Source organism: Thunnus thynnus, chromosome 20 (assembly GCF_963924715.1).
Source record: "Thunnus thynnus chromosome 20, fThuThy2.1, whole genome shotgun sequence".
NCBI lineage: Eukaryota > Metazoa > Chordata > Actinopteri > Scombriformes > Scombridae > Thunnus > Thunnus thynnus.
In genome coordinates, this window is record NC_089536.1 from 1765385 (window position 1) to 1827884 (window position 62500).

At 38.8% G+C, this 62500-nt stretch overlaps 3 protein-coding genes and 1 pseudogene across 8 annotated transcripts in view; 1 reads left to right on the top strand and 3 right to left on the bottom strand.

The window, feature by feature from the left end:
- LOC137171612 (cGMP-dependent protein kinase 1-like) overlaps positions 1-18593 on the bottom strand; it is a 61947-nt gene extending 43354 nt beyond the window's left edge. For 2 of the 4 annotated variants that reach the window (XR_010924796.1, XR_010924795.1), the window contains exons 1-2: positions 14459-16579; positions 3615-3781 (exon numbers count right to left, since the gene is read on the bottom strand). Coding sequence is in view for 2 of the 4 variants with exons in the window: in XM_067575634.1 (XP_067431735.1) it covers positions 3615-3781; positions 14459-14778 (487 nt within the window). In the remaining 2 variants the exon portion in view is untranslated. Of the gene's footprint in view, positions 1-3614; positions 3782-14458; positions 16580-18327 lie in introns of those variants that run through there. The other 2 variants (XM_067575635.1, XM_067575634.1) reach the window with 2 other exon arrangements.
- A 6239-nt stretch (positions 18594-24832) lies between these two features.
- a1cf (apobec1 complementation factor) lies at positions 24833-49982 on the top strand. 3 transcript variants are annotated; one of them, XM_067576280.1, is made up of 13 exons: positions 24833-24983; positions 32755-32905; positions 35330-35464; positions 36217-36347; positions 36972-37210; positions 38593-38757; positions 39038-39135; positions 41033-41170; positions 42296-42440; positions 43746-43990; positions 46158-46294; positions 46634-46788; positions 47707-49982. In XM_067576280.1, exons 2-13 carry the CDS (start codon positions 32804-32806, stop codon positions 47859-47861), a joined length of 1845 nt encoding a protein of 614 aa, XP_067432381.1. In that variant the 5' UTR covers positions 24833-24983; positions 32755-32803; the 3' UTR covers positions 47862-49982. The 3 variants fall into 3 exon arrangements, with proteins under 3 accessions (XP_067432381.1, XP_067432382.1, XP_067432383.1); XM_067576281.1 differs by having other exon boundaries at positions 43770-43990; XM_067576282.1 differs by having other exon boundaries at positions 46634-46798; positions 47707-47845.
- A 1563-nt stretch (positions 49983-51545) lies between these two features.
- LOC137172310 (microfibril-associated glycoprotein 4-like) lies at positions 51546-54282 on the bottom strand. Its single transcript, XM_067576679.1, has 6 exons — positions 54202-54282; positions 53767-53922; positions 52801-52839; positions 52571-52667; positions 52302-52469; positions 51546-51908 (listed from the first exon to the last, which is right to left on the bottom strand). The coding sequence occupies exons 1-6, from the start codon at positions 54208-54210 to the stop codon at positions 51655-51657; spliced, it is 723 nt and encodes a 240-aa protein (XP_067432780.1). The 5' UTR covers positions 54211-54282; the 3' UTR covers positions 51546-51654.
- Positions 54283-59730: 5448 nt separating this feature from the next.
- LOC137172593 (uncharacterized) lies at positions 59731-60933 on the bottom strand (annotated as a pseudogene).
- Positions 60934-62500: the final 1567 nt, after the last annotated feature.

Below are 62500 nucleotides of genomic sequence, written 5' to 3' on the forward strand. Positions count from 1 at the left end.
TTTATTTCCAAATTTAACACTTTTTAATTGTTTTTATATGTCTTCATACTTGTGTTGCTTTTATATTCTGTTTTAATGCCTTTAATGCTCCATGTAAAGCACTTTGATTTGCCTTGTTGTTGAAATGTGCTACACAAATAAACCTGCCTTGACTTTGTACTGAAATTCTTTGAGAAATTTACAACGTCTGGGTCAAAGTCTGATCAATATGACGAGTGTGAAAAATTGTAAAGTTGATTGTTTGCTGTAAAGAGAACCACGTCACAGAACTACTCTCCAGAGAGTCACAATCTTATCGCTGTTATTAGTCTTTGGAGCCGTTTCTAAACAAACTAACGAGACCAAAACTCTTCATGATGAAGGAACATGTGACCCAGTGCAGCGGTGAGACTCACTGATGTGTTTTTAATAGTTTCTGGACAACAACGGAGGAATCAGATATATCAATAACAATACTTGTTAGTAGATCAGTTCATTGTTGGTTTGGATCCAAACATGAGATTTGTTGACAGGAATCAACTAATTTTTACTCTGAAACTTCAATCACATCTATCTATCATTGTCTCATCTATCTGGCGCTTCAACTAACTGATCATTTCAACGCTTTCATCTTTTCCTCTTCAACGTCTTTCAGTCTCTTCACGTCGACCCTTCAACTATTTACACTGCACACACTTAACACTGTCTGGTGTTTCTACTCACAGTTCAACTATTTTCAGTGTTTCCTCACAAACCGCCTGCAGGTTTTAAACTTAAAAGCTAAAATTTAACACTTCAAACCCTTTCAGAGCTTCAACTGTTTTAAATTCAACAACAGACTCACAAAAGTTCACTTTGTTTTTCTTCTTATTCTTCTTTTATTTGTTTATATTTTATGTTTCTGAAGCCTAAAAATAAACGTTTTAAGTTGTGGGGACCTGGTTTTTGTCCTCAGATATGAGGTGAGTCCTCACAATATGATCAATACAACACACACACACACAGCTTATTATCAGTTGTACAAACACACAGTGAGCAACATAAATCTGTGCCTGGCCGCCCACACCAGACTCCATTTAAAAAAGAGAGATTTTTAAAACTGCTTTTGTTAATTAGCTTACATCCCTTTTAATAAAATCCTGGCAAAAAGATATTTTTGCGATTGTGAGGACGCGTTCTTAAATTCAGCAGGGGTGTTATCCGCCCGGCAGCTTTTCCGTAGATATAAATGTCATCAGTTTGTTCACACCGCTCGCTGCCACCCACCGGCACAGAGGACTGGCCATCTGGAGGATTGTTGTCGAGCCGCTGTGAGTCCAAAAGCACCGAGACAAAAAGATTAAAAACGTCCTGAGTGGCTACATCTGACAAATACAACTTGACTGTCAGAGTGTTTGAAGGTTTCTAAAAGGCCATGTGACCCCTACTGAGATGTAAAGTTTAATTTGAATGATGCTTTACTGAAACATTTAATCCGTAAAGCTGTAATTCAATCCACAGTTTGAACAAAACTGCATTAATTAAATATAAGCTGATTTCACAGCTCAAATATGAGATAATAAATGATAAACTGTGACTGCCCGAATGCACATCAACCTGTGTTTTAAGTGGGAGGATCATGTCACTAAACAGGCCTCTTATATAACACACTAACCTCAAACACAGCTATAAATATAACAAAAGAGCTCTGTGTAAATACAGTACAGCCAGAAGAGCACAAAGCTGATTATAGAACAAACTGCATATAAACTGTAGATAAAGAAATCACACTGAGAGCATTTTCTGCCTTTTCCTCGTTTCTCATTGTAAAAATGCCAATTTATATTCTTTGATATGAATAAAAATGACAAATCGATGCTGCTTTCAGTTACATGTTTGTTCTTCTTCTGGTTGGTTTCCTGGTTGAAGCTGCTGATTAATGTCACCTTCAGTCATCAGCTTGATTCAGATTATTTTATTTTATCATAAAAGTAACCAACAGTTTTCATCATGTTTGTGTCTTCAGGTGTTAAAATGATCTGATAACAGTAGAGACGGTCGTTATAGTGATGAGTTATGTTGCTTTGTTGATGGCATTCATGGAATGAATTTAACTCCAGAAGAAAGAAATAAGAGTATTTATTAATACTGGTGGTTTAACCTGAGTCAAGCTTTCTAACCAAGTAGGGTCCATTTGATAGATTTGGTATTTTATTCCATATCAGCAAAACGTTTTAGTGAATGAATAGAAAATAAAACGGTACTTGAGCTGAAAGTGAGTTAAGTTTTCTAATAGTTATGAATGTTTATTGTCATTCAGATTTTTGTGGACGCTTAATGAGACACTCAACTTTGATATCATATATGCATTTTTATGATTTCAAGCCACGTTTCCAGAGGCTTTAATCAGCTCTCACAGATTTGAGTGATAAACCACAGAGACAGAAGAGAGAATGACGGCAGCGGAAACTTAAAGTGAAGAGCTGAGCCCGGATGTGGAGGTGAGCGTTCAGCAGCCTTCAGGCGTTCTGACATGTTACACAACACACGTTACGCCACTTTGATGCTTTTCTGGAAGACGACCAGCAGCTGAGAAAACTCGAGCCGAAAGGTCGAACAGAGCTCCGGGAAACTTCTGCAGCAACTTCACAGACTTTTCTCTGTTTGAGCTGGAAATGTCAAGATGCTCAGAGCCTCTAAAGAAGCAGCATCACACTCATTAAACAAAGAAACTTCACTTTCCAGGTCGCTTAGCTTCCTAATTTAATCTTTAATACACAAACATGGTTATAAAAGAAGCTGTATAATGAAAAGCTGCAGAAATCAAAGAGTAACTAAAGAAATTAGTTTTTTCTGTGTTGAGCAGTTTGATGTTTGAGCCTCCGACACCTTTTTAAAAATTTAAGTCGCAAAACCAAACTGATCAGTTTAGTTTGGAGAAATAAAACACGACTGCAGCTCTTCACTGGACCCTCACGAACAAAACAAGTCAACAAGTTAACAAAGAAAATTCAAGGTTATGACAAGTTTCATCTTAACACCCTAAACAAACATCCAAGTCTAAAAACCTTTAAGGCTGAAACAAGTTAAAATAAAAATAAAAAACTGTCAAGAACCTCTCACAACTAGTCAGAGTAAAACAACAGTTCACGTTAAAAATGCCTCACAACAGCAAGTCAAAGTAAAAAAAACCTCCTGAATGTCGAGTCAAGTCAGAGTCAGAAAACCCCTCATGATCTGCGAGTCGTAAAAAATGACTCACAAGTCTGAATAAAAAAACTCTCACAACCGAGAGACGTACGAGTCAACAAACCCTCAAGACCAGAACAAACAAGTTCACGTCAAAAAGTTCCTGAAAGTCGAGACAAGTCCTAGACTTAAAACCCTGGAGACAGAGACGAGCCTCCTGGCCAGGTCAACATCCGTTACTATGGAGACAAAATATGTCAACACTTTGACTGGTCTGAAACCAGTCAATAACCCTGAAGGTGGAGACAAGAAGGACTCAGAGAACTCCTCATGATCGAGACAACTGCAAGTCAAAAACACTTCAAGGACACATCGAGTCAGTCGTAAAACCCTCGAGACCTGGACAATAAAACCGAGACAAGTCAGAAACCTCTCGTGACCACAGTCACAAGCTTGTGTCTCCTCACCTTCCATCACGTAGACCAGAGAGCCCACGTCGCCCTCTTTGATGATGCAGGCGTCCTTCCCATAATCCACCGGGTACATGCAGTCCACGATCTCCTGAATCTGAGACAACTCCAGGTTCCTCATGAAGTCGTTGTCCAAGATGGCCTCCTTTATCAAGTCCTTCGACCTGCAGCAGCGGAGAGGAGAGGAGGTTAGTATATTCAGGATCGATGCGGCTCTGCCTGTGAGGCTAAATTCAGGGAACAAAAGTAAAAACCACAGATTAAATGATCTTTTTTATAAGTCCTGAAGAAATAAAATTATTGAATAATTCACAAGACAAAAGCTGATTTTGTGGAGCTGAAATGAGAAAATTCAATAGTATTACTCACCAATATGCATAATTTTTTATTTTTTTTAATGCACTTGACACTTGCTGCATTGTGTAGTTTAGATGGTATAAATATTTCTGTCAGCTTAAAGTTTTTCTACACTTATCAACAATTTTGCCTTAAAATATATTTTTTAACAGGACACATATCTACAGAGAGTCTTGAAATTAATGTTTTTTTTGTTTGCTTTGTGTAGAAATGATGAAATAATAATCCAGAAATACAACTAAGAAGTTGATGAGTCCAGCTGAGACAACTGTGGTGGTTAAACTATACAATATATATCTTATAAGTATGAATAATACACATATAATATAACTATACATACACATACATTAAATATTATGTATAATATGTGTGCAGTACATATAAAATAGACACACTGTACAATAATGACACAATAATATGACATATAATTGTAAAAGATGAAAAAGAATAATGTGATATAGTGTTTAATGCAAAATAAAAATTAATATTAAAGTATTATTATTATGTAGTAATATGAAGCAACATCATCTGATTCATGATGGAAAGTAGTTTTAAAAAAAAAAAAAAAGATTTCGTCTTTTTTTATTCCACACATTCTTCTTCCTTGTCAAAACCTGCCGCCTACATTACCCACAATGCACCAGGAGGTTGGGGTGTGTTATGCTAGTAGCGGCTAATGTAGCTTGGAGCTGCTAACCTCACTTCTTTCTAACTCCACACACCCAGATCTTTTTTATTTTTTTATTTTTCAGATTTATAGTCTTCAGCCCCAACTGACGCTGACTCAAGTGACATCATCAGTGACATCATCAGTGACATCATCAGTGACATCATCAGCTGCCTCTAGAGCCACAAAAAGGCTTTAAACTTTCACACAGAAACACATGGAAACATGCTGAGGTGCACTGGTGGAAAACGACTAAATCTTCTCTCTAAAAGTGATTTTCTATATTTTTCTTCATGTTTGGATCCAAACCAACAATGAACTGATCTACTACCAAGTATTGTGTGTGTATCAAAGCTGATATATCTGATTCCAGTTGTCCAGAAACTATTAAAAACACGTCAGTGAGTCACACGGCTGCACTGGGTCACATGTTCCTTCATCAGGAAGAGTTTTGGTCTCGTTAGTTTGTTTAGAAACGGCTCCAAAGACTAATAACAGCGATAAGATTGTGACTCTCTGGAGAGTAGTTCTGTGTACAGCAGACACTACTGAGCATGTGCGGGAAAGTGGTTCAGTTTACAGCTTCACTAGCTTGTTGTGCTTTGTACAAAACTTCTTTGAGAAATTTATAATGTAGTACAAAGTCAAGACTTTGTGATATATAATAATCTTATTGCTGTTTTTACTCTTTGGAGACATTTCTAAACAAACTAAAGATGAGATTTGCTGACGAGCAGAAAAATATGGAAAATCAGCAGAATGAACTTTAAGTTTACACTTCCTCCTCACACCTGACTGTCTGAAATAAAGTGCACACACAAAGTCAACAGTGACTTATAAAACAGACTGTTTCTCTGTGTGTGTGTTCAGGATGTCTAATAATGATTGTATCTGCACTGAAACACACTCACTGTTCATGTTGTGATGCAATCTGACTTCATATCTGCTTCACACACACACACACACACACACACACACACACACACACACACACACACACACACACACAGTGAGACAGTTGTGTTCATTGTTTCAGCCCTCAGGTCGTATAGTTTATGAACTCCCGACTGAACACTTAAACTGCAGCATCTGCAGCCGTCTGCTGCTAACTCACGCTGATTACTGCAGGATGGTGTTCCCTCAGTGTTTCCTGCACTAAAACATTTTATTCTATTAGGTCTGAAATTGAATTTGATCATCGTCTTTTCCAAAGTAAATTGCGAATTAGTGTGTTATAATTATATATTTTCTCAGCAGCTGGTGCCACACATTAACAGTCCTGCCATCAGATATCTGCAATATGGTTTTTATTTTCTTTTTTTCAGAGCTGAGGAGCAACTCCTTCCTCCTTCAAAACATGGACAAATGAAAAGCAGCCGAACATGGAGATGTATGAGTCTCTCTGTCTGCAGAGCCCCCCAGAGTCTCTGCAGAGAGAGAGAGAGAGAGACGAGGATATCACAGCTCAGCCAAAGGTTTCCTTCCTGTCAAGTCAATAAAGCACATTTTAATTGAAACGGACTGAAAGAGACAAACAGATGGAAGAAAAGATGAAGGGAGAAAATCACACGCAAACCCAAAAATCAACACTTCCAGCTGTCGACTGGATCAGAGTTTTGGTTTTGTTTCAAAAAACGGATCTGAAAACAGTTTCAAACAGTTCATGTAACAGCGTCCAAATCCTCCAGAGCATGTTCACAACTGATGATTAGAGATTTAATCAGGCTCCAAAATCCAGAGATCCATCCTCCATCTGGAGCCTGCAGCCAATCTTCATATATTGATCCTAATAATTACAGCTGCAATGAGCGATTGTCATTTAAAGCCCGTCCAGAGTGACGTCCTTGCATTTTAAAGAGTTTTTTCCTTCTACCACAAACATGCTTTTGCTAATCTGACAGATGGAAACATGCTAACAGCAACATATAGGCCTGTTTGGGAACCAATATAATGAGAAAAAAAATAAAAGCATCAGGAGAGCGAGACACTGTTAAAGCTTATCAGATGAGCTGCTGTTCTCTTTCAGACTTGTTTTTACACCGGATTTGTTTACATTTTGTTATATAGTCTCCATTGAATACATGTTGAATCAGCTGTTAGCAGCTCCTGTTTGCAGTGTAGCCATGGATATACAGACAACTATCACTGGATTTATTTGATATCGCGGAAAACTTGTGATGATTCTGTTCTGGTTCACTCTCAGCGCTCTCATAGCGTCGATTTCACAGAAAAAGCTGTAAAAAGCTGCTGTACACTACCTGCTCAGCACCAAACGGCAAACAGACACAGTTAGCTGCAGACTAGCTGGTGAACATAGTGGAGCATTTAACAGATAAAGAGCCTGATGTTTCCCTCAGGAGTTGGTACAGAGTGAAAACAGCTAAAAGAGAGTGAATATTGGACTCACATTCAGCAGGTGGACAGAAACACGACTCTGTTTGCTTCAACATATCAACTTAAAAGCTGATGATATGTCAGTGATGTGTTCACTACTTGTTTCTGATGGAAACTAGTGGACAAAACATGAAACTATGACTCCGAGAAGGATGAGTTTTGACTCTTCTTCACCTCACACAGTATATTTCCCTGAGTTTAGATGTCCAGAACCAGGAGTTCAATCACTGAGAAGCACAGAGAATATTTAATTTGCCTGTCATCATGTGACTGAAGTCCTCAGGTGACAACAACTGAACCACCTCCACAGAGAGCATGACATGTGGCTGAAAGCCTCAGAAACATCAAGTACATGTCTATCTTTTTACAAGCTTTTTGTTTTGAGAAGTTTGGGGGTTTTCTCATTCACTTCAACACAGTCTAGAGTTTTCTTTAGCAGCATTTAGTGGACATTAGAGGAACCGCTGCTGACTACTGATTGGCAGAAACATCCTCACTGCAGCTTGACCTCGTCTGACTCTTTCCTGTCTGAAACTTTGAAACTGAGACGACAGTTTGGCCCAAATTAAATTCACAGAAGAAATATTAGTTTTGTGAGAAATTTCTTGGGCGAGGCGGCCGACGGTCCTTTCTGAGGCTATAAAGTGCTCTGGGATAAGAGATAACTCTGTTGTAAGGAGGAAAAAAAGACACCTAAAGGTCTTCCTACGAATAGATTGAGGCTTTTATTGCATCCAGTGGATGAGATGAGCGCCGAGAGGATCTGTTAGAGCTGGATTTTATTTTGGTTTATCTGCAGAGGAAGAAATATTTCAGCCCAGGTTCAACATCTGCATGTAAATTGGACTCAGGAGGAAACCAGCTTCAATGAAGACACATTGTGGCCAGACTGAGGGGGATGATAGAGTAGATCCTCATATTATTACTGCAAGAGTCACAGAAGAAGGAGGGAGAGGGTAGAAGAGAGGTAAAATGCAGGAGAGAGTGAAGAAAAACAAAAGTCAACAGAAAGACAGAGGCTGGGTTTAGATTTTGGAGAGAAAGAAAAAGATGAAAAAGACAAATGACAGAGATAAAATAGAAGGAAAACAGGATGAGAGGAACAGAAGAGCAGTGAGATACATGAGAGAAGGCAAAAATAACTAAAGAGAAAAGAGTAAAATGAATGGAAAAAGGTAAAAAGAAAGAAAAAATGAATTGCAACAGTCAAAGTGGAGAGAAAAACAACGCGACAGAGCTGAAAAAACAAAACACAATAAATAAAGACACATGTACAGACGAGAGATGAACAGAAATTTGAAGAGGTCAAGTCAGGAAGGAGAGAAGTAAAGAAGGAAAACTAGGAAAATGAGAAAGAGACAAAGTGACAGAAAGAATAGAATAGATTTAGATTTTTTTTAAGATCTGAAAGGAGGATACGGGATCATATCCTGCACTCAGATCAGTTTCCATCCAACTGTGAGCAGAAGTTTGAGCAGAAGAAAACCTGAATGAACTCGGTAGAAAGTCAGGAACATCATCAAAACAAATGGAATAGTCATCATCGCACAGAAAACTGTGAGTGAGTACAACAGCATGAAAGCCAGGACAAACCTCTTAACAACTAAAAATATCATCACTGCCAGTAGAAATGTCATCTCTACAAGTAGAAACCTTGGTACAGGTAAAAACATCATCGCTACATGTAAATACATTAAAACCACAAGTAAACCTGACATCTCTACAAGTAGAAACATCATTGCTACAAGTATAAATGTCATCACTACAACTAAAAATGTCATCACTACAGGTACAAACATTGCTACAAGTGGAAACATTGCTACAAGTAAAAATGTCATTTCAAGTATAATGACATTATAAACGTCATTGCTACAAGAAGAAACATGCTACAAGTATAAATGTCATTTCTACAAGTTGAAACGTCATCACTACAGGTAGAAACATGATACAAGTAAAAACGTCATCACTACAAGTAGGAACATGCTACAAGTAAATGTCATTGTAAGTATAATGACATTATAAATGTCATTGCTACAAGATCATCATCAACACTACAAGTAGAAACATCATGGCTACAAGTAGAAACATCATGTCTACAAGTAGAAACATCATCGCTACAAGTAGAAACATCATCGCTACAAGTAGAAACATCATGTCTACAAGTAGAAACATCATCACTACAAGTAGACACATTATGTCTACAAGTAGAAACATCATCGCTACAAGTAGAAACATTATGTCTACAAGTAGAAACATCATCACTACAAGTAGACACATTATGTCTACAAGTAGAAACATCATGTCTACAAGTAGAAACATCATCACTACAAGTAGAAACATCATCACTACAAGTAGACACATCATGTCTACAAGTAGAAACATCATGTCTACAAGTAGAAACATCATCACTACAAGTAGAAACATCAACACTACAAGTAGAAACATCATGGCTACAAGTAGAAACATCATGGCTACAAGTAGAAACATCGTCACTACAAGTAGAAACATCATCACTACAAGTAGAAACATCAACACTACAAGTAGAAACATCATGGCTACAAGTAGAAACATCAACACTACAAGTAGAAACATCATGGCTACAAGTAGAAACATCGTCACTACAAGTAGAAACATCATCACTACAAGTAGAAACATGTCTACAAGTAGACACGTCATGGCTACAAGTAGAAACATCATGTCTACAAGTAGAAACATCATGGCTACAAGTAGAAACATCATGGCTACAAGTAGAAACTTCCTAGAGGAAGAATTTTTCCTGCACACCTGAACTGTGGTTCATGATGTGGATGATTTTGGTCTTGTGGATGGAACCACATCAGTTTCTGCATTAAGCCTTCAGTCAGCAGCAGATATGTGACTCCTGTGTCATCAGCTGATCATTAACTTGTGACGAGCTGAAAACGCTTATGAAGCGTTACTGCAGACAGCAGGAGAGCTGGTGGGTGTTCACAGCCCACACACACTCGACTGTAATACTTTTATTAATGTTTGAAAATCTCACACACACACACACACACACACACACAGACACACACACACACACACACACACACAGGCTGCAGGACGCTGACAGAGAGAAGTGGTGGGATGGTAAATGAAACCCTGTCAAAGCTCTGAGGTCTGTGTGTGTCTGTGTGTGTGTGTGTGTGTGTGTGTGTGTGTGTGTGTATGTGTGTGTGTGTGTGTGTGTGTGGGCGGACCACATGGATTAAGAACCAACACAGTGGCTGTTATTGCTGCTGTGGACAGACAGAACAATACATTATCATATACTGATCTCTGGAAAATGGATGCTAGCAAGGGGAGCGTACACATAAAGCAGCATTTAAAAAGAGGATAAAGTGATTTAATATTTCTTTTCCACTGACTTGGAGGCAAAATGATGATGTGAGTGATGATTCACTACAATTACAGACGAAATGCAACTGCTACAAGTAGAAACATCATGGCTACAAGTACAGTACCAGTCAAAAGTTTAGACGCACCTTCTCATTCAAGGGTTTTTCTTTATTTTCACTATTTCCTACATTGTAGAACAGAACTGAAGACATCAAAACTATAAAATAACACATGGAATCATTCCTCAGAGTCACCACTGTTTGTCTTGATGACAGCTTTGTAAAATCTGAACCAGCTTCATGAAGTCGTCACCTGGATGGTTTTCAGTTAACAGGTGAGCCTTGTCAAAAGTTAACTGGTGGAATTTCTTATATTATGGCAACAACCGCTCAGCTAATTAAAGAGACACGACGTCCATCATTACTTTAAGACATCAGTCAATCTGGAAAACAACTCTGAAAGTTTCAAGTGCCGTCGCAAAAACCATCAAACACTGTGATGTGAAACTTGCTCTCATGAAGACCAAACCAGTAAAAAGGAAAAACCGAGAGTTACTCTGCTGCTGAGGAGAAGTTCATTCGTGTAACCAGCCTCAGAAATCACCAATTAACACCTCAGATTAGAGCCCACATCAATGCTTCCCAGAGTTCAAACAGCAGACGCATCTCAACATCAACTGTTCGGAGGAGACTGTGTGAATCAGGTCGTTATGGTGGAGAAACCACGACTGAAGGAGACCAATAAGAAGAAGAGAAATGAAACACAAGGAACGGACATTAGACCAGTGGAAATCTCTATTTTGGTCTGATGAGTCCAAATTTGAGATTTCGGTGGACTGTTGGTTGAATAAAATGAGCAATCTGAATATTTCATCTTTGACGGTCACCAACACTGATTACAAAAAAAAAAAAGCAATACACTAAAACATTTTAGGAATCTAAATTGTCTAATATTTCACGTTATTCTGCAAAAATAAAATGTGCAAAACATCTGTATTTGAAGCTATTAAGAGACTTTGGACAAAAACACAGTTTTAACCAAATGGAAATTTTAACAAATTTTCCTGAAAATGATCAGTATAAATTGTAGTGAATGTTTGTTTCCATCCACTGCTGCTGTGTGAATATCAGCAGATAAACAGCAGGTGGCGCTAATCCTCCAGTCGGTGCCATTAAACCATTGCAGAAGAAGAAGACACGACGAGACGACGTCATTAAAAGAGCTCAAACGATGGAAAACATGATGGAAATATGACGTTTCTGTTAGTTTCATGTATTGATGTGAGGAAGGTTATAGTCTCCTCATCATCGCTCCACACAGATCTGATGTTTTCAGCTCTTCAGTGACGTTTAGGTCACATGATTCATGTACGTCATCATTTATTCACTCAGTCTGTTTACATTTACTTTATATTCACACAGATACTGTTACACCTCAGACAACAGGAAACTCAGATTTTGCCCTTTTTTTTTTGGAATTTCTGGTGTGCCCACTCAGATTTTATGAAGCACAAACTGAAGACGTTCATTAGAACAGGTGCATGGAGACACACTTAATGCTGTGAGCAGTAAAAACTCCTTTCACCTTCATCTTTTGAGGGTGGAAGCAGAAATCTCAGATATCTCCAAACCTGAACATATAAAACCAAAATTATCAGACTGATGAGACACTAGAGAGAAGAGAGGAAACTCCATATTCAGCATGTAAATATTCCCTCTTAGAGCAATTAAATGGTTTCCTTCTCCTCCACCTGCACAGTGAGGACTGAGGGGAGCATTTTGTTCAACAGGGGAAAAAAATGATGTTTGAAAGTTTTAATCTGTCTGGAATCCTGCTGCCTCCACCCATCTGCCTGCTTTTAATCAGCCTTTCACTACAGCAGACTGCCGATCTCCATGAGAACAGACTGACTTCCTGAGCATCCACAACCAGCTCAAACAGTTACACCAGCAACCAGAGGTATTCAGATCCTTTACTGCAGTAAAAGTACCAATACAGCAATGTAAAAATACTCCTTTACAAGTAAAAATCCTGCATGAAAAATCCTCCTACAGTAAAAGTACATAAGTATTATGAGCTTGATGTAGTTAAAGTATTGCAGTAAAAGTACATAAGTATTATGAGCTTGATGTAGTTAAAGTATTGCAGTAAAAGTACATAAGTATTATGAGCTTGATGTAGTTAAAGTATTGCAGTAAAAGTACATAAGTATTATGAGCTTGATGTAGATAAAGTATTGCAGTAAAAGTAGTGGTTTGGTCCCTCTGACTGATATATTATTATATATGACATCATTAGATTATTAATAGTGAAGCATCAGTGTTAGAGCAGCATGTTACTGTTGTAGCTGCTGGAGGTGGAGCTAGTTTACACTACTTTATATACAGTTAGCTAGTTTAGTCCAGTGGTTCCCAACCTAGGGGTCGGGCCCCTCCAAAGGGTCAGCAGATAAATCTGAGGGGTCGTGAGATGATTAATGGGAGAGGAAAGAAGAAAAAACAAAGTTCTGATACACAAATCTGTTTTCATAGACATGTGAAATGTCACCCCGACTACACACTGCTTTTTGTAAGACGTCAAAAGCCAAAAAGGTTGGAAACCACTGGTTTCATCTTTAACAATGTGTTGTATTTTAAAAGCTTGTTATATTATCCATTGTGTCAAATCTTCATCTGAAAAGTAATGTGGTATAACTGTGACACATGTAGAGAATGTCAGCACTGACTCAGTTATGTCAGTTACAGAGCAACTAACATGAGCTAACATTAGCCACCAAAAGCACATCTACATACTCCCACTGATTATGGAAAACAACAAAATCTGTAACCATAATTATACAGATGACACACAAATTTACATAACCGTATCACCAGGGGACTGTGGTCCAATACAAGAACTTAGTAAGTGCATTGAACAAATCAACGATTGGATGTGCCAGAATTTTCTTCAACTAAACAAAGATAAAACTGAAGTAATTGTTTTTGGAGCCAAGGAAGAACGTTTAAAAGTCAGCACTCAGCTTCAATCGATAATGTTAAAAACTACAAAGCCAGAAATCTTGGTGTAGTCATGGACTCAGACCTGAATTTCAGACAATTTAAGACAATTACAAAGTAATTCATATCACTCCAGTTCTCAGATCTTTACACTGGCTTCCTGTCTGTCAAATAATTGATTTTAAAATACTGCTGTTGGTTTATAAAGCACTGAATGGTTTAGAGCCAAAATACATCTCTGATCTGCTGCTACATTATGAAGCATCCTGACCTCTCAGGTGGTCTGGATCAGGTCTGGATCAGGTCTGCTTTCTGTCCCTAGAGTCAAAACTAAACCTGGAGAAGCAGCGTTCAGTTTTTATGCTCCACATATCTGAACAAACTCCCAGAAAACTGAAGGTCTGCTGCAATTCTCAGTTCTTTAAATCACAGCTGAAGACTCTTCTGTTTGCATTTTGTTAAATCAAATAATTATTAATTTCTTACGCTGCACTGTAACTTTTATTCTTGTATTTTATATTTCTTATTTTATTTGAGCTTGTTTTTATTTTCTATTCTCCTGGCTCTTTAATGACTTTTAATTGTATTTAAATGTACTTTCATGGTGTCATTTAAATACAATACAATTTGCACTTTATCTCAATGCTTTTAATGTAAAGCACCTTGAATTGGCTTGTTGCTGAAATGTGCTGTATAAATAAAATTGCCTTAATTCCAGCGTCTTCACTGTGAATATTTTCTCTTTAGTCCTCTTTGACAGTAAACTGAATATCTTTGGGTTGTGGACAAAACAAGACTTTTGAGGATGCCAGTTTGGGCTTCGGGTAACAGTGATCTACATTTTTCACCATTTTCTGACATTTTTTAGCCCGAAAGACTAATCGATTCATCGAGAAAATAACTGACAGCATTGAGAGCAGGTTGAAGCTCTGACTTTTGACCTTCCTCAAGTTTTAGAACTTTGACCATGTTTAACATCTGACAGCAGAACAAGACATAAATAACTTAAAACCACTAAAAGCAGAATATGTGCCCTTCAACCACACACAGACATGAAGTGGACCTACTGAGGACTCTTGGGGTAGAAGGGCAGGGTGACGTGGCTGAGGTCGCTGATGTCGCAGGCGGTGGGCTCGGCGGAGATGGCCTGCCGCTTGCTGCGGTGCTGGTCCGGCTGGAGGACGAGACTCTGCTGCTGGGCCTGGACCTGCTGGGCGGTGGCGGGCCGGATCACGGACCGGTACTTGTCCAGCTCGTTCTGCAGCCGCTGGATCAGCTCATCCTTCTGATCCAGCTCCAGCTCCAGCTCATCAATCAGGGCGTCGCGCTGCCGCAGCTCCTCGATCTTCTCCTGCAGGGCATACTGCAGGTCCCGCAGGGTCCCCATGGGTTCTCTGGGGGGTCCCTGAGGTATTACCAGAGTTCCTAAGCCTTTTGAGGTTCTTCTGCAGGCCCCAGATTTCCTTTGGGTCTTGAGGTTCCCTATAGGGTTCCTCAACGCGCTTAGCGATTTCTTCTTGGGATCCTCAAGGTCCTTAGCTGTCCCCAGATTTCCTTTGGTTCTTAAGGGTTCCCAGGGTTCATATGAGGTTCCCAGGGCACTTATGAGTTTCGTGTCAGGTTCTTCAAGGTCTATTTACATCCTCCAACTTGCTCTGAGTCTCGTTCTAGGATTCCTAAGGGTTCATTGACTTCCTCAGAGTCTTTGTGATTTCTAGAGTTCACAATGGTTCTCCTGAGGGCTTCAAAACCTAAACCACCCCTTCCTGTGGGGTTCTCAGTGTTCCTTTGAGATCTATTGCAATCCTCAGAACTTCACAGGAGTCTTGAAGCAACACCAGTTCTTCCGAAAGTTCCTCAGGAGATTCCCAGCAGTCCCTGGATTTCCTGGGGTTTCTCAAAGGTCCCTCTAGGGTTTCTAAGAAGGTTTTTTTTAAAGGTTCCTCCAGCGTTGTTTGTATTATTAAGTTATATACAGGGTTGCTTTTAGGATCTAAAGGTTCCTCTGTAATCCAAGAAGTGTTCCTTGTTTTTTTTGAGGCACTTCAAGGTTCCCCAGGGTGCCTCATACTGTCGGATTTCTCCAAGAACTCAGGGTTCCTTAGAGTCCAAGGTTCTGCTCCTTCTTCCAGAAAAAAATGATTTTAGAAGATTAAGAAAATAACTTTAGTTGGAAAACAGGATGAGATAACTGAAAATAACACCTGTGTCTTTCTTCAGGTTCTCAAAATTAAACTCTGATGTCGAACAGATCGAGAGCTGTGAACCTCCACCGGGGTTTCCTCTCCTCTGGGAAATATAACTTCAGAAGATATATCAGGTGGAAAAAAACAGAACAAATTACCAGCAGGCTTACCTCCAGGTTCGAGGTAAATTGTTTTCATACAAAAAGCAGTTTGGAAGAAAAGTTGAAAATGAGTCCTCAGAGATCAAATATACATCCACAGGTTCCAGGATTTTCACTTCAAATCAATAAAACAAGACTGTGTGGAAATTATGAGACAACCAGGACTGTTGGGTGTCTCCAGGATCCGTGCAGCATTTATTAATTTATTCCTCGGAGTTTTAAAGTAGCAGGAACCTCCTGCAGCATCCAGATGTGAGATAATCAGAAGCGCAAAACAGGAGCTGTGAGACATAAATCAGAAAACATCCTCTGGCTTTAAATCATGAAAGCTCAGTCAGGTGATGGAGTAAAAGTAGAAAACGTGTCGTGAGGAAGGGAAGGATGATTGATTGTAATATCAGAATAATAAATAAGAAAAAACACAAAGCGATAAAAACGATCCAATAGGAGCGAATCAGAGCCGCAGGAATCCAGAATAAATGTGTCACATCAGGAAGGAAGAAAGCGTCTGTAAACGGGGAATATTCCGGTTTGAAATGAATGAAAAATCATGAGTTGTTGAGTTTCAGGCTGGAGGACTCGGAGGAGAACAGCAGTGACTCGCGGGGGATGAGCACCTGCAGATCTGCTCCAGTTTAATCGCCTTCATTAGTTCAATTAGTTTAATGCGGAGCAGCAGGAGGTTTGACGGAGGAGTGAAGCCGAGACTGAAACGCGACTCTGCAGGAGCTCGAAAAGTTGGTTTTCGTCTCAACTGCTCCTCCTCCTGATCTCTCTATCAGTGTCTCCTGGTCTTCATCGTCATTATAACTGCTGTTGGTTTATAATGACTGAACCCGAAATCTTCCTCATTTTTATGTCAATGTAGTGACAGCAGTGAATGAAAAAATACTATAATTACTAGTTATTTGGCTTTTAGATGTGTGCACGTGTGTGTGTGTGTGTATTTCAGTAAAAGTATCAATACAGCAATGTAAAAATACTCCATCACAAGTTATCTGCTTTTTGTAAGACGTCAAAAGACAAAAAGGTTGGAAACCACTGGTTTCATCTTTAACAATGTGTTGTATTTTAAAAGCTTGTTATATTATCCATTGTGTCAAATCTTCATCTGAAAAGTAACTAAAGCTGTCAAATAAATGTAGTGGAGTAGAAAGTACAATATTTCCCTCTGAAATCACATGGAAATACTCAATTTAAGTACAAGTACCTCAAAACTGTACTTGAGGACAGTACTTGGTTACTTTCCTCCACCATTAACCCTCCGTTCCTCCCACTTTTTGTGCTTTATAACTTGTTGCCTATAAGAGCTCATTAGCAATGTCAGTCAAGGTATTTCAAAAATATATAATCACTTACACATTACATACAGTATTACTTAATTAAAAAGCAATTACATCTCCTTTGGTACTCATGTACAGTGTGTTTTTAGAGTTTTTTCTCTGAAAACAGCTGCCTGCTGCAGCCAGAACGAGGCTATGAGAGCGCTGAGAGCTAAACAACGAGCTGAAACTCACTATTACGCCATTTTCTATGTTATCATGGTGGAAATATTGATGATACCTGCTTTAAAATGCAACACAAACAAAAAACACATAAATTATTTTGAATTGAATTGAATGTTGTGACCCATCAGACATACAGTAGCCTACTGTGCAAAAGTTTGAGGCACTTTAGATGTTTAGATTCTTCTCCATAATGAAACAGCATCAGGGAGGCGTCTGATCATCTGCAGCAGGACGACGAGCCCAAACATCCAGCCAGAGTCATAAAGAACTATCTTCATCAACAAGAAGAACAAGGAGTCCTGCATCAGATGGTCTCCGATCTCAACATCATGGAGTCAGTCTGGGATTAACATGAAGAGACAGAAGAAGAACTGTGGCAACTTCTCCAAGATGCAAGAACAACTGCCTAAAACTTTTGCACAGTTCATATTGGGCCCCTGTGTCTTAGATCAACCACCAAACACACAGTGTGAGCCTGTGATTAAGCGTCAATGTTCACTTTAATGAATTCATCTTTTAGACTGAACAATGTTGATCATCAGAACATCTTAAAGAACTGAACTGAGGATTAGAATAAGACAAAGCTAGAGGACGCTGCTGTCTGCTGTCCTGTAGTTCCCCCTGCTGGCTGATCATTGTCATTACAACTCACTGCAGCTTTTCAGGAGACAAACTGCGGATTTAAATAAGAATTCCCTAAATTCGTATTTTATGACAAACAGACGGCTCCAAGAACATCTTTAAACCTGTTTTCTGACTGTTTATTCAACAAATCACTCTTGTCCTTCTATAAATATTGAGCTCCTCCATCTTGGTTTTTAGATTCCCAAACTGCATGTTCTTTGATGTTTAATAAAACATGTTATACAGATCACCTCATTAAACTGTGTATTTACAACTTTGTCACATATAAAAAAGAAACAAATTTATAACAGAGTGAATTAAAAAAAACTTCCAAAAAGTGTTGAAACTTGTGAACACATTAGTTTGGATAAATATCATTTCGTTTACATATCTGTAAATTATAATCTGTATGATATATAATGGAGTCGGTCAGCAGGTCTCAGGTGTGTTAACTCACCTGTGTGTTTTGGAGAACCTCCGCAGCTCCGTCTCCTCCACCGGCTCCGCGGACACCCCCGCTGCCCGCCGGGTGCGCCGGCCGTCCGGCCAGCAGAGCCCGCGGCCCCGCAGCACCGACTGACACTTGTGTAGCTTCCTCCGCAGCTCCGCCGCCTCTTCCTCCTTCTCCCGCAGCCTCCGCTCCATCTGCCCGATCCGCTCATCCTTCAGCCGGAGCAGCCGGGCAAAGTCCGCCTCCAGCCCGCTCATCCTCCGGTCCTCCGGTCCTCCGGGGCTCCGCTGAGTTTCCTCTAGAGAGAAACAGAGTCCCAAAGTATCTCCAGAAATGTGGAAAAATCCTGAAAGAAGTCTGGAATTCAGGTTCAAGGTGAGCTGGGTCCGAGAGAGAAAAACTGACACTTGTTTCAGATCGATTGATCAGTTTTCAGTTCGGTCTGATCAGTGATTCAGAGGCAGCAGGTGAGACTGAGAGAGAGAGGACGTCCAATCAGAGTGCTTCCTCTGAACAGTCCGAAATATAAAACCCTGCCAGAGAAATATGATTAATATGAAAGAAGAGGCAACACTTCACTTCAAGTCCCTTCTAGCATTTATAATCAGTCTGTAATCAGCTAATAAATGTTTTATAAAACACTATAATGTAGTTAGAAGCAGATATAAGTGTTTATGTGAAGCAGAAACACATTCATGTACAGTATTTATATTCTGGAGAAAAATAAAAATCAAATTAGAGTTAATCTGGTGTGATGCCTTCAGATTAACAAACTACAACAGACTGACTGAACAGTACAAACCTCCAACCAACCTGCGTCACACCTGACAGCATGAACCGGTTAAGCAGCTGTCCGCTGGGTCGTCCGGTCTCCAGGAGCGTAAATGCAAACTTGACAAAACTGACCTAAGCACTGAAAATTCAACTTTGTGAAAGAATATGGCGACAGTAGCCTGTAGAGGACACTTTTACTCTACTCAACATCCACTAGAAATCAGTTTTAATGAACAAACGTGGATCATTACAGGTGGTGTCAAACATGTGGAGGTTTTGGGAACTGTTAGTCTGAAACTGTCAAAGATGTCGACTCAACAAGATTTTTTTCCTTGCAGTGAAGGAAAAACATTTCATGTGTGTGTGGTCACCCCTCCCCCTTTGATCGAATCAAGGACCTCACTGTTCACCTGCCAACACACACACACACACACACACACACACACACACACACACACACACACACACACACACACACTCACTCACTCACACACACACACACACACACACATGCTCAGGACTGTAATGTAAAACATGCAGCAGGAAATTTCCAGTAAGGAGGATTTAATATTGACTGAACTAAACGGAGAATAAATCCGTCTCTGTGTGTTTCCTCTCAGCTGCTGGATGATTGACAGCTGGAGTTACAAATCTGCAGCAAAATTACAATTTCTGACTAAAAATAAAACTTTACAGGAAACAACGATATTCTGTTTAAACTGTGAAATACTGGATGTGTTCAGAAAACTGGACTCCAAGATGAGATTGTTTTGTTTTTCTTTCATTAAAGGCGTCATGTCGTGATCATAAAGATATATTTTAACAAACAAGGTGACCAAAACTGCTGTTTTTAGGAATATTGCAAAGGTACGTCTGCTTTTAACTTTACAAGATGCAGGAAAACTAATTCATGCTTTTATATCTAGATGACTTGACTATTACTATGAGTAATGATCTTTTTACAGGTCTACCTAAAAATAGGATCAAGACGCTGCAGCTGCCAGACTGCTGAGAGTGTTTTTCTGCAGGCTGAGTCTCTCTGCTCTGCTCCCACGATGTCTTACAGTTGATTTTAAAATGCTTTTACTTGTTTTTAAAGCTCTGGTAACACTTCACTTGACAGGTACCTTAATTTTATATTAATTTCCTGAACATTTTCAGAGTAATTTGCAGGTATTTAACGGTTAATTTTTCAGACATTTTACTAAAATGGTGCAATTTGGTACAAATTATAAGGAACCACAGAAAAAAGTGTTAAAGCTATAATATGTAATTATTCCACATTAAAATGTCTAAAAACAACTAGACCTATGTTATATATGTTGTTGAGTTGTGTATTTACATTATCCCAAATGTTTCCAACAGTTTTCAAACTCAGAGAAATCTGTAATTTAATCAAAGTAACGGACCGTTTCATTTGGTCGCCTGTCGATGGCGTCATACCTCCTCTACCAAAGAGTAAACACACACCAGATGCATACGGCGGCGCTGTGTTTGTCCGCTACAATGGCGTCTACCAAAGAGTAACTTACACACATACAGGATAATACATCGGCGTTGTGGTTGTTCCACACAAACTGTTATAAATGGACTTTTATTCAGTTTTAAGCCACATTTTCATGATAAATTTAGGTGGTTTTTAACTATATCTTTTAGCCAGAAGAAGGATTTTAGTCGTTGGACGTCTGGATCTTAAGTTATCAGAGAAATAAACTGGGCAAACGTTAGCAGCAGCTCGGCTAACAGCCCCTCCAGGAAGTCCGGTGGTCACCAAACATCGTTGGAGAAACACTGATTTTTTAGGTGAAACAGTTTTATTCAGTGTTTTTACCTGTAATCTCCGGGTCTGTTTGTTCTGGAGAGGAGGAGACCTCTGCAGGTAAAAACATCCTGAGTGATGAACACTGGAGTAATCCTATCCCGGTGAAGCTGGTTATTTAACAACAAAGACCACAACTCCCATGATCCCTTGCTACTTCACACCGTCATCACACTCCGTCTTTTGTTATTGTTTTGATTGAGACGCCTAGCGGCTGAAATTACATATTGTGCGTTTAAGTTGGTTTATTTCACAGGTACCCACACATTATATTTGGGCTCATGTGAAGTTGTTACTTTGCAAAGATTATAAATAAATTAGACTCTTAACGATTCTGTCCAGTTTTCAGTGTGTAGTTTAGTGGGTCAAACTATATTTTAGCATATTAGGTTTTTTCAATAATGTCCTAAAAGTAGCTGTTGTATAACTGTTAATAGGATTATGTCATTCGGTAGCATTCAGGAAATAAGCTCATTATAGAGTTTTTAAGAAACAACCTGATATGCTAATATGTAGTTTGACACACAAAACTACACATTGAAAACTCAGTATTTCCTGTCAGTTAAAAGAATTGTTAAGAGTCTAATTTACTAAGAATTTTTGCAAATTTACAACTATGTATGAATCCAAATATAAAGAGTTGGCACCTACCAACTAAACCAAATTAACACTTTTGTCTGTTTTTTCTTATAATTTGTACCAAACTATATCATCTCTGTAAAATGTCATGAAAATTACCTGTTAAATACCTGCAAATTACTCCGAACATTTCCAGCCGACATCGTTAGAGTCCCCACCAGCCCTGAAACCATCTGCTGCTGCTCTTTTACAAGTTGGAAATCAGGCCGATAATAAAATTAAAGATGCTGCTTTTTTAAAACTATAACCACAAAACTATGTAATTTTCTATCAGGACACGTCAGAGAGGTCGACTCAGTAGCTTGATTATACAACCTGATATTTTATTAGCTCCCTTCCTCACTGAAACCCAACCTCTTATTTTAATGACCTTTTGTTTTATCCACATATTCTACTTTTATCTGCCTTTTTTCTTAAACGTATTTCATTTGTTTGTTTTTTGTTTCTTTCTTCTTCCTACCTGTTTTTATTGATCTTTTATTTGACTTTGTGCTGCAAGATGTTCTCACTTTGTCGTTTGCATGTAAAGCAAATTTTGAGCTGCAATCTTTGTATGAAATGTGCCATAATAAAGTTATTATTATTATTATCAGTAGTAGTAGTAGTAGTAGTAGTAGTAGTATTATCATAAGTAATGTTTGTTATGTGAAATGTCATATTCACATCTAAAGATCAAAGAGCAGCAGCAGAACTTGTGTGGTTGAAATAAAGTGGATGTGTTGATTTTAATGAAGCAATAATGAAGGCTGATAAAGCTCTTAACTGGTGAAAATGTTGAAATACTCTGCAGCCGTTATCATACTGGAGGCTATTTGGCCCCGAGTGTCGCCTTACTCCTTACACACACAGTGTCGGGCAGTAAGGCATTACTTTGGAACAGTAATGTGATTACTTTTTTCAGTAACAGTAGTGTAAAGGATTAAAATGTGAAATTCAGTCATCACATTACAGGTAAAACCACAGTAACAGTTTGGAGGCGGACTTGTCTGCTGTCTTCTCTGTAGTTTGATATCAGTTTGGTGTCTGTGTGTTCAGTGGACAGTCTGGTCCGCTACGTAGCTCCAAACTGGTCTTATTTACATGTTGAGTCTGTCGGTTTTTCAACAAGTCATTATGGCCTCGATCTCTAAATTCAGGCCCTCCATCCATCCATCCATCCATCCATCCATCCATCTATCCATCCATCCATCCCTCCAGAGTGTTCTGGGTCTCCTACTAGATGGAGGAACATCTCCAGAGGGTTAGGGTTTAAACTATGACAGTAGATTATAACCAGCTTTAGTTTGGGTAAATAACCCAACAGTACAATGAAGATAACAGTAAAACTGGATCAAAACAACCTCTAGTCTTGAGTGGCTTTCTGGGTAACTTTAACTCAGTCTTGTGTCGGAGGAGGCGAGTTGGTGGATAAATAGATGGCAAAAAGTGAACTCAGCTGCAGGAGGCCGCTATTCACTTCCTGTTTCCAACCGTGAGTCAGGACAGTTTTTAAAAAAAAAACGTAACTACGATTGACATTGTGTTTACTGTCGCCATGATTACGAAGCTTGTCTAACTTTAAGGAAGTAGTAACTTTAAACCACAATACCTTTCAAGTGACGATTTTAACCCAAACCATGATCTTTCCCTAAACCCAACCAGACCTGAACCACAAAACGGTTTTGGAAAGCAGCATATTAGAAGTCACTCCAACGGGTCGTTCTGGAGTGCAGGTACAATCGACCGATGTGGTCATTTAATTATGAGGACATGTTGGTTGGTGCTATATTGACCCAAACTTGGTGAAATTTTTAAGATAAATTAGCTAACGTTGACAGGCAACACTCTGCACTCCTTATTTGAAAGATCCAGCCTCCAAATGGAAAAGATGGCGGCTTCAAAACCAGCTTTAATGAAACTAACCTGTGATGTCACACCTCGCTACGTCCATCTTTATATACAATCTGTGGTTGATGGTCAGTAAATACCTCCAAACTGTTGACTGGCTCCCTGTTAAAACCACAACGTCTCCTTTTCTTCTTCTACACGTGTTAAACACACAAGACGAAACATGTGACTGTGGAGGCTTTAAGCCATTTAAAGGAAATGTTGACTGAAAGTAAAGTAAGTAAAGTAACTGATTACTGTTAGTAATGTGTATAATGTGAGTACTTGCCTGCACATAGATATTATCTAAACAACATAATGTTTTAATCTGTTTCTAAATTAATCAAACACTAAAACATCTGTGTTAAAGGGAAAAAATCAATAGTAAAACTGGAAAAAGCAATTTCTGAAAAAAAAAACAGGAAGAAAGCTGGAAACTGGAAATGCTGGCTGCTGAAAAGCTGAAAAAGTACAATAAATGAAGGAAACTAAGAAAGAAAGAAAGAGATTAAAAGAAGACGAGAAGATGAAGAGGAAAAGGAGAAGATGAAGAGTAAAAGAAGATGAGAAGAAGATGAAGAGGAGAAATGATGTTCGTTAAAGGAAGCCGCTAAAAAACGTAAATATTAAATAAATGACCATATTAGATTATTTTTCAGAAAACTCCCGTCCTTATGAAGTGAGACACACGACACACAAGCGTGGATAACGTGAACATCACATGGAAACACCTTAGCAACACCTTAGCAACACCTTAGCAACACCTTGGCAACAAAGGCCACAAAACAAGCCGACGTCAGCTCGTCAGCGAGGTAGAAAAATAACGTTACATATGAAGGACCAGCGCAGGTTTAAGCCCTGAGTTTTGACTTGCAGGCAGCATTTCTACGTACGTTCACCTCAAGTTTCTGGACTTTGACCACGTTTAACATCCGACATCAGAACAATCAGAAGAAGCATAAATTCAGAGCTGATTTAATGGTATTTGTTTAATTTCAATAGTTTTTTTTTAGTTTTTAGTGCTTAGAAACCTGAAAAAGATCCTTTATTTAGGTAAAATGAACACCAGTAAGGTTTATGACCTTAATTTTTGTGTGTGTGTGTGTGTGTGTGTGTGTGTGTGTGTGTGTGTGTGTGTTAGTAGGTGAAGAGACCTTTGCGGAGCGCTCTGATCCAGATAGTGACTGTCGGTCAAAGGCCTTCTGCAACACACACACACACACACACACCTGGTTCAGTGTGTGTTACGTCTCTGTTGACTCCTGTGTATTTGCATGTGTGTATGTGTGTGTGTGTGTGTGTGTGTGTGTGTGTGTGTGTGTGTGTGTGTGTGTCCACAGATAGCAGCAGGTTAAACATTAACGTCGGCCGGCTCGTAAAGCTAACACCAAGACAGTGAACCTTTGGAGTTTGATATGATGTGATCACACGCACACACACACACACACACACACACACACACACACACTGAGCGAGGCCCCCGATGACACGTGAACACACACACACTCACTCCTCAGAATGACACAGCTCTGATCGGAGGGAGGTGATCTCTGAAATTGCTCAGGTGAGTTTTTCTATTTTTCATTAAAAGAAAGTTTTTGAGGTTTGAATTTTATTTTCTTAAAGCCACAAACAGAGAGAGAGAGAGAGAGAGAGAGCAGAGCATGTAATGTAAGTGTCGTTCTACCACTCTTCTTCTTCTTCGCTGGTATCTGATGAACAGTAGTAACCTGAAAGGCTAAAATGGCTAACTGAGCAAACAGGCTGAGCAGGTTTACTGTGTGTTATAACAGAGAGAAGATGATGAGTCGCCTTAAAACAGACAAAAAGACTTCAAACTCATAAAAATGTCTTAAATTTATAAATATTTAAAATATATTAAGAAAAGCGGTACTATAGTAGTGCTACAATATAGAAATACTCATTACAAGTAAAAGTCCTGCAGTCATAATGTTGAAAATCTACTTTATAAAGACACACTTTTGTATTTTAAAGGGTTTTTAAGGGTTAAAATAAAATGACCCAAAATCATGACAAAAATGTTCATTCATTTATGAACTTAAAATCGTTTTTTTTTTACAGTTTTAAAACCCCTTAATCCACACTGAAAACCCTGTAAAATATGATCATCCTTTCATTATTTATTAATTAATCCTAAATTGGAGTTCAAGCTAGCGGGCCGTTCCTCAGTTTGTGTCTTAATTGAAAAATATTCAGAGGTTCTTTAATGTAAATTGGTCATTTTAAAGGTTTTTACTGCTTAGAAACCCTGTTAGAAGTTGTACTTAGACCTTTTATTTCAGTATTTATGACCTGCAATTTTCCATTAAGGGGGGTCAGAGATGGCTTCCTCCTTAAAAACCTGTTGATCCACTCTGAAACCCAATTAAAACTCCTTATTATACAGGAATCATTTACTTGTTGATTAATTAACCCCAAATAGTGTAACAAAGCAACCGTTGAATTTGCAGCTTAACTGAAACATTAATGTGAAAATTCAGAGGTGCTTTTAATGGTAATTTGTCAGTTTTTACCACTTAAAAACCGTTAAGAGCAATAAATAAAACTCACAGAAGTACTTAGATGCTTTATTAAAGCAGTTAATAAAAGTAGAAAAGTATAATCAGCAAAATGTACTTAAAGTATCAAATATAAACTAATGTCTTTTAAATATATTTATTTTTAAATGGGTTTTCTGCAGGTTTAAGACTTTTTAAGGGTTAAAATAAAACTACCAAGAAGAATGAAAGCTGTTCATTTTTTTAATTAAGGTGAAAATTAAGAGATGCTTTAATGCTATTTTAAGGTGGAATCTAATCTTAAGGTGGAAATAATTCAAACTCCGTGTCTGTATGGAGCTGCTTTGTATCATGTTGAAGCAGAAAAGAGACAAAAAAACAAAGATGGAAGAACATTATTGTCTAAAGTAAGAGGCCCAAAGCAAGTAAAACAAACCAAAAGTACACTTCAGTGTGTGGACATGGTGTCCACATAACAGTGAAAAAATAATAATTTAAAACATACTAAGCAGGATTTTAGGGCATAAATCAACAGTTACTTTTGGATTTTTGGATCAATTCAGGAAAACTGCAAACACATAACACGTCAGGTGGATTTTCTCAAGATTGCTCTAAAAATGTTGGACTTTTCCTTTAAATTCTAGTTTTAACGACGCTTCATGTGTAAAAAACAAAACTAAATCCTGAAATTATCTAAATGTGTCGACTGTTGGCTGAAAGCCAGTTGTAATAAATGACCAACTGAACAGCTGAGATTAATGTCATTAACAGTCTGATAGGGCAGATTTGTTGAAAGGCATGCTGGGAATCGTAGGACATTACTGAAACCGACTTGTCAATCATGTCTGCAGGGGGGCGGGGCTAAAGCCTGATTGGATGAAAGGAGAGCACAGAGACGTGATGACATTCAGATACTTGTTATCAGTGTTGAAGTGATCAGTTAAAGATCAATCTACCAATCAGATAAAGGATTAATCATTAAAGTCATTTTGCAAATTAACTGCTTTGTATGGAAGCTCATTAACGTCAGCAAAAAGAAAAAAAAATCATAATAAAAGTTAGGAATGATGAAAATAAACATATTCAAGTTCACATGAAAAGCAACCGTCTGTGTCAGTTATCAGATATTAAAGTTTACAAAATTCAGATTTGAACTGTTTCATAATAAAGAAAGTAGATTATTATCTTTACATACTATCATAACACTGACAAACATTAAATGTTTGAATCAGGAAGTCAGATTTAAATCATTATTTCAACTTCGTCATAAAGTTGACTCAAAACTAACAAAATTTAGATTTGCTTACTTTCTAAAATTTTGAATATTTCATAATTATAACTTAATATCTCATAATTCAGACTTAATATCTCATAATTCAGACTTAATATCTCACAGTTTAGACTTAATATTTCATAATTATGAATTAAATTCCCACAATGCTGACTTCATATGTAATTTGATTATTATTATTTCATCATAATTTTTTAAAATCATGACTTAATAGATCATAATTTATATGTAATATTTAATAATTTAGTCTTAATATCTCACAGTTTAGACTTAACATTTGATAATTCAAGCGTAATATCTCATAATTATAACTTAGATTCCCACAATGCTGACTTCATATGTAATTTGGATTTATCTCATCATAATCCTTTAAAATTATGACATAATAGATCATAATTTACATGTAATATTTCATAATTTAGACTTAAGATCTCATAATTGTGACTGAATATTTCAATTATACCTTAATGTCTTGACTTAATATTTCATAATTGTGTCTTAAAGTCACACGGTGTTGACTCAATATGGAATTATTTTTGACTTACTATCTCATAATTCTGAGTAAATCTCATATTTTTTGACGTAATAAGGTTCAATTTTATGTTAAAAGTCCAAATTTGGACTTATTGATGAGTTTTATTAGTTATGACTCATGACATCTCATGTCTGTTTGTTCTTTTCTTGTCGTGGCATCACTGAACCTCCGTAGTTTTCTCCTTTATTTCCTGTTTCATGTTTCATGTCTCTATAAACTAAATCAGTTTGAAAATCTGGGAACTAAAAATGGAGGATTTTTCTGTTTTGTGGGGGATGTGTTAACCGTGTGTGTGTGTGTGAGTGTGTGTGTATGTGTGTGTGTGTGTGTGTGTGTGTGTGTGTGTGTGTGTGAGTGTGTGTGTGTGTATGTGTGTGTGTGTGTGTGTGTGTGTGTGTGTGTGTGTGTGTGTGTGTGTATGTGTGTGTGTGTGTGTGTGTGTGTGAGTGTGTGTGTGTGTGTGAGTGTGTGTGTGTGTGTGTGTGTGTGTGTGTGTGAGTGTGTGTGTTAAACGCCCCGCTGTCAGCAGTATTGATTGGTGGATTTCAGCAGCAGGTTTGTTTCCATCTGCCAGTTTTACCAGCAGCAGAATCAGGTCACATGAACCAGTTCACCTTTAAACAGCAGAAACCTTCTGACATTCAGACGGAAACGTTTGATGATTTAAAAAGATTTAAACATGTATGAAATGTTCTCATGTGTGTAAACTGTACTGAGACAATTCACTTTTGTTGTTAGAAAGTGATTTGTATTTTTAGGAGGTTTTATAAACTGTTCACATAAAGCCGGACGATAAAGCTTCAAAACTTATCACGATAAAATGTTTGTGTAATTGATCATATTTGATGACCTGTTTTTAAATAAAGACCAGGAGGTCTTTAAAAAAAAGGTGAATTTAACCACATTATTTATCAAAGCACACAGGTAATAATTTAATATTAACACAATAATATGAATTATTCCTCACTGTCTGCAGCACAGCTGTGAAATGATTGGCTGTTTGCTCGCAGCGTGCTCCATAATCAAAGCACGTGATTGGCCGAGGGCTTTGTTCATGCAACCAAACTTTGCGTATTCGTCATGTGCTTTCATGGCGGTTTGCATTTAACGTGATTAAATGAAACTATTGAACATTCTATTAAACAGTTTTCTCATTGCTATGGATGAAGTGTCTGTCCTGAAATGACACGTTCAGTTATTTCTTTAGTTTAATATTTAATTTGATTGAGCTTCATTAGTTCAGATAAATGATTTAAGCAGCAGTAAACAGAAGCATCTCTCATGACCTTTGACCTCTCTCTGTTTTCTTTTGTCTCTCGTCCGCCCCCCTCTCTCTCTCTCCTTCGTTTTCACTGCTCATTGAAATGACAGGAAGTGTGTGTGTGTGTGTGTGCTGTGATGTGTTTAGTGTGTGTTCAGTGTGTGTGCTGTTGTGTTTAGTGCGTGTTCAGTGTGTGTGCTGTTGTGTTTAGTGTGTGTTCAGTGTGTGTTTAGTGTGTGTTCAGTGTGTGTTTAGTGCGTGTTTAGTGTGTATTTAGTGTGTGTTTAGTGCGTTTTTAGTGTGTTTAGTGTGTGTTTAGTGTGTATTTAGTGTGTGTTTAGTGCGTTTTTAGTGTGTTTAGTGTGTGTTCAGTGTGTGTTCAGTGTGTGTTCAGTGTGTGTTCAGTGTGTGTTTAGTGTGTGTTCAGTGTGTGTTCAGTTAGTCATGTGAAGCCAAACCTACAACATGTCAGTTCATCTCTCAAGACTTTCTGACAAATATATTTCAGTCAGGAGAGACAATAAGGAGAAAATATCATGTTTATTATAACAGAGATAGAAATGATCGTCATAAAATAGATCCTCCATGAAGTCCAGACACTGCTGGTGCTGTCTGGTGAAGGGATGAGACTGGGTGGAGACTGGATAGAGACTGGGATGAGACTGGGTGGAGACTGGGTGGAGACTGGGATGAGACTGGATGGAGACTGGATAGAGACTGGGATGAGACTGGGTGGAGACTGGGATGAGACTGGGTGGAGACTGGATAGAGACTGGGATGAGACTGGGTGGAGACTGGGATGAGACTGGGTGGAGACTGGGATGAGACTGGGTGGAGATGTGGAGGCGGAGGGACGCACATAACAGCTGCTGGACTAATACAGAAAGACATATATGTTTACAAACACAGATGATAGGCTGATCAATGGAGGTGTGTCTCTGTGTTATTGGACAGATGTGATCAGATGATGACAGCTGGGAAAAATAAAACTACAGGCCTGAATATACAGAACGAGTGACTGAACTTTCACTGAGCTCCATAGTTTCATCTTCTCTGTCTGAGAAGCTGGCAGCATTCATCAACATACTGTTTAAATCACTACTGTATATAAAGCTCATGTGAGAGAGGAGTTTAAAGTCTACGTCTGTCTGCTGTTAGTCCGTCTTTTAATATTCCTCTGGTTACTTTTACTTTCTTCCCACTGAAGATGTAAATCTTTAAAAACACCTCACAGATATATCATTTCATTTTTTAAAAAAGGTTCAGTAAGTTCCTAAATGAGCTGCTCACTGTAGGAAATAGTGTATTTGTTGGGGACTATTTTCAGCAGCGGATGAATCCACATTTGATGCTCTTGTGAGTATTTCTGGTGTTTGTGTTGATGGTGTTGAAGGAACATGTCGGTGCAGCCGTGTGTCTCATTGATGTGTTTCTGAACAACAACGGAGCTCAGAGGAAAACAATATATCAATAATAATAATAATAATATATGTTAGTATGATGGTTTGACTGACTGAAGGAGAATTATCTGTTAAATACTGAACTTTAAACTCTTTACTGTCACAACACAGGTTTTCCATCTGCTGGTTTAGAGCTTAAAGCTGCGTGGAAGTCTGGATTGAAACTGAAATCACCTGTTTGTTCTTTTTTATGCTCTTTTGTTTTTTTTTCATTTCATTTTATATAGAAAAATAAAGAAAATCCCCAGACGGGTGTTTAATTTAAATAGTCTGGTTACCCAGTAGGGGTGTGCCCGAATACAGATACATTATTCAGCAAAGCACAAATAGTGGGTTTCATACGAATATTTGTTTCATACAAATATTAAAAAAAAGTTATTTGTTGGGGTTTTCCCCAGAGATAAAGCTGAGCTACTGACACAAGTAAAGACTCTCCATATTTCCCTACATGTTACACACACTGCTGTCTCTGTGTTATGGGTGTATAAATAGGTAGAGGTCTGTCTGCAATGAGGTGATGAGTAAAGTTTTATCTCAGTAATCAGCGCAGTCGTCTATGATCTGAGAGACTCCAGTTAGAGACCCGGTGTGGGGACCAACTTCATAAGGTAGTTTATTCATGAACACTTATTGTAACACTTTAATTTTCCAAAATTAAAAGTCTCATAAAAACAAAAACAGGATTTTTAAGCCTCTTCCCACTTTTATTTGAATACAAATACAAATAATTTTGCTGCCTCAACAAATACAGATACAAATACAAATACTGGGATCTCTGCACATCCCTATTATGGATGGAAGAACAACCAAATGAACAACCAAAAGATCACTAAACACTGATTAATGCACATAAATTTAAAATGATTGACTCATTTAAACTTAAGCAACATCGACCAAACTACAAGTGTATTTAGTTTATTGTTAAATTAATCAATTATCTAAAACAGCATGAATCATTTACTGTCATCTTCTTTTTATGGCCGTAAATAAAACACAGACACGTTGAGTTTTTATGACTTTATTTCATCTGCTCGTCTCACTGATCGATGTTTTTAAAAAGATTGGACAATTTTTGGAAAATGAGGACATATTTCGAAACCGATGACCTTTTTAAATTAGTTGGGAGTCAATAACTTAACTCAATAAACATAACGATCAATGTCCGACTTTCACCCCTTACATTGATTCAATACTCATTTCTTATCATGTGAATGAAGTCATAAACATGTTGCAGTAATCTGCAGGGACTTTCTTGACACCTGGAACTAAACTCAGTTCCTCTGGTTGAAGGTTGTGGCGATGTCTCATTCGTCTGGTTCTTATTTCTTTAAATGGTTGTTTGAGACTTTTATGGTTTTAGTTTAAAGTTACTCTTACAGGGACGGGGGGGTGTTTAATGTGATGAATCCTCACAAATTTCAAAGTACAAAAGTGAAAATGTGTTTAATAAATTGGTCCCATAAAGGTGAAGTCTTGTTTGTTTCCAGACAGAGCGCAGCCTGTCCAGAGCCTCTGTCAATGATTACTGAACAGACCTTGAACTCGTATCTGTTGTTCTGAGCAGGAAAACAAGCCGCAGAGTTCAGCTCTGTGAGGACACACACAGTCACAGTGTGGACAGGAACCGATCCCGACAGCTTCCATCTTTCATTTCACTGACGAGTTTTCACCTCATCAGAGTCTTTTTAGGTCCCGTGATTCCCGTATAAACCCAGAACTCTACTTTTATTTGTTGAGGGAAGAAAACGGAGCCAAACATCCTGCTCGTAGTCTGAACTGTTGCTCGTCTGATCACAAGCTGCCTCTTTATGTCACCGTTAGTCGGGACGTTGTTGGAAAGTGAAGACATATTTAGAAAGTCAGCACATCTTTGAAAACTTATGCACACACATCATCATTTTTATTAAAGTGTGATGCCTTTCAGCCAATCCCGTCTCCAGCTCAACATCACTACAAATCAACCAAAGTTTGGTGCCCACATAGAGCTTCTTTACATGTGTAAATATATGATAATAATATATGTAAATATAGTCATATATTTACATGGCTGGTGTTTACGTGACAATGTAAAGTCCTGTAAACATCCCCTGAAGGCTGCAGTGCACAAACAATAATAATCAAGAATATGATCATTTCATGACAATCTGCCTGTTATGGTTCAATATTTTAAATCTCAGCTTCACTTTGCACAACTCGTCTGCATAACAGAGACTGCTCGTATCGAGAGCCTCACTAACACTTGTTGTTGTTGTTTTCTGTTGTTTTGCAGTGAGCACCCCTAATTTCCCTGATTTACATATCGCTGTCAATCACACCCAATGGAATCCAATCAGAAAGCAAGCGGGGACGGACTGGCGGGGACGCAGAAGGAGGCGGCGCTCCGGGCGCTCATGCAGCGCACAGGATACCAGCTGAGACAGGTAGGACACTGTTAATAAATACTATAAATATATACAGTATGTATAATAAACTTTATTTATATAGAGCTTTTCTTGACAAAGTTACAAAGTGTTGAACAGAAAAGAAGAAAAAATTAACAAACAGAGATCATAAAACATCTGATGAGATAAACACATCCTGTCTCTGGAGAAGACAAAGAACAAGACGGGAAATGTCGGACTGGTCCTTTAGGTTTCTGAGATGAGACCACAGCAGGTTTTTAAAAGCTTTTATGTTTTTCATGAGTTTGTCCTCACAATGAAAAACGACTCAACAGGTCGTAACGAGCTACAGTTAGTTTGAGTGACAGATGACATCAGTAACTGTTCTGTAGATCAGATGACGTTTAGGTCCAGGTATCATCTGATAATTCGTAATTCATTTGTAATTCAAAAACCAAAAAACAGTAAATCTGTTATTTGTTTCAAAACAAAAAAACAAAAAAACGTTTTTGGTGTCAGAATCAAATAATGAAAAACCAATCAAACTCGGCCCGTTTTAGGGTTTTTGCTGATTTGTTTTATCGTTTTTCCTTTTTGGATTGAATATCGAACAGGTCTGTAGACATCAAGCCAATTTGTTTTTGAGCTTGAAATAAAAAACAGAAGTCACATGGGTTTTTCCTTTTTTCATTTTAAACCAAAAACTAAATCACGTGATCGATTCCTTTTTTGTTTCCCGACGAAAATCCAGAAAACCAAATTCAAAAGTGCAATTTCGGTTTAGAAATCAAGTATTTTTGTCAGTTTTGTACGATAGCAGAAGCGGCTACATTAGCCTACCCATGACCCTCAGCGACCGTTGCTATGGTGAAGACACCTGGACCCATTTATATTTATTTATTTAACCCAACAGGAGATGCTGTTCATTTCCTGTTTCCAACCGCAAGTCGGTCCAGTTTTTTTAAAAAGCGTAACTACGATCGTCTCCTAACCTTTAACCCCCGTGGTTATTATTGTAACCATGACGACGAACGTGGCCTATCTTTAAGGAAGTAGTTTTTAATCTCTGCTGTTCCTCAATAAGCATGAAGGTTTGGAAACACATCGCCAACAAGATACAGTATGTTTGAGAAAACGTTCTCAGCATCCAGAAAATGTACTTTTGTAAACATTTAGTGTTCCAGCTATAAGAAGCATAAAGCACAATATTTACCCTGCATACTTCTTATTCTTCAGGACACATTTTCATTGAACTACCAGTGTTTGGACGACACAGACTGGTGTGCTATGACTTTTAGTAGTGATCTCACAAACATTTTCACTAAGAATAAATTAGGAAATCATTAAAAACTTTGAAAAAAAAGATCAAACTAGGGTCACAGTCAACCAAAGACAATCTTGGTCGACTAAAATTGAACATAATCTTCAACTACTCGATTAGTCGCGCGGTTATGCTAACCCATTGTTGCTAACTTTGGAGCTAACCTCCTTCACTTTTCCAGCATTTGGGGAAACAACAGACGTGACTTTTTAGCATTTATTAACTGACACACTGTAGTCTGTGCTGTACATTTACTGCCAGACTGACAACTTACTACTAACCTTTTCCTCTGCTCCGCTCACATCCACCATCACTTCTCTGTCCCTCACTCTTTCCCGCTCGCTACACAAACATACTCCTTAACGGAGCCTCGCGACCAGTGGTTTCCCAGGCAACGACAGAGGTTGACTCACGTACCGGAACAGCGCTGCACAGAGACTCCCAAACGCTGTCGATTTCCAAATGAATGGATATTTATTCGAATATCAAATATTAAAATATATTTTTTTTGGCCTGGCGGGGGTTCACGTTGTGTCATTAAGGAGAAACACAGATTCAGTAAACGCTCAGTGAACGTTCAGTAAACGCTCAGTAAACGTTCAGTAAACGTTCAGTAAACGCTCAGTGAACGTTCAGTAAACGCTCAGTAAACGTTCAGTAAACGTTCAGTAAACGCTCAGTAAACGTTGAGTACAGTTAGACCCAGCAGGCTCCATCAGGTTGGGGTTTTGAATACACCCCCGCTGTTTTGACAGGTAATTTGTTAGTCTGTCCCCCCCGCCGCAGGAAATAATGGATTAATCCTGGAAAGCTGTTGATGTAGCACTTTACTCCTTATGAAAGTAACACGGAGATTATTCGACCAATGAGGATTTAGTCGGACGAGAGCATATCGACCAACTAATCGACCAGCAGACTACAGCACTAGATCAAACCCACTCTTCTTTGGAGACTCATCACTTCTGACTTTAACGTCATGAGATTTAACTGGAACTTTATTGATCTAAATCAGCCTTTTCATATCTAGTGTGGTTTAAATGAAACCACAGTTTATGTTTTATAACTTTTTTTGGCCAGTTTCAGATTTTATAACATTGTTTTCTGTATTTTTATTATAATTTATTTTCTGTGGTGTGTTTCAGGAGAACGGGCAGCGGCGGTACGGCGGCCCTCCACCCGGGTGGGACGGCACGCCACCGGAGAGAGGCAGCGAAATCTTTGTGGGGAAACTACCGAGAGATCTGTTTGAAGATGAGCTGGTGCCGCTGTGTGAGAAGGTGAGCGAGAGAAGAAGAACCTCAGATTACGTTCAATGTCAGCGTTTGAGGAAATTATTTAGTTGAACAATATTTGGCAGCTACTGGATGTTAAAGGTTAGATAAAGGTTAAACTATGGTTGATATCTGGTCAGTTAGGCAACTGAAACACCAAGAAACACTAAAAATACTGAACAGACCTTTTTCACTGCAGATGATTTGAGGTGATGTTGATGTTATGAGTTCCTCTTTTTGACAGATTAATACGTTCTATGAAAAAAGTCAGTAAATCTGACTCATGTTGGGACAATAAAAAAACAAAAGACTCTGATATCGATCTCTAAATCATCGCTATCAAGGTTACCAGTGATTTATTCAGAGAAAAATGACGTGTAAAGATTCAACTTGGTTTAGATGAAGGAAAAACTGATGTCCATCATTTAAAAAATATCAGAAAAATCCAAATATAAAGAAATCTGACTGCTCTCAGGCTTTGTATCTTTTGTTTGGACAAAGTTTAACTTGCAAAAGAAACATACAGTCCATGTTTTCTGATGATGTTTTTCCTTCAGTATCATTACAGGAAGTTTGGGCGTCACTGTTTTGGACGACGGTTGTTTACAGTTAAAAATAACATTAATCGCAGGTCTGTGATGCGTCTACAGCAGAAAACCAGACATATAAAAATACGTAACGCTGAAACGCTGTCCCGCCAGTTAGCACGTTGCTCTCGACACATATAAATAATTTCTCTTCTCTCTTCCTCTCTCCAGTTTGGAAAGATCTATGAGGTGAGGATGATGATGGACTTTAACGGGAACAACAGAGGTTACGCCTTCGTCACCTTCAGCACCAAACAGGAAGCCAAAACAGCCATGAAGCAGCTCAACAACTACGAGATCAGGTCAGAGTTCAGTAACACAAACATGCAAAACACACATCAATAATTCATTTTCATTTTCATTCACACTTCATGCTGACACGTCGGCCATAAACACAGCAGAACATCCAAGCAACCAACTAATAACCACCAAGAACAATCATCATCATAACCACATATCAACACCCTCGCAACAAATCTGAACACCTTACTCACCATTAAGCGGTCACCTAGCAACATGTTACAACAACACAACCACCTAATAACAACCAAGCAACCATCCAACAACCTTGTGACCACAAATTAATGTCTTTGCACCTTCCTGAACACGTTAGCAACATTCAAGCAACCACCTGGTAACATATCAGCAACCATGCAAACGCTATCAAAGCCACGACATATCAAACCTCCCAGACCCACTGACACAGATTACATTAACATGAAATCTTGTTTTTTACACATCTGTCAGCTATGTGTTATTATTATTTTCACATTTCTGGTGCATTTCACTCTTTTCATTGTAAACCATCCTCCTAGAAACGTGTTATCGACCATCTATCATCTATCACCATCTATCTTAGCAACTAAAGTCTTCATATTTCATTATAAATGACCTTTTTTAAACAGCGATTCTCTTCTGTGCCGCAGGAATGGCCGCCTGCTCGGAGTTTGTGCCAGCGTCGACAACTGCCGTCTGTTTGTCGGCGGGATTCCAAAGACCAAGAAGCGCGAGGAGATCCTGTCTGAGATGAGGAAGGTCACTGACGGGGTCATGGACGTCATCGTGTACCCGAGCGCCGCCGACAAATCCAAGAACCGAGGCTTCGCCTTCGTCGAGTACGAGAGCCACCGAGCAGCCGCCATGGCTCGCCGCAAACTGCTGCCAGGTAGAGAACCAACACTGAATATTCAACTTTATTATTTTTTTGTCAAAGTTATCATCAGGTAGTAATACTGTTTATTGAAGTGTGTTCAAGCAAGGCCACTTTGTTTTTAGAAAATATTTTATGAAATTGGTCATTTCTTGTGAAAGAGGATTGATGTCTCAGATGTCAGATTGTCCTTAAACGCAGCAGCAGTAAGGTTTTATATAAGTCCTGCGTCACCAAAAAACAACAACAATAATAGTTTCAAGTCTCTTCATCTCTTAGACTGACTCTGATGTTTCCTGTCGATGCAGCTCTGATGGTTTTTAAAGCAGCCAAAGTGCCAACTAAGTGTCAAACACGTCGTAAAAGTAAACACAACATAATAAAAAAAAGTCAAATGAGCTGTTAGTCTGCTTCTCCCTGAAGCTGCAGCTAAAAGCCTCGGCGATGACATGCAGATACAGTTTCGGTGTTTTCTGCACAGGAAGATCATTTGCGTAATGTTTGTGCAACAGATTGAACTGTAGATGCTGAGTCACGGTGATTCTGTCGGGTTAAAAATCTGTTTATTCTCCTTTTTTTTTTTAATGTTTTCTCTGATGCACATCGTCTCTCCTGCTCCAGTTTGATTTTGTTTCCAGTTATTTCATTCCTATTTATAAAGTATATTACAAGTATGTCTGTTAAATTTTAGATGTTAACAAATAAAATTAACTATTTCATACAGTATACTATTGCAAAAATAACATCAGCAAGTAAAATGTAAGATTTTCTTTTAGACTTAATGTTTCTCTGTGATGTGTTCAGGATCAGCATCGACTTTGAAAACATCCCTTATAACTTGAGATCTTTGGTTCATCATCTTACAGCCTCATCTATGATCTGTGTCTGAGCAGGAAGTGTTCAATCAGGGTGATCAATGAAAACCAATACATATTTTGACATCACTAAGACAATCTCTTCTATCCATTCAGATGTTATTATCTATTATTCAGATATGGAGATTTGTGCTGGACTGAAAACAATTATATTTTTAGTTTTATTCCATAAAAAGTCTTGTAGAGCATGTATAATTCTACTCGCGTGCTTAATGATGACATTTCTGAATAGTCTAACTGAATAAAACAATATATTGCATGTCTGGATGACACATATAGTGACTCTGACAAAAGCCTGTAAATTGAAAGGAAAACTCATTAAAAACAAGGAAAAACATCCAGATTTCAAAGAGTTTTATTGCTCACTGTCAATAAATTAGAGGCACCGTTTCAGTGTTTCTAATGTTGTGTGCACAAGTTTCCTATTTCCTATTATTTCTAGTGAAATTTGAAGGCAGCGTCTCACCAGTAACGTCATTAAAGACAACGGGAAGACTGAAACCCACCTGTTGTCTCTCTCAGGTCGTATTCAGCTGTGGGGTCACGCCATCGCCGTGGACTGGGCGGAGCCTGAGGTGGAGGTGGATGAGGATACCATGGCAACCGTCAAGATACTGTATGTCAGGAACCTGATGCTGCAGACCACAGAGGAGACCATCGAGAAGGAGTTCAACAGCCTCAAACCAGGTAATATAAAACCGCACACACACAAAGGTCAGATGTCTTAGTGTCCTTGAATGCAACATCGGGGACGATAAACTTGACAAATACGTTTCATACAAGTTTCAGGTCTCTGCAAGTTGATTTTTTAAAAACTGATTGAATGATTTGGGGCGTTAAGTCAATTAAATTTGTTATTTAACGTGATTATTGATCAAAAACTGAAACTTAGAGTTAAAGCTTGAAGCTCTAGACGACTGAAAAAAGATTTAAAAAATTTATTTTACAAAAGAGTTTTGTGTTGCAGGTGCAGTGGAGCGAGTGAAGAAGATCAGAGACTACGCCTTTGTCCATTTCACTCAGAGGGAAGACGCCATCAACGCCATGAACACCCTCAACGGAAAGGTCAACAGCTGTGACACCGAAGATCATCACACATTTATTTATTCCTAGTAGTTTTTGCTTTTTATGATCAAATACAAAAAAAAAACTATTGAAAACATGTCAGTGAGTCACAGCGCTGCACTGGGTGACATGTTCCTTCATCATGAAGAGTTTGGTTAGTTTGTTTAGAAACAGCTCTGAAGACTAATAACAGCGATCAGGTTTTCAGTCTCCGGAGAGTAGTTCTGTGTACGTCAGCCACCACTGAGCATGTGCAGGAATGCGGTTCTGTTTGCAGCATCACTACAACATTACTCTGGACCTTGTTCTGTTCTGAAGTTATCTGAGAAATTTACAGTGCAGTAGAAGGTCAAGATGCTGTGATATCTGACAATCTAATTGCTGTTATTAGGGCACTGAATTTATTAACCTAATTATAGATGTAATAGTAACTCAAAGAAAAAGGACAATTATTATTGGAGGTGACCTGAATCTGAATCTGAATCTCTAAGTTAGATTCAACAGCAGGACTTAAACGTAAGTGAAATATAAAATATCTTAAGGAGGGCATGTAGAATGGTTCATCCAAGAACGAATGATTATACATATTATTCTGATAGACACTCTACGTATAATAGTTTGGATTACTTATTCTTGTTTATTAAAGATATAACAACCATTAAAAAATACACTATTGGAATAATGACACTATCAGATCACGCCGTCATCGTTCTGACAGTGAAGTTAAACTCAAAGAAATTACTTATTAAACTTATTAAACTGAACGGTGTTCCTGCACATGTTCAATAACGTCTGCCGTACACAGAACTACTCTCTGGAGACTGAAAATGTGATGCTGTTATTAGTCTTTACAACCGTTTCAAAACAAACTAACGTGACCAAACTCTTCATGATGAAGGACCATGTCACCCAGTGCAGCGATGTGGCTCACTGACGTGTTTTTAATAGTTTTTGGACAATAATAGAGGTCTACAGCACAGAAGAATCAGATATATCAGGCTTTGGATACACACACAATACCTTTTAAGTAGGATGGGTTCACTGTTGGTTTGGATCAGAACATGAGATTTGTTGAGAAGATAAAAAATACAGAAAATTACCAGAATGATCTTTTAATGTTTTCGGAAAGAAATGAACTAGCAGAGCAAAGACGTGTTTGTTTCTGTACATCTGCTGAACAATCACATTATATACTAATGAATCTTTAAGGCATGAATGATATGTCTTGTGTCAGGTATTGTGTAAAGGTCGAAAGAGTCTCAGAGCTGCAATTATCAGTCGATTGAGAGAAAATTAATCTGCAACTATTGTGATAATCTACTTTAATCATTATTTACACAAAAATGCCAGAACATTTGCTGATTCAGCTTCGCAAATGTGATGATTTAGTGCTTTTCTTTGTCATACATGACAGTAAACTAAATATTTTTGTGTTTTGGACTGTTTAACAGACAAAATGAGACATTTGAGGACGTCACCTTGAACTCTGGGAAATTCTAACAGGCAGTTTTTATTTTTTCTGACACTTCATGGACAAAGTGATTAATCAGTCACTGGAGAAAATAGAAAATAATCGTTAATTGCAGCACCGTCCAAGAGCTGATTCCTCATTTCCTCCATCATATATTTTCATTTTTTTGCATCTGGTCCATCATTGATGATATTATTTACCTTTTTATGCTTCTTAACAAAAGTCTTGAGTTAACATAATCTTGGTGAGGCAACAAAGAAAGAAACACAAAGATTTTTCCATCACTTAAACTCTTCTGTGTGCTACTTTCATGACAGTAATTTTAGACTTGGTGTGGAAATATCCTTAACATGGAAGTCTTTAGAAATAAACAGTATGTGGAACGTGGGGACCAGGGAGTATAATCTGTCCTCCTCCTCCCTCCAGGTGGTGGACGGGTCTCCTATCGAGGTGACTCTGGCCAAACCGGTGGACAAAGACAGTTATGTCCGTTACACCAGAGGGACGGGAGGACGAGGAAGCTCTCTGATGCAGCCCGACTACGCTGCCTACACCCTGGGACAGGTATGACCCTGAACACACCACGAGCTCCCACACCGGGGTTCATGTGAGTCATGTCGGAGGCCGCCAGCAGTGTTTGTTAAGGTGGAAATCATCAACGTGGATTTAAAGAAACATTGTTCTAGTCATCCACTAAACAAATACCAAACAAATGTGTGACTGTGCAAGTATATGTATTTATTCCCATCTCCTTTATTTAATGCAAATTAACAAGAGATTGGTGGTTTTTTTAAAGGACGGGGTCACAATTTTTCAAGTGTCTTAAAACAACAGTCAGGAGCCCAAATGAACATTGAAACCTGTTTTTCTTGCTGTAATCATTCCTCCTGTTCATACTGACCATTAGAAGATCCCTTCATAATGACCTTACAATGGAAATGATGGGAGACAAAATCCACAGTCCTCCTTCTGTGCAAAAACGTATTTAAAGTTTATCTGAAGCTAATATGAAGCTTCAGCCGAGCTTCAATCCGAGCTTTTGTTGATGACCCCACTAATGACATTCCCATCAGCCTCAGCTGTACTTTGTGTTTGGTGCTAATTAGCAAACGTTAGCTTGTTAACACACTAAAGTAAGATAGTGAACATGGTAAACTTTGTACAAGCTAAACATCAACATGTTAGCATTGTTATTGTGAGCATGTTAGCATGCTAATGTTACCATTTAGCTCAAAGCACTGTTGTGCCTAAATACAGCCTCGCAGATGCATGTTTGATTTGTAATTAGATTTTTTTAATTTAGATAGTCATTTTACATATATGTAGTTATTCTGATTTATTTTACTTTATTGCTGGTAGTATATTGAAGGACTGAGTAGTTGTATAACTGACATAAAGGCTTTAATAATCTGATATTTTTGGTTTATTTTTCCTTTTTTATCCATTTAACATGTTATGTTTGTTACAAGTTCTATTTTCTCTTTGTTTCTTGAATGCAGCTTTATGATGTCTTTTAAAACAGCTTCTATTTCTTAGTCTTAAAGATGTTTTTTGATCTAAGGGGCTTCATCAGTTTAACCACATGTAAACAGCTTTAACTAGTGGACGGTTTAAATCATTAAACAGATGCAGAATCGATGAAAGTAACTAATAAGATGAATAAGTAAACACTCTTCCTTCCTCTTGCAGGTGTACGACCCCTCGACGGCATATCTCGGTGCACCCGTGTTTTATGCCCCTCAGGCCTACGCTGCCATACCGGGTCAGTTCCGCTTCCCGGCGGCCAAAACTCACGTTGGAGGTCGAGGTCTGATCAGGACGCCGTCTGTCAGAGGTGAGGACGGGACGGATGCACTTTTCTTACTTCATAATACTTCTTAATATGAATCTTTTCTGGTGACTGATGTTGAAAATAATGATGCAAGGAGAGCTCACCTTCACACGCAGGAAAAACAAATATGAGTCATGATTCAATTTTAATATTTTTTCAAGGAACTGAACTATAAAGAACCAAAAAAAACAATCAAAGTGAGTCTGAGCTCCCCTTGCAGTTTCAACATTATTGGGTTTAAAATTTTGAAGCAGCTGTCAGTTGAAAACCCAATATTTCCAGTTCAATTCTTCTTTCAAATAAAAATAAAGGTGGTTTTCACAGGACAGCAGGGACATTTCTACATGATCAAACAGATTTCTGATGGTGAATTGACCCTTCGTTAAGCCTCTGAATAACAGTGAAATAACAATCTGATTTTACATTTTTACTCATCATACTTATAATACAAGACTAACGAGCTCTACACTGTTATACAGAACAATCTGTTTCTTCAGTTCAGCTGGAAAGGATGCTAACGTCTTACCTGAGACCTGTTAGCTTTAGCGTCACTCTGTTAGCATGATATCATATATGTAGCCATTAAGTTCATATTTAAGACTCTTTTATAGGGTTCTTATATTTAAACAAGTCAGTTTGAAACATAAAAGGTCCACTGGAAATAGGAATTTTTAACCAACTCGTGGAGATAACGTTAGTTTAATTAGCTAGCTAGCTGCAATTGTCATTCCAACAAAATCAACAGTCACTGGCTAGAAATGAGAAGTTGCTTTTGTCGACTTCAGTTTGAAAACAAGGACTTGTTGCTTCAGATTTATTATGAATATTGATGGTAAATGTAAACTGCATTTGTTCTGATTAAAAGATTAAAAGGTGTAGCAACAGCAGTCGGCTTTGCAAACGGTCAATTCACCAGTAGCACAAGTTCAACTGAACTGTACCGAATCAAGATAACCCAAACATAAAGAATGTCGTTTCAAAATTACATTTGTCATCAATCAAATAAGATCCACTGAATCAAAAGTGAAACTTTGTTAATTAAGTATAAAATCTTTTAAGAATTAATGATGTAAAGCTGGTGAGATTTTTCTTGGAAAATGAATCATTCAGAGAAATAATCCTCGGGGAAATGATGAAGCTGCAGCAGGATACGTGTACCGTTACCATGACCAAGGTGGAGATCTGTTACCATGGCTACCACTGTACCTGTTCACACCTGGCTGAATAATTGTCTTGACTGTTTGATTCTTCTTCCCGGTTGATTTCCGGTGATTTGATTGATTTCACTGCCTTTTCGGTTTTCTGTAGAAATTTACATGACTGTACCTGTAGGGGCTGCGGGGGTGCGGGGGCTGGGTGGGCGTGGCTACCTGGCCTACACTGCTGGGGGTGGAGCCGTGGGCCGAGGCGGCAGCGGCGGCGCCTCCTACGGTCTGAAGGGGGACAAGCAGGCGGAGGAGAAGCTGTATGACCTGCTGCCGGGCATGGAGCTGACCCCAATGAACCCTGCCGCCATGAGCATGAAGGCCGCCGCCATCAAACCTGCAACACAGGTAACAGGACACACCTTTGAAGGATTATTCTGGTTTATTACAGTATTATTTCTGTAGTTTTGTGTATAATTTTTATAAGTAACATCACCAGCTTACTTTGTGAGATCTGGAAACATGGTCCACTGTTCAACGATCAGGACGTAGTCAAGGATAATGGAGTGGTCGTCCAATCTACATGGGGTTTATGGACTTGTTGAAGATCTATATCCATTTCCCCTGGAGTATCTTCTGGGAAGTACTGTGGGAATATTGGGTGCTGTTACTACAAGCCTTTTGCTCCTTGTTCTCAGTGTATGTTGGGCTCCACCAGGGTTTTTCCTTGTATCGTGACCTCAGGATTGCATTTCTTTCTGCTTTTTGTGGATGACATGCTCCTGCACCCCTCCAACTCTGAGACCAAGCTACTCTGCCAGAAAATGGTGGACTGCTCCCTTCTGGTTGGGAAGTATTCAGTTCCTAGGGGGACCGGACCAAACCGCTTCCTCTAAAGGGTCTCTGTGTGGTTGTTTCAGTCCGGGTAGGGTTGCTGTTTTCAGATCATTCCCCAAATGAATCGTACAGAGCAGGAAAACCAACCATTCAACCAAAATAAACTACTCAGGTGTGAAAACGTCCTTTAAGACAGGACGATGGGCTCAGATATCTAGAAGGAGCTCAGAGTAGGGATGTGCAGAGGGCCCAGTATTTGTATTTGTATCTGTATTTGTTGAGGCAGCAAAATTATTTGTATTTGTATTCAAATAAAAGTGAAAATAGGCATAACAATCCTGTTTTTGTTTTTAATACACTTCTAATTTTAGGATATTAAAGTGTTAAAACAAATGTTCTTTAATAAACAATTTTTGAAAGGAGGGTTCCCTCACTGGCTCTCAAACCCCGGTCTCCCAGACCACGGACAACTGCGCTGACCATTCAGCCAAAGCTCAGCCCTGCCAGACACACAGACCTTATGAAAGAGAATTGAATAATAGATTATCATTTTATAAATCTTTTATATCTTTTACAAGTTACTGTCTGCCATTCAGTGCCTGCTCTACATACTGTGTCATTGTGGTATACGTGTTTGTGAAGAAATCCTACTCCTAGGCTAGTTGAACTCTTTCTTCAACTTAAGAAAACTGTGTGGATCATGAGGTACCTAGAGGAGCTACATTTGAAGGATGTCCTCATTTGAAGTTATTGACAGACCATTAGGTCCCTCTGAGATCATTCCTATGACTATACCTGTTTGTAAGAAGGCGTAACAGTTTGTGGAAGTGTCATTTTAGGGACCTGACTGTTTTTAACCTCGCTTCTGGAGAAATATAAAGCTGTCGGGTTTGTGTTCATAATCTTTAGAGAAAGGGCCTGTTAAGCAAAATTCTCTCTCTCCAAAAATACAAGATAATTGTTTTTTTTTGTATTTGGCTTCAATGTGTTAATCCCAGAGAAAAGGGGCCACTTGGTCGTGTGCCATGGAGCCACAAAGAGAGTTTCTCTCTGCAAATATACATGACATTTGTATAATTGTTATTGATTGTGTAATGTATTGTACAGTGTCTACAACTGCTTCAACAAACTGTGTTTTGACTAACGATGCAAAAATTTCCACGACAACCATCCATGACACAGAGACAGACAGAGCGGAGCAGAGGAGAGAGACGGAGACAGTGATGTAACCTCACTAGGAGACGAGTCCTGACCTGCGTGCTGTTATTTTTTTTTCTTCCCAAAAACATTTAATTTTTAAAATATTTGTATGACATAATTATTCCTAAAAACCCACTATTTGTGCTTTTCCGAATCACTGCTTCTTCATGTTGAAAGGAACCAGTTGAGGTGGTTCAGCATTTGATCAGGGCGCCTCCCTGTGGAGGTATTCCTGACATCTGGCCTGGGAATGTCTCCGGATCACCCAGGAAGAGGTGGAAGACCTGGCTGTGGAGAACCCTGACCTGGATCAGCAGCAGAAAATTGATGGATGATTGAAACATCATCTGTTTGTTCGTGTTTCATGACCCATCCCATTTTTAGTGCAGTCATTACCAAAATAAGACCTATATTGCAATAAACCAGACTTATCCTTTAACGTGTGTCACCATAAAATCCTGAAATGACAGAAAACAGAAGCCAAACTGACAGAAATGATGAACCTGAGAGATTGAATATGAATCTAACTGTCTATCAGGTTCTGGATGAGTTGTGTCAGAAGAATAACTGGGGTCATCCGGTCTATCAGCTCCACTCTGCCATCGGTCCGGACCAGAGACAACTCTTCCTCTACAAGATCACCATACCAGCTCTGGCTACTCAGTACCCCAACGTGTAAGAATACTATTGACACTACTAGTACTGCCACTACTTTTATTACTGTTATTACTACTACTACTGCTCCCTTTTCTACTCCCCCTCCTGCTACTGCCACTACTCCTCCTACTATAGAATTACTACTACAGCTACTAATGCTTCTAGCATAACCGCTAATGATAAGAAGCCTGTAGTTTGTATGTAATATAATACAGTGGAGATTGAGCAGTTTAATTTATTTTCTGCGTGTTTGCCGCTGCTAGCCCTTACTGTGGCCTGTTAGCTCTAATTTAACTTTAAACACACAAAACAAAACCAATATAAATTGAACCTATCATCCTCCCTCTGTCTCTGCAGCCATCCCTTCACCCCTGCTAAGCTGTGTGCGGCTGTAGAAGAGGCTAAAGTCCACGCGGCCGAGCACACCCTGCAGACTCTCGGTATGCAGACAGAGGTCCCCGCTGACGCCGGCTGCGCTACTGCTGCCGCTGTGGCTTCAGTAGCCTTCCCAGGTATGTGAAGGTCCGTACCCGAAGTCAACTAACTCTTCACTCCACAAAGCACTAACAGACTCTCACCTGACGCTCACACTGCATGCTGAAAGAAATAAAAAGTTACCTCCACTTATAAAGACACTTTAAAGCACCACACCAGTGGATTTTTAATGTTTTAACATTTTAGTATTAATTACTATTCCTGCTCATCATTTTCTAAATCATCCATTCATTTTTAGATCGATTTCCTTCCTTCCAGCCAGCCATTGGTTTCAGTTCATTTCTATCAAATAAACTCAGAGAGAGATAATCCATCACATTCAATGTTTAGTCTTTTATAATGTCAAAGTAACATTATTGTCATTTCATAATAAAGTCATGAGGAATTTTCAAACTAGTTTGTGATGTTAATTGGCGATGCTGACTCTGCAGAAATTCAGACTTCCTGCAGTGTTTTCATAGTAATGAACTGAAATCAATCTATTGATCATATCATATGAATCATTTTTGTAACATTTCAGCTGTTTTTAAGAAACCCTACAAATCAGCACATAAATTGAAAATATAAAGGACCAAGAATGGATCCCTGAGGAACCCCACAAGTCATTAGGCATCAGGAATCTCGTCCTGGTGGTTCACTAACCAGATTACTGAGTATTCATAATGCTGTACTGTGTCAGTTAGACCTCCATTTAGAGCCTGGATAGGTGTGAAATGTACACATTTTACTTTTTTGTAGTTTAGAAGAAGCTTTAAATCAAACATAGGTGTGGAGGTCAAAAGCAGACTCAGTCATTTTAAAAAGTTTATCATTATTTCTACAAAAACAGAAGCCGAATAGTGTGAATGCTCCTTTATGCCGCCGCTCTCCAGCTCCCTGCAGTTTTTTTACAAGAGGATAAAGACTTTTAAGTTAAAGTGTTTTGTTTCTCTCAGGTTTCGCTCTGGCGAGCCCGGCGTCGTCAGCGGTCGCCTCCCAGCTGAAGCAGGCCGTATCTCTGGGTCAGGACCTGACCACCTACACCACCTACGAGGGCTACCCTGCGTTTGCCGTGACGACACGCCACAGCGATGGATATGGCGTTTTTTAAGAACAGCGGTTTCCAAAAAGGAAAAAAACACTCGTAGCTAAAGAGCATTCTGACTATCCTGTAAAGTAAAGAGGAAAGTTTTCAATCTGAAGTGGACGCGTTTCCGCTGCAAAACTGGTTCCAATATTCAATTTTAATGATTATTTCTCAAAAAACAAAACAAAACACAGACGCAGAATAGTGTGAATGCTCCTTTATGCTGCTGGTCGCATGGTGACTGCTCTCCAACTCACTGCAGTTTTTACAGGAAGTCAAAAAAGTGATAAAACTTTCCACAACACCGGGGTTCATCTAAGTCACAGAAACATTTGTAATAACCGCTGCTGGAAAACGTTTCAGACTCGTCAGTCGCCCTGAAACAAAATCCTCACCTGTCACATCACTCACCTTTTCTTTAGATGATCTGTTTCTGCTACATATCTGTGATTGTTTTGTGATTGATTAAGTAGCTGGCTTGGTTTGAATCCATTTTTTGATCAGTTAATATGTTTTTTTTAACAGGTTTTAGTTTGTTTGCATGTCTTTAGTATTATGTTTACAATATTCAGAAACTAAATCTAGTTAAATTTAATGATTTTGTTCATAACGCTGCGTTATTATTATCTCTAAGACATCTGGGATTTGTAGTTCTTTTGAAAGTCTGTCAAAGTTGGAGAAGCAGGTTTTCCTGAGCATGAAAAATATGTGTAAATTGTTTATGAGGAATCAATATTTTAACGTCATAATGAACGAAAAAGATGAAAAAAAAGATGATCGGAGAGAATCTGGATTTTTTTAGTTCTACAAACTGTGAATATGAAGTTTTTTAGATCTAGAAAGTGCCCGGTCAGCATTTAGAAAGGTTTTATTTTGACTACCTGTGTGCCAGTTTCCCTTGGTTGATTTTTCTTTTTTGTGTTTCAGTATTTTTTCATGTTCACATCGTGTGTTGTTGGTCCTGCTTCTCTTTTTTCTGTTCACAAAACAAAAGATCCTACAATTATCCTCGTCTCTGGCGTCTTCAGCTACACTAATGTTCCCTTTAATGCTTTAAGGTTAAAGGTACCCTGTGCAGGTTTTGACCACTAGTATTTAACCAGTTGATCCTCATCTTGTTTGTAAAAGAGAAAAGAGCATTTACGTTCGTGCTTCTTAATGTTGGTATGAATAAAATACAGAAATTTAGTTGTGGATTTGACAAAGAAAAAAAAATCGGAACTTGTTAAAACCGTCCTCTGTTATTTTAACATTTGATATACGAGTGACGTCAAAATGACAACATTGGAAATTTGGGTTGTAGACCATTATTTTCTGTCTTGATTAATATTTTGATTAATTGATTGATTGTTTTGTCGTATTTTGTCCAAACACCAGTCCAAAACACAAAGATATTTAATTTACTACAATGTAAGATGAGGAAAAGAAGCAAATTCTCAAATTTGAGAACCTGAAAGCATCAAATATTCTGCTTTTTTGCTTAAAAAAAAAGGACCTAATGATTAATCGATTATTGCTTATTGTAGTTGCAGATTATTTTCTGTTGATCGACTCACGTGGAAGTCATGATTGACCTTTCGGTGAGATAAACATCTTATTATCTGCACCTGCTGGTGGTGACGATGAGTATGAGTTGTGTCAATGTGACATCGTCTGTTTTTTTTCTGATGATGAGGAGCAACAAACAGCAGCAGCACAGATCAGATCGTTCAGTCCGACTTGATTCTTATATTTGTTTCTTTAAATGTTTCTGGAGTTTTTATGACTGATGACACACGCCGACACCCGAGCTGTGAACATGCCGAAGCAGAGACAGTATTAAAGTGTGTGAAGCACTTAGAACTTATTTTTATACCAGGAAAAAGAAGAAATATCCAAACACTATTTGTATAGAGTTATTTTGCATTCTTTGGACATAAAAAAAAGAATCGCCTCCATAATTGACCTGGAAACAGAAACGTGTGAAACTGAATCAGGGTTTGAAATCAAAACTAATCTGTGATGTGAGAACCAGAGCAGAGAGAATTGTGGGTATTCTGGAGGGTTTTTAGATCACAAGAAGAAACTTGCTTTGATAAATTGTAATGTTTCATGATTGATAATCTACCCGAAATAAAGAACCTGAAATAAAAATCTGAACAAACACTGGCGCTACGTGTCTGCATTATTTTACAATTAATACATTTTACTTAATCACAGGTTTGTACTTCTGTCGTCTCTCAGTTTTCTAACAGAAAACCTGCTCGGATTAAAGATGGACATCAGAGATAATGATAATGATGTGTTTCATGTCTGTGTGTTCAGATTTATCCTCTCACATTTCTCCTCAGAGCTCCTCCTCTGCTGACATGTCAGTCGTAAAATTAAACCCTCAGTTTATCCAGTAAACAGGAAGGACCAGAGACAAGTGCAAATATTATTGAATACATAAAAGTACTTTACTTACTTCTGGCTTAATATAATCTGGACCTCTGGAGCGATAACAAGATTAAAAAGGCAAAATAGTGGGATTAAAATACATAATGTCCAAATTGACAGTTTGATATATAACAGCTTTGCCATAAATTCTATGTTTATGAAGCTTATACATTTTCAGAAAGTTCACATTGTCAGAAAGGTGATAATTCTACTTTATGTTTATTATTGAGGTCATAGTGGGTGGTGGTGGTGTACTGGAGCACATTACATTGAATTCCTAATATTTTGCCCGTTCATTTAACATACATGAGGAGGGCAAAATATAAGGAACACTTTTCAACGTAATGCACTCCAGATGTACACCACACAATGTACACCACCACACACTACGATCTCAATAATAAACATAAACGTAGAATTTATGGCAGAGCTGTTGTGTTAGATTGTACAGATGTACCGAATGAAGTGGCCGGTAAGTGTATTTAATTTGCTCTGGTCTGAATCAGAGGATGAGTTAAAGGTAAATTTCCTTTCAAGCGAGAACACAGGAAGAAGGTTAGCTGCCAGCAACTGTTAATGAAAGACGTTTCATGTATTCATGTTGACAGCAGATTCTCTGGCGGAGTGGCACGACCTCAGACTGGAGTTGCTGACTCTCATTAATCAGATAACATCATCTTTCTGCTCAGCTTCTCATTTATTGTCAGCGTGCAGAAGATAATGAGTCACACCAGGGTTTCAATCATCCACCAAACGCTCTGTTGAAACCAGTTAGTTTGACTTTAAAGTGTGTGTTTAGCAGACTGAAGGTAACATCTTAACCAGCAGAGTGTGAAGAGAAAACCAACCAAAACCTTCTCAAACAGTGACGTTCTCTCCTTCTGCAGCCAAGAACATCCAAAGCAAACACTCAACAAACAGTAACATCATGTGACAGTGTGAGGGTTCATGTGTAGTTTGTGTCCTGCTGAAAGCTCAGATATACAGTCAGTCTGTGGATACAACTAGATGGAACTAATACAGACAACAGAGACATCTAGTGGTGGAACATGTTCATTTCAGCAGAGTTCAAGCTGCTTTTAGCTCCAATACAAGTCAACTCCATCTGTCATTTGGTTCTTCATCACTTCAGTGATGTCATGTGATGTTCCTGATGGAAGCTGCTCTGCATTTGTTCCTCTGGATCCTCCACTAAGTTCCCCACCTGTCCAATCATTTCTCTACACCAACAGCTGTTTGACACAAGACTTTACACCCAGCAGCTGCTCACAAAAACACTCTACACCTGACTTTTATTGATGCTGGAAATATTTATTTGAAGTATATGTGAGGTTACAGACTAGATCAGAGAGAAAGAAAGAAAGAGATCAACAGATATTCTGCTGTTTGTTCTGGAGGATTACTGCACAGGACGAATCTTCATGCTGATGGTCTTCAGGGAGTAGTTCCAGCCCTTCCAGTAGGACCACTCCACTCCAGCAGCATCATGAGTGCTATCAGCACCCCAGAGATAAATCCCGTTGGGGTTTGCTCTATGACAGTCGTTGTACCAGAATGCCCCCAGGTGGAGTTTGGCGCAGCTACGGCTATCGGAGTCCTGGTCTTTGTCGAAGGTGGAGAACTTCTGTCCGTCGTGAGTTTCCAGGCCGTCTCCTACAGAAACACAAGAAAACAACAAGTGTCTGATCACAACACTACTGCTAATGACACCATACTATATAATGTTATATAACTATTAACACTACAACTGTCACTACTAATACAGTACTACTGCTATGGCTACCACTTGTACAAATACTTCTAGTACTACTGGTACTGCATCTGCTGCTGCTACTGTAACATAACAACATACAGTATGTCATGTAGAATTAATAAAACATGAGCAGACCACAGATTTGTTGTTACTGACTTGAAAATCTTTGTGAATCTGTCTTTAGCTGAAGGAATCACACAAATAATCCAATATAAGGACAGAAATCTTCAGTGTCTCCATGTGGAAACTAAACATCATAAAAACAAAACTACTACCTGCTAACAGTAACTGACCTGCTCCTCCATCAGTGAATCCAGACACATGCAGTCTGTATCCATCGGACTCTGGATCGATGGAGAACGAGGAGTAACGAGCAGACGTTTTGTTTCCACTGAAGTCCTCCATGTCGACCAGCAGCTCGTACTTTTTCCTCAGAGTCAGATGGAAGAGACTCTCAAGACCTGAAAACACACAAACATGAAGTCACGTCAGATGTTTGATGTTTGTTTTTATGAACAGTTTCATGAAGTCACATGACTGTTAGTTTGGTTTCATTTCTCACCAAGCCAGTACTCTCCAGCAGCGATACCAAAGCCCTCCTTGTAGTGATCCCAGGGCCTGTAGAAGTTCACCGAGCCGTCCATCCTCCTCTGGAACACCTGGGGGAGGGAGGGTTAACTCGATAAACACAGGATCACTGACAGCTCATGATTTATTGTGAAGGTCCAACAGGAAGTGTTCATACTGAAAAACACTCAGCTGTGACTTGATGACTTCAGTTCAAAAACTCACCGTCCAACGTCCTCCGTCTGAGTCCATGTCACAGTACACCTACACACAAACACTCTCATTAGTAAATATGATGCTTTAGTTAAAACTACATTCAATCAATAAGCAGCTGCCACGTCTTGAATCTGAAGTATCTTAAAGTGCCGCTGATGGCCGCTAGATGCTCCAACTGACTCCCATTCAAAAAGGCTCAACTTCTCTCTGGAAAATATAAACATAAAAACATTATTCCAATAATCATTTCCTCTCCTGATCCACTCAATTATTTACTGTTCATGATGCAGTCTTAGTTTTCATAGCACCCTCAATCTAACTAAACTAGTCTAGTGCAGGTGGCTGTTTCTTGACTTAAACCATGTGTAGAAATGTAGGAAATTTGTTTTAAATTACAACGTATTTTTTTAAAATATTTTTTAAGGGAGGGGCTGGAGGGACCCTTGTCAATTATGTATCCTTCAAAGTTTTCTCCCCCATTTTAAAACATAACCAGACGCCCATGGTAAGGAGCACTGATCTTTCTTATCCTATGTTTGGAAGAAAAATATATGTACTATCTGGAGTGTATATCAAAAATGCTGCCCAATAAACACAAATTAGCAAATAAAAAGTCTTATGAAAAAGGTGTTGGTTCATAAGGTCAAAGAGAGGTCAAGTGGGTCAATTGACCACAAATATTGTTACTTTATTACGATACCTCCCTGTTAGCACAATTTAGCTAAAGTAGCTAACGTTAGCCCATATGTACGCAAGCTGCAACTCTGGGCTTCAAACTGGTTTCAAGGCAAACTAATGGGTGACGTCACATCTCGCTACATCCATCTTTATATACAGTCTGTGTATCCAACCAGTAACACGACTACCTCCACTTATATCTGCTGGTTTAGTAGAATCAACCTGAACTGTCTTCACATGGTGACTCATCTTTGAACCAACATCTTCTAACTGTGTCCCAGAGAGGATGAAGTCTACCTGGACAGCAGATGTGGCTCCGATGGGATAGATGATGTACACTCCGCTGGGTCGGGTGCTGTCATGTTTATAGATGTCACTGCAGTCCAGCGGGAGGACGAGACGTAAGCAGGAGGTCAACGCTGGAGCCAGCAGGAGGAGAACCACTGAAACCAGCTGCAACAGAAACACAGCAGCAGACACAAAATTAACTAAAACTAAACTCAGTGGGAAGATTCACTCTCCAATTTAGTTAAAACAAGTGACTGTATTTTGGCATTTTGTGGGTTCTTAAACAGAAACCCAGAATGAAGATTTAAAAGTGCAAAATACAGAGAAAATAGAGAAAAGGTAATTGTAAGAAACTCTTGTCACCACAGACTATTTCAGAGAATCTGACTGAAAGTACTACTACTCAATATTAATTCAGTCAGGTGTATAAAGTCACAAACTTACCTTCATCATCAGAGTTCTGCTGAGGTGATATGATGAAAATCTTGATGTCAGTCAGTCAGGATGCTCTGATGTGTCTGAGCTATATTTATATCCCAAAGATTAATGAATGACTGAACAGTTGCTACCTCATACAAATAAAACTATTTGCTGTACAAGTGGAAACATAATGTCCTTGAGTGTCTGTGTCCCTGTTTACACGACTTTGTTTGGATCCAAACCAGACATCCACCCACATTGTGGGGACTCCATTACTGGGACCAAAGAGGCCGTTCTCACAACTTTAACTGTTTACTTTGTGGTTAAGATTTGATTTTAGGTTTAAGCTTAACATTAGGCACTACTAGTCCACCAGTTAAGCTACCTGGGCAGCATCATCTCCTCTGACACCAAAATTGACAAAGAGATGGACAGCAGACAAGCCACCTAAAGTCAACGTATACCATGCCATCGTGCTGACCACCCTCCTGTATGGTGCTGAGTCATGGGTCCTGTACTTGAACATTTCCATCAGCAGTGCCTCCGCTCCATCCTCAACACCCATTGAAGTGGTTACATCACTAATGTAGAGGTGCTGCAAACAGCAGGGCTCACCAGCATTGAGGCTGTGTGGGCCACATCTTTAGGATGGTCACTGCCTCCCAAAGGTCCTCGTCCTATACAGTGAACTGTCTAGTGGCCACAGTGACAGAGGGGGATCCACGCAAATGCTATAAAGATACTCTCAAAAGGTCCTTCACCAATTGCAATATTGGTCCATTGCTACAGATCAGGCTAAGTGGTGTCAGTAAACCCTCCAAGACTCTACCAGCTTTGGAGCTAGCCGTAGGCCCATCAGCATCCCCCACAGGCCTGATGTTCAACTGTGCCTGCTGTAGGAGGCCCTGCCTATCTCAGATAGTCTTAGTCAGCCACAATTCAACAGCCTTCCTAATCTTTGTTCGCGAAGAGAGGGCTCGTGAATGAATGTGGTCAGTTAGAAGTCTCAGAGTAGCAAAGAAGAACTTGCACATAGAGAACAAAAAAATAATTCAGACTGGGGTCTGGATTTTAAATATTTCTATTATTTACAATACAGGGTACAGACAGTGAAGAAATGTGCAAAGGGCATACAGTGCAAACATGTTAGTCCATGCTGGACTTTCCTCAGTGCAAAACAAGGCATGCATGATGAGTCAGCCTGTATGTGGGTTACTCTACAGGTGCATCAATCAATGTTCAAGGGCTGATTGAACACACATGAAGCCGATTGCCAGCAGATCAGGTCATTACAAACAAATTAGATAATAGCATCAACACATTCTCATACACATACTGATTTATATACATACAAATGTCAGATTTTACACTGGGACCCACCGGCACAGAAAGACAATAAGATAGAGTCACAGAAAACTGGTTATGTCTAATACTTTATTCAAGCCACTAGGGAAACGTTTCTCAATGTGAGCACCGGGGGCATTCAGAGAACGTGGGTGGGTACTGGAAGCAATATTTTTGAAAGGGGGACATTGAGGTGTTCTTGGGGGGTGTTTGTGTGTGTCTGTTTTTAATGCCAGTTTAGTCCTACATTCAAATGCACATTTTCACAATTTCATCATTAGACTTCAGGGTTTTCCTATGTTTTTTCACAGCACTGTCAAGTCTATTTTCCTCTGTTTTATGCACGCACATACAAATTTGTGTATTGGGCTCTGAGCGCTTCGAAGACGCAGGTGACCTACGCGTCTTCTAACCTTCGCTTTCTCTCTAAGATCCTTGAGAAAGCAGTCTCTAATCAGTTATGTGACTTTCTACATAACAATAGTTTGTTTGAGGATTTTCAGTCAGGATTTAGAGCGCATCATAGCACAGAGACAGCACTGGTGAAAGTCACAATGATCTCCTAAATGCATCAGATGAAGGAAAGGATTTCTCTCTGTACTTGTCTTAGATCTTAGTGCTCCATTTGACTCCATTGACCATCACATCCTATTACAGAGACTGGAACATTAAATTGGTATTAGAGGAACTGCATTAAGCTGGTTTAAATTATACTTATCAGATTGATTTCAGATTGTACATGTTTATGATGAATCCTCCATGCACGCAAAAGTTAGACACGGAGTTCCACAAGGTTCTGTGCTTGGACCAATACTATTCACCTTATATATGCTTCCTTTACGTAATATTATTAGGTAACACTCCATACATTTTCACTGCTATGTAGATGACATGCAATTATATTTATCAATGAAGACGGATGACAATGGATGACCTGCAATTTTCTACGATTAAACTCAGACAAAACCTATTGTGATTGGCCATAAACACCTTAGAAACTCTTTATATAATGATATAGCTACTCTAGATGGCATTACCCTGGCCTCCAGCACCACTGTAAGGAATCTGGGAGTTATCTTTTATCAGGATATGTCCTTTAACTCCCACATAAAACAAATCTCAAGGACTGCCTTTTTTCACTTACGTAATATTGCAAAAATCAGGCTGAGCCTTTACGGTTCTGTTGATGTCCTTCTCCGGCCATTGCTGCTGTTTGTTGTTGCTGGTCACATCTCCATTACTATTATTGTTATTGTTATTATTGTTGTTATTTTGCTTCTCTGTGTCTCTTGCCCTAACCCTTGCCCCTTGCCCCTCTCACTTGGTTTATTACCTCAGTAAACTATTTCCTAATGAGTTTATGGTTTCAATCACTAGTATCAAGTCTTCTTCAATGCATCATGATGTTCATTATGGCCCCATTTAGAGTGAAATAGATGATAAATCAGTGTATGCTTTAGGGCATGGCTACGTTGTGATTGACAAGTCGGTACCACGGCAGCAACGTTGATTATGTAACGTAACCATGGCGTGACACAGATTCACAGAGTATAGGCGTAGCTGCTGCTGTTTCACAATGTGTTTTCAGTTCATGAAAGTTAATTGTTACATTTTGGTCACTTAAAAAAATCTCATCCAGCATTCGGTTGTGATAAGAAATCCTCTAAGCTAGCTAGCGCTAGCAGAAATTAGCATTAGTATTAGCATTGTCACTGTTTTCCATAGATTGTAAATGCACCATGCTAACCAAGCTAGCAGCTAGCGCGATGGACATTTCCACCCACTTGTCCAAATATGGATTGATATCAGCCTCATTGGTTATTGTTCACTCTCCTACAGCTGCATCACAGCTGGATTAGCTTCCTGCTAATGCTAACATTTCCTCCTGCTGCTTCACTTTAAAAACAAGAAACACATTGTGTTTGTCACAGACGTTAAATCTTCATTAAGCATTAATGTGTCGTTTAGTTGATGTTGTGTCAGTGGATGAGCTGTAAATATATCAGAGTGATGGAAGCTACAGTGAGCTGTTAGATATACGTCTCCACCTCATCAGCAACACAACCAACTTCTTTATTAAAACATCTGTAAACACCAACACCAGCTGCTCCAACAGTGTTTGATGTCCTGTTAAAACACACCTGATGTTACCACGGTAACCACAGGTGTTGCCATATCAACCCGGACTGAAATCTGGAGGATTACAACTTTAATAATAATTCCCCTATAGTTTTAACATGTAATGGAACCACATTCCTATCTGTAATTACATCTTAAATATCCATAACAGAATTTCTCCTGGTCAAAATTGTATTCTCACTAGTCAGAATGGTAATTAAAGATATTCACAATAACATTGTTACTTGTAGAAAGTAAGAATGTTATTTTCCTAGTAAGAATACACTCTTACTGGGAGAAACTCTCATTTCAGATATCTACAATTCAATTCTTACTAGTCATAACTGAAGTCAGCATTTGATTTCGGTTAAAAAAAGAAAAATCCCACCAAAAGTGGTCACTAGATGTCGCACTACGCATGTCCTAAACTCAGAGATGATTGTTACTGAGTCAAACTAGGCAGTGCTGATCAAATATGATTCAAGATTCTGTTACTGCATTGCCTATTTCTCCCCTGAAATGTTTTCAGAAACATATTTCAGTGAACTGTTTAGCTGTAAAGTGAGATTGTTTGCAAGCAAAAACCAAGCACTGCCCAACTCGCAGTATGTAACTCACCACATGGATGTACGTCAGTTACAGTTTCAGATATCTCAACTGCATTCTGGATTGGAAGAATTGCACTTATGGATATTTATACACATGTCCACAATTGTACTTTTCCTAGTAAAATTGAAATTGTGGATATCCATAATGACATTTTTACTAGTCAAAATGTATTTTTGGATATTCAAAATTACATTCTGGATATCTGGAATGTTTTTTTCATTTTGGATATCTGAAACTGGAGTTATGACTAGTAAGAATTGGATTGTAGATATCTGAAATATGATATTTTCCTAGTAAGAATTGTATTGCAGATATCCAGAATGTTCATTCTGGATATCCAAAATGTAATTGTGGATATCTGAAATTGAAAACCCAAAACACATGAAGACAAAAGTGACGTCATTCGTCCTAGGAAGAATGACATCATAGATATCTGAAATGACAATTGTGGATAGGAAGAATGTCATCGTGGATATCTGAAGAATTGAATTATGGATATCTGCAATTAATATCCAGTCTAGCCATTAAATGTGAAAACAGCTTGATGTTAATATTACTCTGGTACTTAACCTACAGGAACTCCAGTGATGGTGATTCAGTATTTAGTCTGCACTGAACAATGTTTCTGACATTAAAAAAGCAGCACATGGTACCAAAGGATCACCAAAACCCCAGAATTGTTAAAAGGATGTTAAAATCTTAAAAATGTGTCCCAAAATAGAATAAAACTTAAACTAGGAATACTAAAACAACACGATTAACTACAGTACATTACCTGACTTGTATTGGAGCTAAAAGCAGCTTGAACTCTGTTGAAATGAACACGTTCCACCACTAGATGTCTCTGTTGTCTGTATTAGTTCCATCTAGTTGTATCCACAGACTGACTGTATATCTGAGCTTTCAGCAGGACACAAACTACAAATGAACCCTCACACTGTCACACAGTGGTGGAAAATAACTGACTACATTTACTCAAGTACTGTACTTAAGTATGATTTTGAAGTACTTGTACTTTATTAAGTATTTCCATGTGATGCTACTTTATACTTCCACTCCACTACATCTCAGAGGGAAATATTGTACTTTCTACTCCACTACATTTATTTGACAGCTTTAGTTACTTTTCAGATGAAGATTTGACACAATGGATAATATAACAAGCTTTTAAAATATAACACATTGTTAAAGATGATGGATGGGGATGAATAACCTGCGCAAAGAGTTTGGATGCATCGGGCAAGGAGGTCTGCAGTCAGGGGCAGATGTTTTGGTGCTAGTGGAGGTTCTGCTTTTCTTAAGCCTTTAATTAACATATTTACGTGGGTGTGAGAAATGGAAGGGGCTGGAGCTCCAGAAATTAGTTTAATGAAAAAGTTTATACCACTCAGGTACGTTTGGATGGTGGATGTTCTGATTTTGAGAACCGAATGGGCGTAAGTAATGAAGCTGGTTACTGTTATGATGTTGATGGATGGAAATGGTAGCCTGTGAGTAGTATGGAAGGTTTTGAAGCAGCTCCATGCTGAGTAGTACGATGAAAGACTGCTGGGGGCTATGCTATTTAGGATTGCTTGTTGTGATGTGGTGACCAGGTAGCGAAGTTGAGGGTTTAGGGGAAGATTTTGGTTGAAAATGGAGGGACCGGTGTTGGATGAGGATCTGAATCTGGTGCCAAGGCTTTGCATTTCTGAAAGGAGAACCAGGAAAGGGAGTCAGCAATGGTGTTTTTGTAGCTGGGAATGTGGGCAGCACGGATGATAAGAGAGAGATTAGGGTCAGTCTGCGTATAAACTTCATGATATCCAATGATTGGGAGCGGCCTTTATTTATGATGTCGATGGCGGTGTGGTTGTCTGAATGGATGAGGATGACCTTTGTTGACCACTCATGCCCCCAAAGAAGTGCTGCAACTACGATGGGGTACAGCTCGTAGAGGGCTGAAGAGGGAGAGAGTGAGGACATTTCCGGCGGCCAATCAGAGGTGAACCATCTACCGCCGTAGTAACCGCCGAAACCGACGGAGGGGGCAGCATCAGTGTACAGCCTAATGTCTTCGGGCTGGTTCACGTGTTCATCATAGAAAAAGGAGATGCCATTCCATGAAGAAAGGAAGTCCTGCCACATGCGGAGCTCCATTTTGCAAGCGGCATCCAGGGTGATGAAATCATGGAGGGAAGGAATGGCTGCAGATATGGACAATAAGTGGGAGAGGAAGGAGCGCCCTTGGGGGATAATGCGGATGGCGAAGTTTAGGTGGCCCAGGAGGGAAAGAAGCTGGCGCATTGTACAGCGGGGGGTGAGGAGGTAGTTGGAAATGTACAGGGATATACGGTGGAGTTTCTCGGTTGGGAGGGCGGCTTGAAAGGTGAGTAAATCCAGGGTGATACCAAGAAAGTCAAGAGACGTGCCGGGTCCCACTGTCTTATCTGGAGAAAGAGGAACACCGAGCCGAAGGAAGGCAGACTTGAGGGTGGAGAGACTGTGCGATGGGGTTGAGGATGGTGGGGTGACGGTGAGGAAGTCGTCCAGGAGGTGAATGACACATGAGAGTTTGTGATTGTTGAGCAGGATCCAGCAGAGTGCCTCGGAAAGAGAACTGAATATTTTGGGGCTACACTTGCACCCAAAAGTGAGGCGTACGGCGAAATAGTAGTGACCCTTCCAGGAAACTCCGAAGAACATTCAATTTCTTTGTTCTCGGGGGACTTTAGGTGTGTCTGCAGCCTGCATCTTCTGAAATAAATGAATTTTGAGGAAATCTAATCCCAAGTTTTTACATGTAAAAATCACACTTCAAGTCACTATGGCCTAGTATTTCACATTAAAGATGCAAACATTCTTTTCAAAACAATCAAGTATTTCATGATATTTCTGATTTATAAAAGTCCTGCTGTAATATAGTGAATAAAAGAGTTAAAGCAGCAATTCTGTGAGGTTAAACATGACATTCAGAAACACATATAAATTCAACAGTTATGTCTATAACTTCAAGCATTCACGGTGACTTTCTATCTAATGTGTTTATCTATATATGATTAATTAGCCTTTCTCTGGCCTTTAGTTCAGGCCATAATTTTTGGATGTTCGGTCAGAAATGTTCTCTTAAAAGGTCTTTTTGAGTTGAGTATCACTGATCAACCCCATTTAGAGGATTACAAAGGTCAGTCCTGCAGGCTGGGGGTCTGCTCTCACCACCTTTGGAACAGCAGAACAATAAAAACTATAAAGAGATAATTACAGAATGTAAATACATTGAATGACTGTTAGTGAAAAACTGCCGAGCATGAACAGAACCAAACACAGCTTCTGATTTATAATCAGAATTATAACATTAAATGTAGACTGAGCATAAATATGCCTTCTGAGCTAGTTTGTCTTTAATCTTTCAGTTATATCGAGGAACATTACAGAAAAAAGAAGTGTGAGTGATTCTGTTTAAGACCTGAATAAATTGACCTTTTTTTAAGGATAACTGACTTTAATGGGAACCTTCCAGCTGTGAAAATAAACAGCCTAAAACTGTTAACAGGACAACCTGAAGTGACCCGTGTCACTGCTGTAGCCGTGGAAACGCTGACATCACTGATAAAACATCCCATAAACATTAAAAACTTTAAAAACTGTTCTCTGATTATCAAAGTATATGATTCAACAAAAGAAGACAGAAGCATGTTAAATTAAGAGAAACTTAATAACTGAAGAAAGCTGAAATTAAAACACTTTGATCCTGCAGAGTGTCAATACACACACACACACACACACACACACACAGACACACACACACACACACACAGATATTTATACATCTAGAACTGGTCTTATTGGTGTGAAGCAGCAGCTGCAGCTCTGACATTTTGTGTTCTTTGATCCAATGAATCATGTTTTAACATTTGACTTGAAGACTTTTGACTTCATTTTTATCCAAATGTAACAAATAATAGATTTTACTCAAGTAAAAGTACTATTACTCGTGTAAAAATGTAGTTAGAGTAAATGTTACTACATTAAATTTTTAAAAAAGGAGGGATGGGTAAAGAAAATATGTGATATGATGATCATAGTGTTGTATGAAATAACTATTATTATTCTTAGATATATTATTATTATATTATATTATTAAATAACACCTTGGCAACAAAACAAAATGCATCAGTATATCAACATATATGGAAAAATATCACAGCATGTATGAACTGTACCACTGAGTCACTACAGTTCACCAGAAAAGAGAAAAACTCAGACAGTTGAG

What these genes read in the sequence shown, in the direction of transcription:
- a1cf (XM_067576280.1), top strand. Translation starts at nt 32,804, where the DNA reads ATGGAATCCAATCAGAAAGCAAGCGGGGACGGACTGGCGGGGACGCAG. An exon ending in CTCAACAACTACGAGATCAG is followed by an intron (nt 36,348 to 36,971) that starts GTCAGAGTTCAG and finishes TCTGTGCCGCAG; the next exon opens with GAATGGCCGCCTGCTCGGAG. An exon ending in GGCTTCAGTAGCCTTCCCAG is followed by an intron (nt 46,789 to 47,706) that starts GTATGTGAAGGT and finishes TGTTTCTCTCAG; the next exon opens with GTTTCGCTCTGGCGAGCCCG.
- LOC137172310 (XM_067576679.1), bottom strand. An exon ending in GAGCCACATCTGCTGTCCAG is followed by an intron (nt 52,840 to 53,766) that starts GTAGACTTCATC and finishes GTTTGTGTGTAG; the next exon opens with GTGTACTGTGACATGGACTC. An exon ending in ATTCACTGATGGAGGAGCAG is followed by an intron (nt 51,909 to 52,301) that starts GTCAGTTACTGT and finishes GTGTTTCTGTAG; the next exon opens with GAGACGGCCTGGAAACTCAC.